This window comes from Pan troglodytes, chromosome 3 (assembly GCF_028858775.2).
Source record: "Pan troglodytes isolate AG18354 chromosome 3, NHGRI_mPanTro3-v2.0_pri, whole genome shotgun sequence".
NCBI lineage: Eukaryota > Metazoa > Chordata > Mammalia > Primates > Hominidae > Pan > Pan troglodytes.
Window position 1 is genome coordinate 63899365 of NC_072401.2, and position 72089 is coordinate 63971453.

At 35.1% G+C, this 72089-nt stretch overlaps 1 long non-coding RNA gene across 1 annotated transcript; it reads right to left on the reverse strand.

Annotated features, from left to right (window-relative positions):
* Positions 1-3432: 3432 nt before the first annotated feature.
* On the reverse strand, positions 3433-46362 carry LOC134809828 (uncharacterized). Its single transcript, XR_010156386.1, has 2 exons — positions 46262-46362; positions 3433-3783 (listed from the first exon to the last, which is right to left on the reverse strand). It is a non-coding gene; the product is annotated as an uncharacterized LOC134809828 (long non-coding RNA).
* Positions 46363-72089: the final 25727 nt, after the last annotated feature.

Consider the following 72089-nt stretch of genomic DNA (forward strand, 5'->3'; position numbering starts at 1 on the left):
AGAGTCCCAGATAAATATTTCCAGTACTCAGAAGACATGAGAGGCTTTGCTAACTCATTTTCTAGTCAATTATTTGAAAAGTCTTAGACAACTTGAAAGTAAAGAAACATCCTAGAACTCATTACAATCTGCAAACTGTATTGTAAAGTTGTCATCCATATTGAGAGGTCTTGAATGTCCCATAGCAGTCCATTATGACATAGTTATAAAATTTATTTTTCCTCAGTCATATATATGTCAAGCTACTCCTCTGAAAAAAACAATTTACCTTCTGCTTAATTCCTACACTGTTGATACTTTTAAGACTCAGTATTATTTGACTTAGTCATGTTATTTTCTTCTCAAATTCTGAAAATGTCATTCTTATAAAATTTTCCTTCAATAATTCTATCATTTTTTTTCTAGTACACTGTTAGTGGTTGAACAAATGGTATGATCATATTTAGTTTGATATGAAGAAAATATCATGTATACAAATTACTGTGTTTGGGGTTCTTTCTTCCTTTTCTTTTCTTTCTTTTTTTTTTTTTTGTTAGTTTTCTCATTACCGCGTTACAAAGGCAAAAAGTCAGATTTAGGGAGTTGCTAGTTAAAATCATTTCCAGATACGCTGAACAATACAGAATTGTTAACTATAGGCACTATGCTGTACAGCAGGTTTCTAGAATTTATTCATCTTGCATAACAAACATTATACTGTTGAACAACTTCATCTTTCCCTCTTCACCAGTCTCTGGAAACCACCATTCTACTCTCCACATCTATAATTTTGACTATTTAAGATAACTCCTATATATAGAATCATGTAGTATTTGTTCATGACTGCCTCATTTCACTTACCCTAATATCCTACAGGTTCATCCACATTGTTGCATATGGCAGAATTTCCTTTTTTGTCTGAATAATACTCTGTTGTATGTTTATAACACATTTTCTTTATCCATTCATCTATCAATGGACTTTTAGATTGTTTCCATATCTTTTGTTTGTTCATTCATTTTTATTTGTTTATTTTTATTTCAATAGCTTTAAGGTTGCCTGTGGTTTTGGGGTATATAAATGAATTGTGTAATGGTGAAGTCAGACATTTTAGTGTACCTGTCACTCAAGTAGTGTACATTGTACCCAATATGTAGTTTTTCATCCCTCAGTCCATTTCCACCATCCCTCCTTCTGAGTCTCTAATGTCCATTATACCATTCTGTAAGCCTCTGTGTACCCATAGTTCAGCTCCCATTTATAAGAGAGAACACGGTATTTGGTTTTTCCTTTCCTGAGTCACTTCATTTAGAATGATGGTCTCCAGTTCCATCCAAGTTGCTGCAAAAGACATTATTTTGTTCATTTTTATGCAGTAACATATGCATACAGGTGTCTTTTTGATATAATGACCTACTTTCTTTTGTGTAGAAACCCAGTAGTGGGATTGCTGGATCAAATGGTAGATCTACTTTTAGTTCTTTGAAAAATCTCCATACTGTTTTCCATAGAGGTCATACTAACTTACATTCTCACCAGTACGTATAAGCAATATCTTTTCAGCACATCCACACCAACACCTATCGTTTTTTTACTTTTTAATAGGAGCCATTTTATTTTAATTTTCATTTTGGTTTTAATTTTCATTTCCCTGAATATTAGTAGATTTTAATTGAATTAACTCTGAACCATATTAAGATATTAACTATTAAATAGATATAGATCATTTTTATCATTTGTGTTGGCAAATTACACTTTTTTTTTCATAGCACACTCAAGAAGTGGTAACTCCCTGCTCATTTAGCTCAATGTTCTATTTCAAATAAATTTCACTACTGGATGTGCTCCCTGATTCAGTATAATCCTCAGAAACATATCTGGGGGGACAGATATTTAGATAGTGCCATCTGTTCTGCTAGTTTTGTGTTTACTCTCCTTTCTTAAATATCACTCCTACCACTCTCTCCAGACCTTACACCGAGTTGTTTTTATAAATATCTCTTGAATTATTTGCTTGCTGAACATTAGTTTCTTAAATATAAAAGAGAATATAATTTTTAAAGCACCAGAAATTTATTCTCTGGTTATTTAATTTTGGTATATTAGACCCCTGATTTATAAAACAAGATTGATCTACAATATATGTTGCTTTTTCTTTTACTACAAAATGGTAACTTCTTTATTTAAGTTTCAAATAGTTGTTCCAACTCAATCTCTTTTGTTTTGACAGTTATACTGAGTTGATTTTTCTTATCCCAATACTGATCTGTAAAAACAAAACAGGCATAAGTAAAAATAAAAATCAAGCTTTACGTTCAATATTTTCATACATGCGTGCTCTGTATGAACATTTCCACCCTCTCAAATTGGTTTTTACCTCAATCTCTTTTCTGATATAGACCATGCAATGAAAAGGAAATGTGTGAGCATAGTTCTTCAACTCACTAAATTTGATATCCTTTTAGTTTTATGTAAACAAGAAAAAAAGAGGAAAGAATGAATGGATTGTATTATTTGGTATTGAATATGTTCCAGATTGATGGTCTTTTCATATTTTGCCCTAACCAATGACTTTATAGGCCCTCATTTTGGCTAGAGCATCATTCACCAATGAAAATTTGGTTCTCAGTGTTTTTTAGGGAAAAATCAATTTTCTCCCTTTTTCCCACTTCTAGAGGGTGCCTGCATTCTTCGGCCTGTGACCCCCTTGCTCCACCTTCAGTCAGCAATGGTGATTTGCGTTCTTACATTGCCTCGCTATTCTCTTCTTCCTCCCTCATTACTTTCATGGAAACTAGTGATTACATTGAGTTCACTAAGATAATCCAGTATTATCTCTCCACCTCAAGGTAATTAATTTAATTACATCTGCAAAGTCTATTTTGCCATCTAAGGTTACATATTCACAAGCTCTAGTTTAGGATGGAGGTATCATAGGAGGGGTCAATTATATGTATCTATGTGGTTTTTATTGTGAAAAAATATTCTTGCTATATTCTAGCAGGTTAGTATGCATACATGTAAAATAAATCCTTTATTGTCCAAGAAAAATGGAAACACAAATTTGAGAACTCAGTGAAAAAATAAAAGATCATAGGTCTCTTAATCATATATTCTTGCACAGATAAAAAATAATTTATACTTATTAAGGCCTTAATGTGCTTAGCATATATCAGAAATTGATGTCATGTCTTCATAAAACTATTATCCTCAAAACAAACTTATGAAATAGGAGCTATTAACATTATTGTTTACTGAAAGGATACTGAAGCTAAGAACATTTATGCAAATTGTCCAAAGCTGGCAAGTAACAACCCAATCTGGTTTTATAGTCTATGTGCTAATTATTATGCTAAACTTCGGTCCTCTTAACAAGAAGACTGAGAATATTTAACCTTAACCACAAATAAAGAATATTGTAACCTAAGATGTTAATGGAAGACATTTATGGAATAGTGTGTGGCAACTTATTTTACTTTTAATATCTGTGCACCCAAATATCTTGGAAGTTAGTATGTTCCATTTTTAGGTAGCCCACAATAGGAGGAGTGGGAGGACTTTGCGTTGTAGGGACAGATCCCTCATGAATGCCTTCTTGCCTTTCTGGCAGTAATGAGTGAGTTATCCCTCCATTAGTTATGGGAGGTCTGCTGGTTACAAAGAGCTGGCTACCTCCTCCTCCTTTTCCTGCCTCCTCCTCTTTTGCTATATAGCGCGACTGCTCCTCCTTTGTCTTCCTCCACAACTGAATGCTTCCTGAGGCTTCACCAGAAGCAGATGCTGGGGCCATGCTTCTTGTAGAGCCTGGAGAACGATGGGCCAAATTTAGACATCTTTTCTTGATAAGTTATCCAGTTTCAGGTATTCTTTCATGCAATACAAAACAGACTAAGACAACCCACAATTCTCTTCTATATATTATTCACTTTTAATGAACTATTTAGAAACCTGAACTTAAGATTTTTATTATCTTTGAATCTCTGCATACATATTCTACTTTCTTAAGGTAGTGCTTCTGTTCCACCTTTTTCTTCTACGCCTCCTATTTCTTATCTATAAGAGTTATATTTTGACATGTAGATTGTCATTGACTCCTGTCCAAAACTTTGGAAGTCTACTCTCATTTTCTCCTACAGTACTCTGGATTTACCTGTCATATGTGTTACCACCTATTCAACAATTCTTTTTGGCTGTGTTTCTTATTACACTATAAACTAATTGAAGACAGCGATCTTGCTTTCTTAGTTTCCACTGGATTTCTTGTGTTTGGCTAGCTAAATAAATATTTGTTAAATAAATGGATAAACAAATAAATAAATAAATAATGAGGTATTAAATTAATTTATTCTAGCTCATGTTGTCTCATAAAATCCAAGATTATCTTACTAGACCTAGGTGGAAGTATATGTTAAGCAAGTGAAGGAAATTTTTGAAATTATCATAAATTTACTTAAGATTACAGATGTTGGAATTTAAATTCAGCTATAAAAATTAAGTAATTACTCATGTTAACTGAATAAATCTTTAATACATGTTAGTATGTCTAAAGAATTGTATTACCAGTATTTCTGGAAATGCTGATAGTTATGTTGAAGAAACTTTAAATTTAATTAAAATTTGAGCACTTGTTTTTGTCTCTGAAAAAATTTTAGCCAATCTTTATTACACACAAGAAACTGAGAAATTAAAAACGTGTGCATTTAGAGACCAAATAGGAAAAGGACCTACAAAACATTTTTTAAATAAGAGGAAAAAAGTATGTCTAAAAGAAAATATTCAGAGATGCTGAAAGTTGATATCCATATACTCTTTACTTTTTGTATTTATAGGCAAATTATGGAATTTTTATACTAATTGATTTTCTTAACCTAATGATATGTGCACTAGAGAAGCACAGACAGAGATAATGGCAAATGGAGCCAAAAGTGTTTTCCTGGTGTATTAGTTAAGATTCACCTGAGAAAAAAATGAACACGATATATTGAGATATATATATATGTGTATATATATATATATCCATCCATCCATACACACACACAGATATTTATGTGTGTATATATATAGATCCTTCTCTTTCACTATATGTATTTATATATGTATATATATATGTACATACACACACACACACACACACAGTCAAGGTTAAAATCTGCAGGATAGGCCAGCTTTGTGTGTGTGTGTATATATATGTGTACACACACACACACACACACACACACACACACACAGAGTCAAGGTTAAAATCTGCAGGGTAGGCCAGCTGACTAGAGACCAAAGAAAGTGTTACAGAGTCAGTTCAAGAGTGGTCTCCCAGCGGAATTCTTTCTTCTTCCAGAGTGGTCAGTCTTATTCTATTAAGGCCTTCAACTGATTTGATAAGGCCCATTCACATGATGGAGGGTCATTTCCTTTACTCAGAATCTACAGAATTAAATGTTAATCTTAGCTCAAAAGCACCTGTACAGAAACATCTAGAATAACAACTGATCAAATATTAGTCACCATAGCCTAGTCACATTGACACATAAAATTAAATATATTATTTTCTTAATGTCCTCATCTATTATTTTGCTTTTTACAAATCACGTCAAGATCTTCCTTCACACTGCAAATCTCCTTCTACCCTCAGAATTTCTATGAATTTAGGTGATTTATAAAATAAAACTGATAGCTGCATAGCTCATCCTTTTATTTTACTTTCACTTATTCCTTCTTTAATATTCTTCCTTTCTTTATTTAGATCCAAGTTTCTAATCTATGTCATTTTGTCTATCTCTGAAGAACGTCTTTTAACATTTCTTGAACGGTAAGTCTGTGGGCAACAAATTCATTCCCTGCTTTTCTTGAGATGGAGTATTTAATTTCTGTAGCCCAGGCTGGAGTGCAGTGGCACCATCTCAGCTTACTGAAACCTTTGTCTCCAGGGCTCAAGCAATCGTCCCACCTCAGCCTCGCAAGTAGCCGGGACCATAGGTGTGTGTCATCCTGCCCAGCTAATTTTTATTTTTTGTACAGACGGCATTTCTCCCTGTTGCCCAGGCTGGTTTTGAACTCCTGGTCTCAAGTGATCTGCCCGTCTTGGCCTCCTAATGTTCTGGGATTGTAGATGTGAGCCACCACACCCGGCCCTTTTTTTCTTTCTTTTTCTTTTTTTTTTTTTTTTTAGACAGAGTCTTGCTCTGTTGCCCAGGCTGGAGTGCAGTAGTGTGGTATTGGATCACTGTAACACAACCTCTACCTTCCAGGTTCAAGTGATTCTCGTGCCTCAGCTTCCTGAGTAGCTGGGACCACAGGCACGTACCCCAGCAGCCAGCCAATTTTGTATATTTAGTAGAGATGGGGTTTCGCCACTTTGGCCAGGCTGGTCTTGAACTCCTGGCCTCAAGTGATCTGCCCATCTTGGCCTCCCAAAGAACTGGGATTAGAGGCGTGAGCCACTGCGCCCAGCCATGGCCCGTTTTTTGTTTGAGAAAAGGTTTCTTTCACATTTGAAGGATAATTTTACTGTATACAGAATTCAAGGTTGGTAGTTCCTCCCTCCCCCCACCACCATCTCAATATTTAAGTATTTTATTCCACTCTTTCTTCACTCTTTACTTGCTTGCATTGTTTCTGAGAAGTCCTATGTAATTCTAGGCATTTAATATAATTAGGTGTAGGGGTTTGTTTTTATTTATTTATTTTTTAAGCATTTGTTCTACTTAGTATTTTCTGAGCTTTCTGGATCTTTGATTTGGTGCCTGACATTTATTTGAAGAAATTCGAGCTGTCATTGCTTCAACATTATCTTTTGTTCCCTTTTCTCGTCTACTTCCAGTATCACCATTTAATGTATGTTATACGTCTTGTAGTTGTCCCAAAGTTTTTGGATATTCTGCTTCATTTTTTATCCCAGTCCCTTTTCTCTTTGCTTTTTACTTTTGGAAGTTTCTACTGACATAACCTCAAGGTGACTAAATCTTGCTTCAGCCAGGTCCAGTCTATTAATGTGCTCATCAAAGGCATTCTTCATTGTTATTACAGTGTTTTAAAATTCTAGCATCTCTTTTAATTCTTAGAACTTTGATTTCTCTACTTACATGATCTATCTGTTCTTGAGTGTTGTCTGCTTTAGACTACACCCCTTAGCATATTAATCATAGTTATTTATTTTCCTGGTCTGATAATTCTAGTATTCCTGCTATATTTGTATCTGGTTCTGATGTTTGTTCTGTGTCTTCAAATTACACTTTATGCCTTTTAGTGCCCTTTGCAATATTGTGAAAAGCTATGCAATGATGTATGAAATCAAAGGAACAGTGACAGGTAGACCTTTAGTGATGTTGTGCTAAGATGTGGGAAAGGGAAAAGTATTTGTAGATCTATAATTAGGTCTCAGTCTCTTAGGAAGTCTGTGTCCCTGGATTGTGAACTTCACAAATGCTTCTCAGTCCCTCCCCCTCCTTAGGTGATACAGGAAGGCTAGATGGGCCTGGAATTTAGTATGTCTCTTTCCCTAGGTCAGTTGGGTTTCGGTAAAATCATTTCTCTTAAGGGTAGACCTTAGTAAGAAGAACAGAATGTTCTGAGAATTCTGCTCTGGGCATATTTCAAATGGCTTTCTCATTGTGAGGAACCTACTAAGACTCTTGGAGTTAAAACTCCCAGAAGTGTCGGGTCTTTCATAAGACTGGCTTTCTCTGGAGTTTTTAAATCTTAGACTTGTCTACACTGAGCCTCCAGCAATTTGTCAATTACAGTTGCGGTTTTTCTACCCTAGCACTGGTTTTTCTGTGGCGGTTTCTATTCATGGGTCCCTTTTCCATTAAGTTGTGATTTTTCCTATTTTTATTTTTGTCTCTTGAATTTTGGGGGCAAGCAGTTTGTGACCTCATTTTTCAAACAGATACTGAAAGAATTGTCGATTTTGAGTTTGTTCAACTTTTTACTTATTCTTAGGACGGAGTGATGACTCCTAAGCGCCTTATCTGTCACAGTGGAAACTAGAAATACTATTTCATACTTTTAGCAGGTGATGGTCAGTTAGAAACAGGACAATATATTTATCTTTCTTGACACAGTGCTTAGAATTCAGTCATGTAAAATGGTGACGGAACGGAAACATTTAATTATAGCTATTATGACACTGGCAGTAAATACGTCACAGCTGGAATTAAGATACTGACTATTTATCATATGACTCTAAGCATCCTTTCATAATAACTGATTCTTGTCTAATACACTACCTATTGTCATTAGTTAGTTCACACTTCCAGGTAAGGGAGTGATTGGCCACGTGCATTGAATTGTCTCTATAGACGAAAGAGGGAAGATTAGAAACAAGAGCACAAAGCCTCCTTCTATTAAAACTGAAAAAAAAATATAAATATATATAAAGGAAAATGTACTAGCAAAATTCAAACTAAATAAAGGGCCTATACTATAAATTGTCTCTGACTGAAAAAAAGTTAAGAAATGGCACATGGGTTGAATACACCAATATCATTTATATGTATTTCAGAAATACATATACAGAGGAGAAAATAATAAAAAATAAAAAAATAAAAAATAAAACAAGTATCTTCAAGGTCATAATTAAGGAAGCAGGAGATTAACAAAAGTCCCATGTTAAGTTTTCATCACTTATGGAAAATAAATTTTACTATAAGTGATTATACCCCATCAGTGTCATTATCCTGCCTATACCTTGACAGTAACCGGAGCCCGATGATTCATAATGGATTTTGGGTAAAAATTTACTCAAAATTGAGAGGCGATTCCTATACAAATAGCACATACTGTTCACTGTGAATAATAAACTCCAGAATTATTCTAAAAATATTAGAGAGAACAATAAACCCCACCAATTTATGACTTTCCATATTCCAATATCACCCAGCAACAGTAAAGCAGATAGAAAACAAGGCTAACTTCCAATGACCGAGGCTACCCATGACCAGTATTTAAACAGAAGTTCTAAAGGTAAGATATAGGCAAGGCTAACATGAAGAGGAAAGGATATCAAAGAACAGACACACACATGTGTCTAGCCAGAAATGATGGCTAGATAGGGCTACCTATGTCAGAGATACGTCAAGTGGAATGGTGTGGCAATGATTCCAAGATACTACAGCAAATGAAAATAAAATTAGAAATCCTAAAGAAAAACACAGAAATAACCAAAGAAACTTCTCTGATAGAAAAATTATGTTTCAAAAAACGGAAGATTTCTCTAAATGAATGTTTCTCCTCACAAATGTAACAAATAGAAAAATAGCTTTGTGAACTGAGAGTTTAGGATGAAGACAGAAACGTTTTTGAATAAAAGGGAAAATGAAAAGAAGAGCAAAACCGTCCCATCATACAATTAGCAAATGAATTAGGGCCATGAGGAACAATATACACAGGTGGAAACCATAAGTGTAATTAAAATCATAACTCCTCATTTCATTTTTGAGTTTAAGGATTTTTTTATCTTAAGATATGAATCTATTTCCACTTCTAATTATTCTGTATTTTTATTGAATCTTAAATATTCTGTGATTCCTTTTGAAAATTATTTTCAAGAAAATATGCACCTTCTCAAGATTGATTGTCTTACCTTCCACTTTTCACTATTTCTGGCATTTCTCTCAATAAACAGGCTTTGGCTTTAGAGGTTGTGAGATGATAACACACATGCACACATACACACATGGATTTAATACACGGAATTTGCCTAGTTTTGTCAAGAAATCAAAAATTTGCTTTGTTTTTGGCAGAGTAATCTATATCTCTCTTGGGACCCGCTAATTTGACTTGGCAACATAAATATATGCTCATCTGTTTTATAAAGGTAGTCCACACTTTGGCCTAAACTTAACTTTTGTTATTAATAGTCAGTATGCTTAAAAATTAACTTTAAAAAATAGGCTTTTGGACTACAAGTACCATATTTTCATTCAGATCAATACATATGATGGCAAAGTTATTAAATTACATGTGGCAATCAGCGAAGTATACTTTTATATAAATCCAGAAGTGTATGCCATGTGTATCGTCATCATAGCTAAAAAGCTACTGATTTCAACAAAACTGTATGAATTTCATGACCTGTATTTACAGATTCCGCTATCAATATAACTTTGCTTTTCTCAGTATAAAAGCTAGGAAATGTATAAACATTGCTACAGATAGAAAAAGAAGGGAAATATGTAGTATAACTCCTTATTCACAAAATATAATGATTAGAAAAAGAAGGAGGAAGAGAAACAGAGCAAGAAATGTTTAAGGAACAAAAGTGACCTGTCCCTGTTGTGTTTTGTTTTTCCATTGTCTAACCATGAAAATTAAGTTCCATATTTAAATGTAAGTAAACTTTATTTTACCTGAATAAACTAACTTTCCCAAATTATAATGTTCATAAATTGCAGAGTTTTAAACCACTCTTTCTAGTGTAATACTCAAAGTCCTGATACATTTTTTGAAATCAGGACATTTACATTCAAGGAACAAGTCTTTAAATTTGAGACCAAAAAAATTCCAGAAGGTCATCTGTAGAGCTGGTGAAAAAAAATTATTATTATTCTATTCTGTTAGTCACTAATGATAGCCACTCTGCTGAAAGAGGAAGTAAATATGAGGTTTTGTGAAGACTGGGGGATGACAAATGACAAATTTATGGTTATGGACTTGCTTTTCATTTCTCCTGCAATAAGTAATGAAAAAAGTAAGAGATAGCAAGAAGAGTTTCTATAGTTGTAATTCAATTCCTATGCACTGTGGCTTACTATCAATAGTACAAGAAAAATTGTAGGGAAATATACATAAAGGGGTTAATTATATACTAAATGTGTTGCAAAAACAACCACCAAAAAGTTCACCTTGCTGATTGACCTAGCAGATTATGAATAAGAAGTCAACTTATAATTTCCATATTAAGACTGTTCTTAAACTAGCATAAGGTCATGCACCACTCTTATAAAATATAATTGAAATTTTTTTTTTTTTCTTTGAGACAGAGTCTCACTCTGTCGCCCAGGCTGGAGTGCAGTGGCCCCGATCTCGGCTCACTGCAATCTCCACCTCCCGGGTTCACGCTATTCTCCTGCCTCAGCCTCCCAAGTAGCTTGGACCACAGGCACCCGCCACCATGCCCAGCTAGTTTTTTGTATTTTTAGTACAGATGGGGTTTCACCATGTTAGCCAGGATGGTCTTGATCTCCTGACCTCGTGATCTGCCCACCTCAGCCTCCCAAAGTGCTGGGATTACAGGCGTGAGCCACTGCGCCTGGCCATTTTTTCTAATATACTATGCTTTATTACGTATGACTTCGTTATACTCCAGAGGGAAAATGTCAAAATGCCATACCTGAAACACTCTTGAATGCAATAGAGCACATTTTGGTAAAAGAAAGGAATATATTGTAATTTGAGTATACTTTTAGTGACTTTTCATTGTTTACTTTCATTCTCTTCATTAGTTATAGAATACTTTCATCTCCTTTCAATTTACTTAGTAAATTTTTTTTCATTTTTATTTTTTTTAAGAGATGGGGACTCACATGTTGTCCAGTCTGGCCTCAAACTCCTGGGCTCAACCAATTATCCTGTGATATCCTCCAAAGCACCCTGAAACTATAGACCATTATAACCAGGTATTCTTAGTAAATTTTCCATGCAACACATTCTAATACTTCACCTGCCTAGAGCTCATTCAGTGTTCCTTGTACATAACTGTTTTTTTAGAAATTATAAAACCACTTTTCATTCTGGAGATAGATTCAAACGTTTAAAATATATGTATTATTAACGGAGAATAAATAATATTAAGCCAACTCTATAATCAAGAAAAAATACATCACATTATTACATAAAACTCTCTTTTCATAAAACCACAGCTTTCAAAGTTGAAACTTTTCTCAGTAATCTTCAAAACGTGTTTAAATCTGTTTTAAAACTATCTCAAGCAGTTGAACACCCTTGCAAATTCAGAAACTGATTTTCTAGACAAGCCCCAATAGTGGACAGAATAGTAGACAGACAAGACGTCAAAAGTGGGTAGGTTCATAGTGTCACCCAAACTCATAGGAATGGAGCAAATTTCAGATAATTTTCAGTAGTGGTCTATGCAAGAGACTCTTCAGTTGTTAAGTTTAAAGGCTGGTACATAGTAGGTTGTTAAAATGAATATTGATTAAATGAATAAAAAACTGAATCAGTCCCTGAATAGATGCTTTAATAGAATGATAATTAGGAACAAGATGGGGAATTGGTAAGTAGACTTACTCAAGAGCAACTTTCAGCATTTAAGAATAACTCTCAGACTGTTCCCATATGCTGTTTCAAGAGTAACTGTAAAGTTATAACAACATTTGGTAATAGATAAAAACATAGTAATTTATCATTTCTGTGAAGAAAAGATTTTTTAAACTCTCTAAGTATTATTTTGCTCTCTCTCAAACCATTAATTTAATAACAGGAAGAACAGAAGAAATCATATTTCTGGCCAGTCACTCAGATATGATATATCCCTGATCACCATGCTTTTCACAGCTTTTACCTGGCATTATCAATGACCTTCAAATAGACTGGAGTTTCCTTTAAGCCAAAACTGATTATTTTTGTAAATATTTACAGTTTAGTGCCTGGTTCCATGCAGAATATCTTAGGTAATGTTGTATTGAATTTTTCAGTAAGGATGAAAGGCAACATTCTCAACGTCCTTAACAAATAACAGGTAAGACTCCAAAGATGATGAAACTTCATTGAAAAATATTTGAGTGTTGTGTGAGTACATGTACAGATTCTTATGTGAGTACATATACAGAGAAGACTAACTCTCACGTCTTGATGTTATCTATACACAGAACAAAAGTAGGTAAATAATATTGGATTTTCCTCTATTATAAAAAGGTCTATGTTTGATTTGTTTATTCAGTGTAAAAATAGTAAAATTATATAAGAATATGAATTGACTGCTGTATTTTGAAGAGTAAACAAAACCTGGAACAAAAGGTACTATCCTGAGTTTATCATTACCTGACAAACAGAGATTCATTTGACAGATTCTAATCAAGATGGTCATCTCCTCCTGGCACTACTGCTGAGGCTGGAGGATGACATTTTATTAAATTCGTATGCTAGTGAATTGTCAGCACTTATTTTGCTTGTATGTTCTGCTGCTTTCAGCGTTATTGATCATGAAATTTTAATATAATGCTTGGAAACGTATGCCTGCATTTCAAGAGCAGCCTCAGATTGATTTAGGACTTAGCTGCCCCCAAGAGAGTAGTCCACACTGGTTTGTGTGTAATTCTTCTTTTCATTTCTTCATTCATTTTTCTACCTCTTCTTATCCTCCTGACCTAATTCTTCCTTCCTCTATTCTCCTAGAAACAAAGTATGTTTGTGAACAAAAGAAAGTCTCCAAATATGATTTGGTTTAATTTGTAATATCCATACTACTCTGGATACTCATATCTGAGAAAGTTTGTATAACTGAACCATTTATGGTAACTCATTAGCATTTGCCTATATTTAAACATTAGCACAACATGCTACTTTTCCTGCATTATACATAAATTTGTAACACTGGTTATGATAAAATTTCTTGTAATTTAGCTCACACAAACAATAAAAATGTTCTATTAACTCATATAAGTGACTTCCTAATTAAGTCATTTTATTTAACTTTGACAAAAATGGCATTTGATTAAATTCCATTTTTATGGTTTTAGAATTCAGATTCTTAGTGGCCTTTTGAATGATATCTTTTCCTTAGGCAGTTTGAAGTCATTTTTTTCCCCTCCTCTCTCTCCACATTGATGCTCGCAGAAGAGGACCATTGCTTGTCTTTACTTGTGTTGCTCTTATAATAAGATTGCAAGTCTGTTCAGTACATCGATTTTTTTTCCCCAACAGCTTGATTACTGCAATTCCCTGTTAGCTGGCCATTTTTCAACTACTATATCAAATTGCAATATGTACAAAGCCAGGCTATAAGACTGCTGGTCTGCAACCAGATAGTGAGAGAAAGCAGAATCAGTTTAATTCCTTTCCTCTAGTCTCTTGTAGCAGGGCTTTAACACAGGCTGTAATCTCTTTGAATTTAAGAACAATTTTCATGTCTAATATAGTTTGGATGTTTGCTCCCTCCAAATCTCAAGTTGAAATGTGATTCTCAATGTTGGAGTTGGGACTTGTTGAGAGGTGATTGGATTATGGGGGTGGATCATCCCTCATGAATGGTTTAGCATCATCCTCTTGGTGATGAGTGAGTTCTCCCTCAATTAGTTCACATGAGATTGATTGTTTAAAAGAGGCTGGGACCTCCCCCTTCTCTCTCTCTTTCTCCTCTGGCCATGTGATGTGCTGGCTCCCCTTTGTCTTCTGCCATGACTGTAACCTTCCTGAGGCCTCACCAGGAGCAGAGGCTATGTTTCTCTCACAGCCTGCAGAACTGTGAGCCAAAAAAAAAAAAAAAAAAAGCCACCTTTTTTTCTTTATATATTACTCAGCCTCAGGTATTCATCTAGAACAATGCAAAGGGACTAACAGAATGTCTTTATGGTAAAAAGTTTTAAAGACCATATCATAGTAGCATTGATGTAACCTGCAACACTCACAAACACACAAAATCTATCCTTTCTGTAAGTTAGCTATGAGGGTTCTAGTGATTAGATTTAATTTTAATAAGCATAAAGATGGTGAAATGACTTACGGTTGCACTGTGAATGTGCCACATAAGAGGAGCTGCTCCAAGTGAATAGCATGTGTCAGGAGCATTGGTGTGTCCAACAAATCACCTTCCATTTAACGCAATCAATGAATAAATGAATGAAAGGAATGAATTGAAAGAGTAACATGTATGGGAGAAAATTGAGATCTATTCCAAAAGAAATTCCAGAATCTGGTTTTGAAATATTGGTCTCAGAATAATAGAAAAGGTCTACTTGTATACATTTATTACATGTATACATATAACTTTAAAAGATCATTTTTAAAGATAAATTGTGTTAAATATTAAAATAACAAAAGAGAAACATATTTTAAATTACTTCTGTTTAATAAGCAAGGTGATTAATATCATTACCACATACAGAAATATCATTAAAAATTTGGAGGAGAACATAAATTTACTATTGGATAACTTAGTAAAGAAAACATTCAAGAGGTCTTGTCATTCCTAAAGAAAAATGTGTCTCTTTCTTGGAAAAATACACAAGGTTGGAAACTTTGAGATATATCTTTCACCTAGGAAATGAACATACTTAAAACATACGAAACATGGTAATTACTAGGTTAATATTAGAATATTAACCTACTTTATTACTTTTATCCCAGCAAGCACTGAATGTTTATATAACCTGTAGCATTTGTACCATTTACTTTTCTGAACATAGTATCTGTCTAAACAGTTCTGAATTCTGAAACAATTATGAGGCTAAAGGTTTTGAATACAGAATTGAGTATTGCTAGTGGAATTATACGTTGATATTTGTTTGTTTTTTCATACATTAATTCACTTATTCAAAAAATATGTATTTTATACCAAATATTTTTGATTCAATTGTTAATTTTAGTGGGTATGTAGTGGGTGTATATGTTTGAGGGGTACATGTGATGTTTTGTTACAGGTATACAATGTGTAATGATTACACCAAGCATTACCTTAAGCATTTATCATTTCTTTGTGTTATAATAGAATCATTCCAACTCCACTCTTTTTGTTATTTTAAAATACACAATAAAGTACTGTTGGCTATAGTAACCCTATTGTTCTATCAAATACTAGATCTTATTCATTCTATCTAAACATATTTTTGTAACCATAAACCATCCTCACTCTCCGTGCCCCCTAACTACCCTTCCCCGCTTCTGGTAATCATCATTACACTCTATCTCTATGACTTCAATTGTTTCAATTTTTAAGTACCCACGTATGAATCAGAACATGGAAAATTTGTCTTTCTGTGCCTGGCTTATTTCACTTCACAATTCTACCCATGTTGCAGCAAATGACAAGGTTTCCTTCTTTTCTGTTGCTGAATAATATTCTGTTGTGTTTACGTACCACATTGCTTTATCTATTCTTGGTTGAGAAACACCTAGGTTGATTCCAAATCTTTTCTAGTGTGAATCATGCTGCAAAAATAACAGGAGTGCAAATATCTCTTTGATACACTGATTTCCTTTCTTTGGGGTATATCTAGCAGTGGAATTACTGGATCATATGGTAGTTCCATTTTTTTTTTTTTTTGAGAAACATCCATACTCTTCTGCATAGTGATTGTACTAATTTACATTTCCACCAACAGTGTATAAGGGTTCCCCTTTCTCTACATCCTCACCAGCATTCATTATTGCTGGTCTTTTGGATGCAAGCCCTTTTAACTTGGGTGAGATGATGTCTCATTGTAGTTTTGATTGGCATTTATCTGATGATTAATGATAGTAAGCACTTTCCCAAATACCTGTTGGCCATTTGCATGTCTTGTTTTTAAAAATGTCCTTTCAGATTATTTGCCTATTTAAAAAATGCATTATTAGATTTTTTTCCTATTGATTTTTTAAATGTTTTAATATATTCTGGTTATTAATCCCTTGTCAGATAGAGGGTTCGCAATGGTTTTCTCCAACTCTGCGGGTTGTTTCTTAACTTTATTGATTATTTATTTTGCTGAGCAGAAGCTTTTTAATTTGATGTGATCTCAATTGTCCATTTTTGCTTTGGTTGCTTGTGTTCTTGGAGTATTACTCAAGAAACATTTGCCCAGGCCTGGTGCAGTGTCTCACACCAGTCATCCCAGCACTTAGTGAGCCCAAGACAGGAGAATTGCTTGAGGCAAGGAGTTTGAGACCATCCTGGGCAACACAGTGAGACCTCATCTACACAATTTTTTTTTTTAATTAGCTAGGTGTGGTCGCATGCTCCTATAGTCCTAGATACTTGGGAAGCTGAGGCAGGAGAATCACTTGTGTCCAGGAGCTTGAGGATGCAATGAGCTATGATGGCACCGCTGCAATCCAGCCTGGGCAACAGAGAGACACTCTGTCTCTATTAGAAATAATAATAATAATTTAAATGAAGAAATAAATAAGTAAAATTAATCTTTTCTTGGACCCATGACATGAAGAGTTTCCCCAGTATATTCTTTTAGTAATTTCATAGTTTCAGGTTTTAGGTATAAGTCTCTAATCCATTTTGATTTGATTTTTTGTAAGATGACAGGAGACAAATGTCTAGTTTAATTCTTCTGCATATGGATATCCAGTTTTCCCAGCACTAATTATTGAAGAGACTATCCTTTCTCCCATTTATGTTCTTGGCACTGTTGTCAAAATGAGTTACCCGTAGATGTATGGACTTATTTCTGGCTTCAATTTTCTGTTCCATTTGTCTATATGTCTGTTTTCATGCCAGTACCATGCTGTTTTGTTTATCATAACTCTATCATACAATTGGAAGTCAGATAATGTGATTCCTCCAGTTTTGCTGTTTTTGCTCAGGAACACTTTGGCTATTCTGAGTCTTTTGTAGTTCTATATAAATTTTAGATTTTTTTTATTTCTCTGAAGAATATCTTTGGCATTTTCGTAGGGATTGCATTGAATCTGTAGATTACTTTGGGTACTTACGGATATTTTAACACTATTGATTCTTCCAATTCATGAACATGGAAAGCCTTTTGACTTTTTGTGTCTTCTTCAATTTCTTCCAGTGTTATGCAGTTTTCATTATAGAAATCTTTCACATCTTTGGTTAAGTTAATTCCTAGGTATTTTATCTGTGTCTCTTGTCAATGGGATAACTTTTAAGTTTCTTTTTCAAATTGTTCACTGTTGGTATACAGAAATGTTACTGAGTTTTATGTTGATTTTGTGTCCTGTAACTTTACTGAATTTACAGAAATGCATTTAACTATGGCAAGTACTAGATAGAGGAAAACAATGTGAGGGTTAGAAAGTCTTTAATCTAGCCTGTGGGACAAGGGATAATGAGGAGGTACTATGCAAGTAGGAAAAACTGCATAGAAGAATTGAAATCCAAACTGAGTCTAATGCACAAATTAGATTCGGTGAGAGAAAATATAGAGTGTGGAGAGTCCACCAGCAAGGCTTGATCTAAGATTTCTAGCAAGACATGAATCTGATTGGAAAATGGCAAGGTGTAAGCCAAAGCTAGGAATGTTTGATTTATTAATGTGATTCCAGGAAGCTAATATAGGATTTTATGTAAAAGCTGACATAATGTTGATTGTTTCAGTGATATTAGAATTTTTTCATTAAATAATTTATTAAAAGGAGATAATCCCAATAGGTGACAGGAGACTGGTTAGTAGATTATTGTAATGATGAAGATAAAAAAGATGAAGCCTTATCTAAGATACTTGATTTTGAAATTGTACTTCGTTATGAACTTTTCAAATACCTATATTTTTTACAATTGTTTAAGATGATGTTAACTTTTGATTATAAGTTTAAATCTATGCAACAGCTGTTGCTGGTCTATATCTACATCTCTATATAATATATATATCTATGACAACAAAGAAAGGGCCCAAAGTCATCACAGGCTGGTAATTTATTGCCTTTTAAATTATTTTAGCTAAAAAGGAGAATAATAATAAGGTATCAAATCTTTACATTTTTACTCTATACTTAATTGTTTTTCTCTTTATGAGTAGGTCAGCCACCATGCCATAACATGGTTTCCTTCAGTGTTGCTATATGTGGTTTGAGGTTACACACGGTAAGCTCCATAAGAGTTTCATCTGTTTTGTTCAAGTAAAACTTCTCATATTAGTTCCTATTACACAATACATGTTAAAATATATTGTTGAATGCATACATGAATACTAGAAGTAAAGAACCGAGACAGGAAGAACTGCTTTTTTTATAGGACTGTGTTTCCTACTGTTGTGTATCCAGATTGTAATCCAAATCCAAATGATAAATAACTTTATGAATTAATCAGTTATTTTTTCTTCTTCCTCTACTCTATTATTGGAGTGGAAAACTCAGTCATCAATATTACACTTAATCATATGTATGAATTACCCCCCCCAGGCTGTCATATGTATGTGATTGGCTTAGGTTGAAAATCAACAGGACGAATCTATCAAGTTACTGTTTTTTTCTTTTTTTTTTTTTTCCTTTTGTTTTAAGATGGAGTCTCCCTCTGTCGACCAGGCTGGAGTGCAGTGCCACACGATCTCTGTTCACTGCAACCTCCACCTCACGGGTTCAAGTGATTTTCCTGCCACAACCTTTCAAGTAGCTGGGATTACTGGCGCCTACCACCACGTCCTGCTAATTTTTGAATTTTTAGTAGAGACGGGGTCTCATCATGTTGGCCAGGCTGGTCTTGAACTCCTAACCTCAGGGGATCCACCTGCCTCAGCCTCCAAAAGTACTGGGATTACAGGCATGAGCCACTGCACCTGATCAAGTTATTGTTCTTTCCAAGACTCTATTTCTGGTTTCAGATCTTGTGAAACATGAAAAAAAAATTAAATCTAAAATGATAGGCCATCATTTATTTAGTGTGGCATTGAATGAGACCCTAAGAACACATTCTTCGTTTTATTCGGGACAGGGTCATTGTGCATGCAAAATAGTAATCTCTGTACACCAAGCAACAGAAAATCAAAAACATATCTACCATCCTTTTTCTACACCATTCTGCCCTTATGATAAAGTACTTATTAATAAAATAATAGTTACCATGAAATGAGTGCTGTGTGTTAGGTATGGTACATACATTATTTCACGAGTTCCCCAAAAATTGTCGTAAAGTAAATGTTACAGATGTCATTTTATAGGCCAGGAGATGAAGCTTAGTGAATGAGATAATTCATTTTAGATCTCAACCTTAGTAAATGGCAGAGATACAATTCCAGGATTGTCTGACTTTAATGTCATCCTTTCACCACTGAAGAACAATATATGCTATTTCCAGAAACATCCCCTGAGATATACTTTAAGTGCTACATGTCTTTCATGTCTCTAGAATGCCAAATATGTTTTTGATATGTTACACATTATATAAAGTATTGTATGGAAAGCATACAGTAACAATTTAAATCATTTTTGTCAGTTCACATACTGCCATTCTTATAAAGACTTGAAACAAATTCTGTGAAAGGAAGGATTAATTTTGATTTGACATATAATATCATTAAAAATTAGTAAATTTTATTTTTTACAGATGGTAAGAACTTTTACAAATACAGGTTATAGAAACAGGCACATCTCAAGTGTTTTTCAAAAATTTTGTGACTAATGAAGTAAGCAAATAAGCAAATTATATTGTGCAAGATTTTCATTAATCCCTTTGAATCTATTATTTCACTTAATTCTCAAATATTTTAGTCTGGGCTTGATTTTCTCTCTTTCTAGATAATCTTTATTCATGTATCAAATCAGAATTGCCTTACTTCCTGACAATATTCAATTCTAAGCATAGCCCTGTTTTCTTAAATCTTCCCCAAATCCCTTAACATAAACCAAATCCTATACCCTTTTACTGGCATACACCTGAGTTCACCATGATGTGCATTATTCCCCACTGCAATTAGTGTAAATCCAGGCTTTTCAACTACAGATATATCCCCAGTGGTCTTTGGCCATTGATTTACGTAAAAAGTCAATCAAATATGATTGTTTTTAACTTGATACTAAATAACCAGCTTGATAGTTCTATTTTGTTGGTTTTTGACTCCTGTCATAATTTGTTTAGCCCTGTGAATATCCACTTTTTTGTTACAATAACCCTAGTTAGTAACTATTTTTCTTCCTCCTTCTTCTCTTCTTTGAAATTTTCTTTTCAGAAATGGCAATAAAGTTTGTGTGTTAACTACGTGATTATTTCATAAAATATGTGTTTTAGTAATAAAATCCAATCCAATGTCATTTAACAAAATGTTTTATTAGCCAAAGCCCATCTAAGCTATTCTTTGATCAACTGTTTTCATCATCACTTTTGTAAATATTTTGAAAGAAAATAAGGCAGCTGAAGATAAAAGCCAGAGGCAGGGAATGTAGTGCTGATTTTGGGTTAATGGTGTCCTCAAGAGTTCCAGAAAGTGATTTTAAAATCCTGAGAATGAAAGGTTGGTGAGTCAGGTAGTGCCACACAAACCATTTTGTCCATGCTTTCTGACCCTACATGATTAGGGGTCATTCTCACATTTGTAATAAATCATATAGATTAATTTGACACAACACCAAGTATCTTTTATCTTCCTATGCACAGAGTTCCATTAATTGAAAAAAAAAGTCAGAAAAAGCCCAGTAAGCAAAATAAAAACACCTTTTTTCAAAGATGATTATTCTTATTATGATCTTTCAAATTTCAGAATAAGAATGAGAAAATCATTTATCTAAAATGCTGTTTATACCAAAATGAATTTGACTAAGGGCTATTTCTAAGAAGGGGCCTTTCTGCAACATTCTGGCACCTCTTCAAGCAATAAGAAAAGCTACCTTTATTTCTTGGCCAGTGGCAATATATGGAGGGTGAGTTAATTTTCTTTAATTTTTCTTATAATTCTGCTTTGCCTACATCTCAGACCAAAAGCCGATTATATTTTCATCAACAATGGATCTAGAAGAAAAAGTATTTTATGTCTGCAGTTTTCTTTTATATTCACATATTTAAAGTTTAATTTTGATATTTATTTAACTCAAAGTAATTGGATATTAAAGAACTATGCCAGCTATAAATTATTCTAACTGTAAATTATTTAAACAAATAATAAAAGAAAAGCTTTGTTTCATTTTCTTCATTATTACTCTATGATTGACTACTAAACCAACTTTTAAATATTTAAAATTAATTACAAGCTTTATCAACAAGTTCCTCTTATTTTCCAACCTACTGTCAGTCTTTTAAACAATAATTGTAGCTTTTTCAAAAGGTAATGTTTAAGAGAAGCAAGAAATACAAACTTGCAAATAGCTTTTCAGTAGTAATATTAAATGGTTAGGTTTATGAGAAATTTGAAATCAATGGCAAAGACAAACAGATAACATATAAAGTCTAAACTCTATCTAAACACAGAGTAAAGCGTAATAATTTTACCACCTTATTTATCAAATTCTTATACCAACACTCCATTCTCAACATTAGAAAGATCTAGATAAAAAAAATCAATAAACGACTATTGTAAACTGTACTATAGACCAGATGAAATTAACAGACATTTACAAGACATTTCATCCAGCAGCAAGAGAATACACATTCTTTTCATCACCACATGAAATCATCTCCAGACTAGACTATATGTTAGACAACAAAACATGTCTTTACAAATTTTTAAAAATCAAAATTGTATCAAGTGTCTTTTCAGACTATGAAGAAATAAAACTAGAAATTAATAACAAGAATTTTGGAAACTGTATAAATACAAAACACACGGAAATTAAACATGCTCCAGGATGACCAATGGGTCAATGGAGAAATTAAGAAAGAAATTTAAGAATTTCTTAAGACAAATGAAAATAGAAATTTAACCTATCAAAACCTATGGGATACAGTAAAATCAGTACTAAGAGGGAATTTTACTCTAATATTACTCCATGTAACAAATAGTATAGCAATAATGTACCAATGAGTGCCTACATCAAAAAGTAGAAAGATTTCAAATAAAGAACCTAACAATTCTTAAGGAACAAGAAAAGCTAGAATGAACCAAACCCAAAATTAGCAGAAGAAAACGAATAACAAAAACCAGAGCAGAAATAATTGAAATAGAGATTTAAAAATATAAAAGATCAAAAAAATTAAAAAGTTGGTCATTTAAAATGATTAAATCAACAAATGATTAGCTAGACTAAGAAATAAAGAAAGGACTCAAATAACTAAAACTGAAAAAAAGACTTTACAAGTGAAACCACAAAGATACAACAGATCATTAAAAACTAATATGAATGACTATAGGCCAACAAATAGGAAAACTAGAGAAAATGGATACATGCCTGGACACGTACAACCTACCAAGATTGAATCAGGAAGAAACAGAAAAGTTGAAAAAAAACAATAACAAGTAACAAAATTGAACTGGTAATAAAATGTTTACCTTTCAGTATTTTTTTAACTTTTATTTTAGATTCAGGGGTACATTTGCAGATTTGTTACACAGGTAAATTGCATGTCTCAGGAATTTGGTGTGCATATTAATTCATTAGCCAGGTAATATGCATAGTACCTGAAAGGTAGCTTTTCAATCCTCACAATCCTCTCATCTTCCACCATCAAATAGGACCTAGTGCCTATGATTCCCTTCTCTGTGTCCTTATGTACTCAACATTCAGCTCCTACTTAAAAGTGAGAACATGTGGTATTATTTTTTCTGTTTCTGTTTTATTTTGCTTAAGATAATGGCCTCCAGTTCCTTCCATGTTGTTTCAAAAGACATAATGTCATTCTTATTTATGGCTGCAGAGCATTCCCTGGTGTATATGTACCACATTTTCTTTATCCAGTCTACCATTGAAGGGCATTTATGCTGATTCTATGTATTTGCCATTGTGAATACTGCCACAATGAACACATGCATGCCTATGTCTTTAAGGCACATTTTTTTTTTTTTAAACTTTAAGTTCTGGTATACAAGTGCAGAACGTGTAGGTTTGTTACAAAGATATATGTGTGCCATGGTGGTTTGCTGCACCTATCAACCTGTCGTCTAGGTTTTAAGCCCCACATCAATTAGCTATTGGTCCTAATGCTCTCCCTCTTCTCTACCCGCACCCCCGAACTGGCCCCGGTGTGTGTGTTTTTCCCTTCCCTGTGTTCAGGTGTTCTCATTGTTTAACTCTCAGTTATGAGTAAGAACACACAGTATTTGCTTTTCTGTTCCTGTGTTAGTTTGCTGAGGATGATGGCTTCCAGCTTCATCCATGTCCCTGAAAAGGAAATGATCTCATCCTCTTTATGGCTGCATAGTATTTCATGGTGTATATGTACCACATTTTCTTTACCCAGTCTATCATAGATGGGCATTTGGATTGGTTCCATGTCTTTCCTATTGTAAATAGTGCTGCAATAAACATACATATATGTGTGTCTCTAGAATAGAATGATTTATATTCCCTTGGGTATATACCCAGTAATGGGATTTCTGGGTCAAATAGTATTTCTGGTTCTAGATCCTTGGGGAATCGCCACACTGCCTTCCACAATGATTGAACTAATTTACATTCCTGCCAACAGGGTAAAAGCTTTACTATTTCTCCACAGCCTCACAAGCATCTAGTGTTTCTTAACTTCTTAATAATCACCGTTCTGACTGGCATGAGATGGTATCTCATTGTGGTTTTGATTTGCATTTTTCTCATGATCAGTGATATGTTGAGCCTTTTTTCATATGTTTGTTGTTCGTCACATAAATGTCTTCTTTTTAGAAGTGTCTGTTCATATCCTTTGCCCACCTTTTAATTGTTTGTTTCTTGTAAGTTTGTTTAAGTTCCTTGTAGATTCTGGATATTAGATCTTTGTCAGATGGGTAGATTGCAAAATTTTTCTCCCATTTTGTAGGTTGCCTGTTCATTCTGCTGATAGTTTCTTTTGCTGTGCAGAAGCTCTTTAATTAGATCCCATTTGTCAGTTTTGGTTTTTGTTGCAATTGCTTTTGACGTTTTCGTCATGAAATATTTGCCCATGCATATGTCCTGAATGGTATTTCCTGGGTTTTCTTCTAGAGTTTTTATGGTTTTGGGTTTTACATTTAAGTCTTTACTCCATCTTGAGTTAACTTTTGCATAAGGTGTAAGGAAAGAGTCCAGTTTCAGTTTTTAGCATATTGCTAGCCAGTTTTCCCAGCACCATTTATTAAGTAGGTAATTCTCTCCCCATTGCTTGTTTTTGTCCAGTTTGTTTAAGATCAGATGCCTGTAGATATGTGGTGTTATTTCTGAGGTTTCTATTCTTTTCCATTGGTCCATATGTCTGTTTTGGTGCCAGTACCATGCTGTTTTGGTTACTGTAGCCTTGTAGTATAATTTGAAGTCAGGTAGCATGATGCCTTCAGCTGTGTTTTTCTTGCTTAGGATTGTCTTGGCTATATGAGCTCTTTTTTTTGGTTCTATATGAAATGGAAAGTAGTTCTTTTCTAATTCTGTGAATAATGTCAATAATGTTTGATGGGAAGAGCATTGAATCTAAAAATTACTTTGGGCAGTATGGCCATTTTCACAATATTCAATCTTCCTATCCATGAGGATGGAATTTTTTTTCATTTGTTTATGTCCTCTCTTATTTCCTTGAGCAGTGGTTTGTAGTTCTCCTTGAAGAGATCCTTTGCATCCCTTGTTAGCTGTATTTCTAGGTATTTTATTATTTGTAGCAATTGTGAATGGGAGTTCATTCATGATTTGGATCATTGCTTGTCTATTGTTTATGTACAGGAATGTTTATTTTCCTTTGGTTATATATCTGACAATGGATCGCTGAGTCAAATGGCAATTCTGTTTTAAGTTATTTGAGAAAATGCCAAACTACTTTCCACAAGGGCTGAACTAATTTACATTCCCACCAGCAATGCATAAGTAGACCTTTTATAACCTCTCCAGTATCTGTTTTTTTTTCTTTAATGGCCATTCTGAATGGTGTGAGACAGTATCTCATTGTGGTTTTGATGTGCATGTTTCTAATGACTAGTGATGTTGACTATTTTTTCCTATGCTTCTTGGCCACATCTTTATTTTAAAAAAGTGTCTATTCACGTCCTTTGCCCATTTTTTAAGGGAAGTGTTTGTTTTTCGTAGATGCTGGATATTAAACTGATATGCTTTGGCTCTGTCCCCCCACCCAAATCTCTCCTGGAATTGTAAGAGTCCCCACATATCAAGGTCAGAACCTTGTGGAGATAACTGAATTGTGGGGGCGGTTTCCCCCATGCCATTCTCATGATAGTGAGATCTCACAAGATCAGATGGTTTTATAAGGGACTTCTTTTTTCACTTGGCACACATTCTCCTTCCTACCACCCTGCAAAGAGGTGCCTTCCACCATTATTGTAAGTTTCCTAAGGCCTCCCCGCAATGCGAAACAGTGAGTCAATTAAACCTCTTTATAAATTACCCAGTCTCAGATATGTCTTATTAGTAGTGTGAGAACAGACTCATACAATAAATTGGTGCTAGGAGAGTGGAGCACTGCTACAAGGAAACCCAAAAATGTGGAAGCAACTTTGGAACTGAGTAACAGACAGAGTTTGGAACAATTTAGAGGGCTCAGAAGAAGACAGGAAAATGTGGGAGAGTTTGGAACTTCCTAGATACTTGTTAAGTGGCTTTGACCAAAATGCTGATAACAATATGGACAATGATGTCCAGGCTGAGGTGGTCTCAGATGGAGATGAGGAACTTGTTGGAAACTGGAGCAAAGGTGACTCTTCCTATGCTTTAAACAAAGAGACTGGTGGCATTTTGCCCCAGCCCTAGAGAGCTGTGAAACAGTGAACTTGAGAGAGATGATTTAGGTTTTCTGGAAGAACAAATTTCTAAGTGCCAAAGCATTATAGAGAAAGCACAGTATAAAAGTTTGGAAAATTTGCGCCTGACAATATGATACAAAAGAAAAACCCATTTTCTGGGAGAAATTCTGGCTCCTGAACAAATTTGCGTTAAGTAACGAGGAGCCAAATGTTAATCATCAAGATGATAAGAAAAATGTCTCCAGGGCATGTCAGAGACCTTCATGGCAACCCCTCCCATCACAGGCCTGGAGTCTTAGGATGGAAAAGTGGTTTTGTGGGCTGGGCCCATGGCCCACCTGCTCTATGCAGCCTTGGAACATAGTGCCCTGCATCCCAGATGCTTCAGCTCTAGCTGTGGCTAAATGGGGCCAATGTACATCTCTGGCTGTTGCTTCAGAGATTGCAAGTCCCAAGCCTTGGTGGCTTACATGTGTGTTAGGTCTGCAGGTGCACAACAGTCAAGAATGAGGTTGAGGAACCTCCACCTAGATTCCTGAGGATGTATGGAAACACCTGGTTGTACAGGCAGAAGTTTGCTGCAGTGATGAAGCCCTCATGGGGAACCTATGCTATGCCAGTGAGGAAGGGAATTGTGGGGTCAAAGCCCCCACACTGAGTTCCTGCTGGGGCACTGCCTAGTGGAACTGTGAAAAGAAGGCCACTGTCCTCCAGATCCCAGATGGTAGATATGACAGCTTGCAGCACAGAGCCTGAAAAAGCCACAGACACTCAATGCCAGCCATGAAAGCAGTCAGGAGAGGGGCTGTAGACTGCAAAGCCGCAAGGGTGGAGCAACCCAAGGCCATGGGAGCCTACCCCTTGCATCAAGATTATCTACATGTGAGACATGGAGTCAAAGGAGATAATTTTGGTACTTTAAGGTTTAATGACTGCTTTACTGGACTTTGGACTTGCATGGGGCCTGTGACCCCTTTGTTTTGGCTAATTTCTCCTATTTGGAATAAATGTATTTACCCAATGCCTCCACCCTCATTGTATCTAGAAAGTAACCAGCTTTTGATTTCACAGGCTCAGAGGTGGAAGGGATTTGCCTAGTCTCAGATGAGACTCTGGACTTGAACTTTTGGGTTAATGAGTTAAGACTTTGAGGGATTATTGGAAGGGCAAGATGTGTTTTGAAATGTGAGGACATGAGATTTGGGAGGTGGCAGGGGCAGAATAATATGGTATTTCTTTGTGTCCCCACCCAAATCTCACCTTCAATTGTAATAATCCCCACATGTCAAGGGCAGGACCAGTGGAGATAATTAAATAATGGGGGCCATTTCCCTCATGCTGTTCTCATGATAGTGAGTGAGTTCTCACAAGATCTGATGGCTTTATAAGGGGCTTCTCCCTTTGCTTGGCACTTATTCTCCCTTCTACCATCCTGTGAGGAGGTACCTTCCCCAAACATTGTAAGCTTCCTGAGGCTTCCCCAGCAAGGTGGAACCATGAGTCAATTAAACCTCTTTTCTTTATAAATTATCCAGTCTTGCGTATATCTTTATTAGCAGCATTAGAGTGGATTAGTACATAGACCTTTGTCTGATGCATAGTTTGCAAATATATTCTCCCATTCTGTGGGTTGTCGTGTACTCAGCTGATAGTTTCACTTGCTGTGGAGAGGTTCTTTTGTTTAATTAGGTCTCATAGGTCAATTTTTGTTTTTGTTTCAGTTTCTTTTGGCTTATTTGTCATGAAGTCTTTGCCAGGTCCTATGACCAGAATGGTATTTTCTAGGTTATCTTCCAACGTTTTTATAGTTTTTGGTTTAGATTGAAGTTTTTAATCAATATTGAGTTAATTTTTGTGTATGGTGTAAGGAAACGATCCAGTTTTTATCTTCCGCATATGACTAGTCAGTTATGCCAACATTATTTATTGAATTGGGATTCCTTTCCTCATTGCTTGTTTTAGTTAATTTTCTTGAAGATCAGATGGCTGTAGGAGTATGGCATTATTTCTGGGCTTTCTATTCTGTTCCATTGGTCTATGTGTCTGTTTTCATATCAGTACCATGATGTTTTTGTTACTGTAGCCATGTAGTATAATTTGAGGCTGGGTAGTGTGATGACTTCAGCATTGTTCTTTTTGCTTAGAATTGTTTTGGGTATTCAGATTGTTTTTGATTCCATATGAATTTTAAAATAGATTTTCTAAATCTATGAAAAATGCCACTGGTAGTATGATGGGATTAGCACTGAATATGTAAATTGCTTAGGCCTTGTGGCCATTTTCAACAATATTAATTTTTACTATCCATAAGCATAAAAAGTTTTTCAATTTGTTTTTGTCATCTTTGATTTCTTTAAGCAGTGTTTTGTAATTCTCTTTACAGGGGTCTTTCACCCACTTGGTTAGCTCTATTCCTACGTATTTTATTTTTTGTGATCTTTGATTTCTTTAAGCAGTGTTTTGTAATTCTCTTTACAGGGGTCTTTCACCCACTTGGTTAGCTCTATTCCTACGTATTTTATTCTTTTTGTGGCTATTATAAATGAGATTGTGTTTCTTATTTGCTTTCAGCTTGGATGTTGTTGATGTATAGGAATGCTACTGACTTCAGTACATTGATTTTGCGTCCTGAAGGTTTGTTGGAGTTGTGATACATCAAGGAGCTTTTGAGCAGGGACTATGGAGTTTTCTAGGTATAATCATATTGTCTGCAAATAACAATAGTTTGACTTTTTCTTTTGCTATTTGGATGCCTTTTATTTCTTTTTCTTGCCTGAATGACACACTTAAGTAGGTAGACCAGTGGCATTATAAAGCAACCACACAAACAAATCTGTATAATAACCAGCTAACAACATGATGAGAGGATCATATGCATACATATCCATATGAACATTGAATGTAAATGGGCTAAATGCCCCAATCAAAAGGCAGAGAGTGTAAAGTTGAATAAAGAAGCAAAACTCAATGGTATATTGTCTTCAAGAGACCCATCTGCCATGCATTGGCACCCATAGGCTCAAAGTAAAGGAATAGAGAAAAATCTACCAAACAACATGAAACAGAAAAAGCAGGGGTTGCTATTCTAATTTCAGACAAAACAGACTTTGAAACAACAAAGATCAAAAAAGACAAAGAAGGGCATTACATTATGGTAAAGAGTTCAATTCAACAAGAAGATCTAACTGTCCTGAATATATATGCACCCAAAACAGGAGCACCTGGATTAATAAAGCAAGTTCTTAGAGACCTATGAAGAGATTTAGATAACCACACAATAATAGTGGGAGATTTTAACAACCTGTTGGCAGTAGTAGACAGATCATCAAGGCAGAAAACTAACAAAGATATTCAAAACCTAAACAATGGGGGAAATGGACCTAATAAACACTTACACAAGTCTCCACCCCAAAACAACAGAATATATACTCTTCTCAGGTGCATATGACACATACTCTACAATCAATCACACAATAGGACATAAAATAATCTTTAGAAAATTCAAGAAAAACTGAAATAATACCAACCACAGTCTCAGACCACAATGCAATAAAAACAGAAATCAAAGTTAAGAAAAAAAATACCATGAAATAGAAAAGAGCAACCTGCTTCTTAATGATTTCTGGATAAAATAATGAAATTAAGGCAGAAATTAATAAATTCTTTGAAATGATTGTGAAAAAAGATACAATATACGAGAATCTCTGGGACACAGCCAAATTATTATTATGAGAAAAATTTAGAGCATGGCATGCTCAAATAAAAAAGTTAGAAAGATCTCAAATTAACAACCTAACTTTACAACTAAAGGAACTAGATGAACAGGAGCAAATTAATCCCAAAGCTAACAGAATACAAGAAATAATCCAAATCCTAGGTGAACTGAAAGAATTTGAGACACAAAAAATTATACAAAAGATCATTGAGCTTAGTAGATAGTCCTTTGAAAGAGTTAATATGATAGGTATACTACCAGCTAGATGCATAAATAAAAAATTTGAGAAAATCCAAATAAACACATTCAGAAATGACAAAGGGGACATTTGTCCCCACTGACCCCACAGTAATACAAAAAGAAAAACCCAGAGACCATTATGAACAGCTCTTTACATAAAAGATATAAGAGCTATAAAAAAAAAAAAACAGATAAATTCCTGGAAACATAAGTCCTCCCAGGATTCAACCAGGAAGAGATTGAATACCTGAACAGATCAATAAGGATTTCTGAAACTGAATCAGTAATAAAACGCCTGCCAATCAGAAAAAGCCCAGGATCAGATGGATTCACAACAAAATTCTACCAGATGTGTAAGGGAGAGCTGGTACCATTTCTATGGAAACTATTGCAAAAAATTGAGGAGGAGGAAGTCTTTCCTAACTCATTCTGTGAGGCCAGTGTCATTATGGTGTGAAACCTGGCAGAGACATAACAAAAAGAAGAAAAAAAAAAAGAAAAAAACTTCAGGACAATATCCTTCATGAACATTGATGCAAAAATCCTCAACAAAATACTAACAAACTAAATCCAGCAGCACATCAAAAAGCTTATCCACCACAATCATGTGGGCATCATTCATGGAATGCAAGGATGATTCAACATGTGCGAATCAATTAATGTTATTCACCACACAAACAGAACTGGAAACAAAAACCACATGACGATCTTAATAGATGCAAAAAGGGCTTTCGATAAAATTCAACATCTCTTCATGTTAAACCCCCCCCCAAAAACAAAACACTGAAGGAACATACTTCAAAATAAAAAGAGTCATCTACTAAAAACCCACAGCCATCATCATACTGAATGAGCAAACCTGGAAGCATTCCCTTTCAGTAAATTTTTCAGTTCTCAACACTGTATTGTCAAATATAGGCACTATGTTGTACAACAGATAACTAAAATGTATTTATTCCATATAACTGTAAAATCATTAAATAATAACTTTCCATTCACCTTCCCTAAATTTCTGACAACCACCATTCTACCTCTTCTTATATTAGTTTGACTACATTAGATACCTCATAAAAGTGAAATCTTGCAGTATTTGTCACTCTGTGACAGAATTATTTCACTTAACATAACATCTTCCCAGACTCTCCATGATGGCAATCATTTTTGTTCTTTTTAAAGATGAAATATATTCCCTTGTATGTATCAACCACATTTTCTTTAATAGTCTGTTGATTGATATTTTATTTGTTTCCATATTTTGGCTATGGTGAATAATGCTACAATGAACATGAGAGTGTGGCTATTTCTTCACATACTGATTTCATTTGTTTTGGATATATAGTGAGGAGTGCAATTGCTGGATTATATGGTAGTTCTACCTTTGATTTTTTGAGAAACCTTCATACTGTTTTTCATAGTAAATCTTCCTATAATAAACACAGAATATGTTTACGTAAGGTATCTGGTGTAACATGGAACCTAGAGGAGGCACTATGGTTGCAAATCATTTAAGTTAAACTCATGGAGAAATTGGCTTTATATCATGTCCTGATATTCGATTCCACTAAAGCAATGAAGTTATCTGTAAATTGAAATACTCTGTTCTCCCCGGGCAATTGATGTCTTAAAGGACAGTGGAAACAAAGATGGCTTAAGAAAAAATGATGGCATTTTATATTAGGATAAATCTATGTTTAAACAAAAATAAAACTAAAATGAGTAGGTTTGTATTATTAGAAGCTATATGATCACAAAATAAAGTTCAAAAATAAATAAAATATCCAATAAATTTAGAGAACTCATTGTTATTCCTGGTCTTAGGCCAACTTAAAAAAACTGCTATTTAAACAAATTAGTGCTCTATCGTTTCAAGGGTTTGTAGATCTCAGGCTGCCAGCAAAACTGCAGTGATAACTAACTATGGGCAGTAGTACCATAGTCACTACTGAAAAAAGTTTGTTGACATCACAAACTCTGTAACTATTGAGATGATTTCAAATAGTTTCTGGAGTAAAAAAAGTGATGAAATCCAAATGTAATTGAAAGTAGTCCTAATGGTTACTGAGTTGCATAGTTATATAAAAGATAAAAGAGCCAACTAAGAAAGATGTTTGTTTTCATGTTGTACATCCTCTTTTTAGATCTAATGCCAATGTGCTGAATGAGTTTGCAAACAATGAGCTTCAGTGCAACATGAATTTTTGAACTGGAAAAAATCAAGACAATGCTATTACTTCTCAATGTCAGCAGGTTAATAGAAGAAATGCAGAATAAAAATGGTTATACATGCAAATATTCATGTAACATATTAACCTAAATTTTGGTCATAAGAAAATCCATTTTAAAAGTAAAGGTAGCTTATACTTAACCTATCTGAAGCTATAGTGAACTTTGAATTTAATGTTAGGTTCTAATTTTCTTAAGTAGAAAAAGTTCTGTATAAAGTCAATTTTAGCTTTATAATAAAATGCTTTTATTATGTAGTCCTAGGCCAACCAGGAGACAGGGGCTAATTTGCTGATATATTTTACTGAATGCACTAAGAATAATAAGTGCCCACCAGGAGTTTTAAAATCCACTTAGAGCCTCTTCATCAAAGACAGAAGAGTAGAAGTTAAGTCTTCTCAGACATAACCACTTCCTAAATAAACCTTGCACTAATTAGGTACCCATGATTAAAAAAAAAAAAATTTCACTGGGCAGTAAGAGAGGCAGAGGCAGGAAGTGCTTGTAAAATTGTCCTGAATTTTAACCAATGTTTTGTAAAAAAAAAAAAAATTAATTTTCACCTGGGTATATTTTTCTGTTAATGTTGAATCCTTCAATTCACACATTTAGAATGTGACTCTTTTAATACATTTACATACTACCATCTGATAAAAATAATTTATTTTATGATGTGCTTAGTAAAAGATTTGTGCTAAATAAAAACATTTTGTAAAATAAGTGCAGCATTCTTTGACCGATAATAATTTTGACAAAAAGAAAAATGTAACAGTTAAAAAAAAATTTTTTTAAAGCCTTTTTTGTTGTTGCACAATCTTTTCAATTTCCCCTAAACTCACACTATGTTGATATAGATACTATGTTCTTACCTTTAATTCAAGTTTAGCTTTAGAGAAAAAGACATTTATTTCCCACAAGTGGATAAAAAATCTCAAGGCAATTAACAAGTAATGGAAACAAAATGTCAGAGTCAGAGAGTCTGTTTAATAATCTACAGAGAAACCCACATTTCATGAAGTAGATCAGAAGAAAATATTGAACATCAACTCCAGGATTTAATATTTAGAGTGCTGAACTTAGAAGATGATTAAATGGTGAACCTAAGCAACTCTTATGCCAAGGTCAGGTCTCTAACTTGGAAAACCTGAGCTCCTTGAATAGGAATTACTTTCTGAATGGACCCAAAGATTTTGGTTTCATGAGCTTTCACTCTACCCCATAAAAGCTAGTACCCTTCTCTGTGGAAAATAATACAGATATTGTTTCACAGTGAGGCAACAAGATTCCCCTCTCATGAGCAAATCCCACCACCTCTTCTAAACAGCAAGCTGATAACTCAATTCACATTTGAAAAAATCAGGGTGGGGGCAGGGCAAGAGGCCTGACTAGAAGCCTTGGTGTTCAAAGGCTCTCATTGAAAAAATATATAATAAGAGTGTGAATTCTTCACCAGCAGCCAAGGTATCCAGGTTCTCTCATCAAAATTTACCAGAAAGCTGGCTTGACCCATGGAGAGAAGGAACAGCAGTGTGGTGCAATGGTCCACCTGAGAGCCATGCAGGGAAGGGAAACTCCCTCCCTGGGCCAAGGGAGGCAGTGAGTGAGAGCACTACCCAGCCAGGGAAACTGTGCTTTTTCCATGGAACTGTGCAACTCATGGATCAGAAGATCTCACTCATGAACCTATGCCACTGGGGCTTCTGTCCCAACCCCTGAACACAGAGGTTCTTACAGCCTTTCAGCTGGAATCTGCTTAAGCCTACTGAATTCCTAGGGGGAGGGCTGACCAGCACCTGCTGATGCTGCCTGCAGTCTAAGCCATTTGAACTCCTTGGGGGAAAGACAGCAGCCAGCACTGGGACTCACAACTGCCTAATACACCAAACTCCCTGGGCTGGGGAAGGGCAGCAACCATTTCTATAGCTCCAGGCTGTGCTTTTCCCCTGCTGGAGCCAGGGAGACTGGATGGCTTGGTCCCAAGACTTGTCCCAACAGCCCAACACACAGGCTGTGGCAGTCTGGAGCCAGAGTGCCTCTTCAGGTCTAATCCTGACCCATCCTTCCTCAATGGGTGGGGCTTCCCTGCAGGATCTCCAGTAACTCCAACCAGAGGCTCAGGAACAGAATTTGGATAGGCCTGGGCCTGAGCCCCTAGGGAGAGGGGTGGTGGCAGTCTCTGCAGACCAGCTGACTTTGCTTCTCCTTCTGGTAGTTCTGAGGAATCCAGGCAGCCCAGATGGGTCCCCAGTGAAACACACCCTCTCCACTAAGTGACAAAGTGCTTTGGTAAACAGGTCCTGTTCACCATGCCATCCAACTGGGTGAGACCCTCCAACAGGGGTTGTCAAATATCCTATAAAGGAATGATCCTACTGACATCAGTTTGGTGCCCTTTGAGGTCAGAGGTCCTAGAAGAAGAAGCAGGGACCCATCTTTGCTGCTCTCCAACCTCCTTGAATGGCATCTCCAGGCACGGGAGTGAATTAAATGAATAGGGCCTGAAGTGAACCCTCAGCAAACTGGCTCCACCCTACAGAAGGGGGACCAGATTATTGAAAGAGAAACAAACAAGCAAAAAGCAAAAACAATGGCATCAACAACAAAAAGACCCCCACCAAAACCCCAGCCAAGGGTCAGAAGTCTCAAAGACTGAAACTAGACAAACTCACAAAGATGAGAAAGAATCAACAACAAAAAAAATGCTGAAAACCCAAAAGGCCAGAGTGCCTCTTCTTCTCCAAATGATCATAAAGTCTCCCTATTAGGGGCCCAGAACTGGACAGAGGATAAGATGAACTAACTGACAGAAGTGGGGTTCAGAAGATTATTGGGGGAACCTGCCCCCAGTATTTCAACGTAGGTTCTTTCAATTTTCCATAAGTGTTGGCTGGCTGAGAAATAAAGAGACAGTACAGAGGAATTTTATAGCTGGGCCACCAGGGGTGACATCACATATCAGTAGGACCGTGATGCCTGCCTGAGTCTCAGACCAGCAAGTTTTTATTAAGGGTTTCAAAAGGGGAGGGGGTGTAAGAACAGGGAGTAGGTACAAAGATCACATATTTCAAAGGGCAAAAAGCAGAACTACTAATAAGGGTCTCACAAAGATCACATGTTTCTAAGGGAACAGGACAAAGGACAAAAGCAGAACTACTGATATGGGTCCAAAAAGATCACAAAGCAAAGGGCAAAAGCAGAACCACTGAAAAAGGTCTATGTTTCACTGCTATGTTCAGTGGTGAAAAAGGTCTTGATAAACATCTTAAACAACAGAAAACAGGGTTCAAGAGTAGAGAACCAGTTAGACCACAAATTTACCAGGGCAGAGTTTTTCCCCACCCTAGTAAGCCTAAGGGTACTGCAGGAGACCAGGGTGTATCTTAGTCCTTATCTCAACTACCTAAGACTGACATTCCCAGAGCGGCCATTTATAGACCTCCCCCTAGGGAATGCGTTCCTTCCCCTGGGTATTAATATTAACATTCCTTGCTAGGAAAAGAATTTAGTGATATCTTCCCTACTTGCACGTCTGTTTATAGGCTCTCTGCAAGAAGAAAAATATGGCTCTTTTTGCTCGACCCCGCAGGCAGTCAGACCTTATGGTTGTCTTCCCTTGTTTCCTAAAAATCGGTGTTATTCTGTTCTTTTTCAAGGTGCGCTGATTTCATATTGTTCAAACACACATGTTTTACAATCAATTTGTACAGTTAACACAATTATCACTGTGTCCTGAGGTGACATACATCCTCTGCTTACGAAGATAACAGGATTAAGAGATTAAAGTAAAGACAGCCATAAGAAATTATAAAAGTATTATGTGGGAACTGATAAATGTCCTTGAAATCTTCACAATTTATGTTCCTCTGCTGTGGCTCCAGCCAGTCCCTCCGTTTGGGGTCTCTGACTTCCCTCAACAGAAGATGGGTTAAAAAAAATATGTTGAGCTAAAGGAGCATGTTCTAACCCAATGCAAAGAAGCTAAGAACCTTGATAAAAGGTTAGAGGAATTGCTAACTAGAATAACCAGTTTAGAGGGGAACATAAACAACCTGATGAAGCTGAAAAACACAGACGAGAACTTTGTGAAGCATACAGAAGTAACAACAGCTGAGTTGACCAAGCAGAAGAAAGTATATTGGAGTTTGAAGACCACCTTACTGAAATAAGACATGCAGACAAGAATAGAGAAAAAAGAAGGAAAAGGAAAGAACAAAGCCTCCAAGAAATATGGGACTTCATAAAAAGACTGAACCTACAATTGATTGAAGTAACAAAAGGAAATGGGGAGAATGGAAACAAGTTGAAAAACACACTACAGGATATCCCCCAGAAGAACTTCCCCAACCTAGCAAGACAGGCCAACTTGCAAATTCAGCAAATATAGGGAACACCATTAAGATCCTCCACAAAAAGATCAATCCCAAGATACATAATCATCAGATTCTCTAAGGTTAAATTAAAGGAAAAACTATTAAGGTCAGCCAGAAAGAAAGGCAAGGTCACCTACAAAAGGAAGCCCTTCAGACTAACAGTGGACCTCTCAGCAGAAACTCTAAAAGCCAGAAGAGATTTGTGGCCAATATTCAAAATTATTAAATAATAGAATTTTCAACTCAGAATTTCATATCCAGCCAAATTAAGCTTCATAAGCGAAAGAGAAGTAAATTTTTTTCCAGACAAGCAAATGATGAGGGATTTTGTTACCACCAAGCCTGCCCTACATGAGCTCCTGAAAGAAGCACTAAATATGGAAAGGAAAAACCAGCACCAGCCACTGCAAAAAGACACCAAAATATAAAGACCAATGACACTATGAAGAAACTGCATCGACTAGTGTGCAAAATAACCAAATAGCATCATGATGACAGGATCAAATTCACACATAACAATACTAATATAAAATGTAAATGGGCTAAATGCCCCAATTAAAAGACATAGACTGGCAAATTGGATAAGGAGTCAAGTCCCATTGGTGTACTGTATTCAGGAGACGCATCTTGGGTGCAAAGACACACACAGGCTCAAAATTAAGGGATGGAGGAAAATTTACCAAGCAAATGGAAAGAAAAAAAAAAAAAAAGCAGGGGTTGCAATCCTAGTCTCTGACAAAACAGACTTTAAACCAACAAAGATCAAACAGATAAAGAAAGGCATTACATAATGGTAAAGGGGACAATTGAACAAGAAGAGCTAACTATTCTAAATGTATATGCACCCAATACAGGAGCACCCAGCTTCATAAAACAGGTACTTAGAGACCTACAAAGAGACTTAGACTCCCACCCAATGTCAGTATTAGACAGATCACTGAGACAGAAAATTAACAAGGATATTTAGGACTTGAACTCAGCTCTGGATCAAGTGGACCTAGCAGACTTCTACAGAACTCTGTACCCCAAATCAACAGTATATACATTCTTCTCAGTGCCACATGACACTTATTCTAAAATCAACCACAAAATTGGAAGTAAAAAAATGTTCAGCAAATGCAAAAAAACTGAAACCATAACAGTTTCTCAGACAACAGTGCAATCAAATTAGAACTCAGGATTAAGAAACTCACTCAAAACCACACAATTTTATGAAAATTGAAAAACCTGCTGCTGGATGACTCCTGGGTAAGTAATGAAATAAAGGCAGAAATCAATAAGTTCTTTGAAACCAATGAGAACAAAGAGACAATGTACCAGAATCTCTGGGACACAGCTAAAGCAGTTTTAAGAGGAAAATTTATAGCACTAGATGCCCAAATCAGAAAGCTAGAAAAATCTCAAATCAACACCCTAATATAAGAATTAAAAGAACTAGAGAAGCAAGAGCAAACAAATCCAAAAGCTAGCAGAAGACAAGAAATAGCTAAGATCAGAGAATAATTGAAAGAGATAGGGACACAAAAAATCAACAAATCCAGGAGGTGGTTTTTTGAAAAAAATTAACAAAATAGATAGACTGCTAGCTAGACTAATAACGGAGAGAGAAGAATCAATTAAACAAAATAAAAAATGTTAAAGGGGATATCACCACTGACCTCACAGAAATACAAACTATCGTCAGAGAATACTATAAATATCTGTATTCAAATAAACTAGAAAATCTGGAAGAAATGGATAAATTCCTGGATGCATACACCCTACCAAGACTAAACCAGGAAGAAGTTGAATCCCTGAATAGACCAATAACAAGTGCTGAAATTGAGGCAGAATTAATAGCCTAGCAACCAAAAAAAGCCCAGGACCTACCTGATTCACAGCTAAATTCTACCAGAAATACAAAGAGGAGCTGGTACCATTCCTTCTGAAACTATTTCAAATAACTGAAAAGGAGGGATTCCTCCCTAACTCAATTTATGAAGCCAGCATCATAATGATAGCAAAACTGGGAAGAGACACAACAAAAAAGAAAAAAATCAGTCCACTATTCCTGATTAACATTGATGCAAAAATCCTCAATAAAATACTGGCAAACTGAATCCAGCAGCACATCAAAAAACTTATCGACCGTGATCAAGTCAGCTTCATCACTCAGATGCAAGGCTGGTTCAACATGCACAAATCAATAAACATAATCTATTACATAAACAGAACCAAAGACAAAAGCCACAATGATTATCTCAATAGATGCAGAAAAAGCCTTTGATAAAATTCAACTTTCCTTCATGTTAAAAACTCTCAATGTACTAGGTATTGATTGAATATATCTAAAAATAATAAGAACTATTTATGACAAACTCATAGCCAATATCATATTGAATTGGCAAAAGCTGGAAGCATTCCCTTTGAAGACCTGTGCAAGGCAAGGATACCCTCTCTCATCACTCCTATTCAACATAGTATTGGAAGTTCTGGCCAGGACAATCAGGAAAGAGAAAGAAAAAAGGGGTATTAAAATGGGAAGAGAGGAAGTCAAGTTGTCTCTCTTTGCAGATGACACGATTTTATATTTTAAAAAACCCCATCATATCAGCCCTTAAATTTCTTGACCTGATAAGCAACTTCAGCAAAGTCTCAGGATACAAAATCAATGTGCAAAAATCACAAGCATTCCTTTATGCCAACAATAGGCAAGAAGAAAGCCATATCATGAATGAACTCCCATTTACAATTGCTACAAAGAGAATAAACTACCTAGGAATACAGTTAACAAGGCATGTGAAGAGCCTCTTCAAATAGAACTACAAACCACTGCTCAAGGAAATAAGAGAGGACACAAACAAATGGAAAAACATTCCATCCTCATGGATAGGAAGAATAGGAAGAACCAATTTCGTGAAAATGGCCATACTGCCCAAAGAAATTTACAGATTCAATGTTATTCCCATCAAACTACCATTGACATTCTTCACAGAATTGGGAAAAAACTACTTTAAATGTCATATGGAACCAAAAAGGATCCTGTATAGCCAAGACAATCCTAAGCAAGAAGAATAAAGCTTGGGCAAAGACTTCATGACAAAAATTCCAAAAGCAATTGCAACAAAAGCCAAAATTGATAGATGGGATCTAATTAAACTAAGGAACTTCTGCAGAGCAAATTAAACTATCATAAGAATGAACAGGCAATCTACAGACTGGGAGAAAATTTTTGCAATCTACCCAACTGACAAAAGTCTATTATCCAGAATTTATAAGGAACTTAAACATATTGCAAGAAAAAAATAAACAAGCACATCAGAAAGCAGACAAAGGATATGAACTGACACTTCTCAAAAGAAGATATTTACACAGCCAAAAAACATATGAAAAAAAAAAAAGCTCAACATCAGTGATCATCTGAGAAATGCAAATCAAAAAACACAATGAGATACCATCTCATGCCAGTCAAAATGGCAATTATTAAAAAGTCAGGAAACAACAGATGCTGGTGAGGGTGTGGAGAAATAGGAACACTTTTACACTGTTGGTGGGAGTGTAAATTACTTCAACCATTGTGGAAGAGAGCATGGCAATTCCTCAAGGATCTAGAACCAGAAATACCATTTGACCCAACCATCCCATTATTAGTATATAACCAAAGGAAAATAGTAAATTATTATACTGTAAAAACACATGCACTCGCATGTTTATTGCAGAACTATTTATAATAGCAAAGACATGGAACCAACCCAAATGCTCATCAATGATAGACTAGATAAAGAAAATGTGGTGCATATACCCCGTGGAATACTATGCAGCCATAAAAAGGAATGAGATCATGTCCTTTGTAGGGACATGAATGAAGCTGGAAGCCACCATCCTCCCCAAACTAACATAGGGACAGAAAACCAAACAGCGCATGTTCTCACTTATAAATGGGAGTTGAACATTGAGAATACATGGACACAGAGAGGAGAACAACACACCAGGGCTTGTTGTGGGGTTGGGGGTGAGGGGAGGGAACTTAGAAGTCAGGTCAATAGGTGCAGCAAACCACCATAGCACATTTATACCTATGTAACAAACCTGCACGTTCAGCACATGTATCCCGTTTTGTTTTCTTTTTAGGAGAAATAATAAAAAAATACACACACACACACAAATTCAAGCATCCCATAATATCCCCCTTCAAAAAAGATAATGAAGTTAAAATTAGTTATTCAGTTGAACCCTAATCTAATATGGCTGGTGCCCATATAAGAAGAGGAGATTAAGACACAGACACTCATGGAGAGTGACCATGTGAATACGAAGGCAGTCAAACAAATAGACCTCAGAAGAAACCATTTTGAACTTGGACCCGCCGTCTTCAGCACTGTGAGAAAATTAATTTCTGTTGTTTACAAAGTCACACAGTCATTAGTAATTTGATGATCAAACGAAGAAATTACTTTAGCGTTAAAAAAATCTGGATCATGTGGACATTGCATAAAACATCACATTGCTCCACTGTATTAATGTCCTCTACTCATTTTATTGAAAGATCAAGTAGCAGCTACACTATTGGAAAACTTGTGAGACATTCAATTCAGAGGGTGAAGACTAAGCCCTATGAAGATTCAGAGACCAGTTCAGTAAAAATATTTACAGACCTATTAGAAGCATACTAGATATTGTTTCTAAATTAACAAATAAATTTAAGTATCTTATATGTTTTACTACAAAATAGGTAAAATGCCTCATAGACCTATGCTCACTACTAAAGTACAATTTCACACATAGGATGCTTCTGTGACCCATAAAAAGGTAACCTGAGAGGCTTTGTGGGGTGTACATGTTGTGAGGTAAGCATTATTCCCCTATGGGCCATATGCTCCAACAGAACATAGTATTATGCTGAAAGGGTTATTAGTAGAAAAAAACATGTTGCGAGGTGTTTGTGGTGAGTCCTAGAGGAAAATTCAAAACATAGCCCACTCAGTCCTAGAACAAGACTATGCTATCTGTAGCAAATAATTATGTATTTATTTTAAAAAAAATTACTCATCTGTCACCAAACCCTGGTAGAGATGGAATTCTTAACCGTTGGACACCATGAGAGCATGGATGTGGAACTGCCTAACATGAGCTCAGACCTTTGACACCCATCAAGTCATAAATAAATCTGGGTTATCCTGCAATAATCCTTTGTAAGATGCAAATTGCATGTTTAAGACTAAGTATAAGCAGAAAGAGGGGTTATAAGTAAGACACATGAGCAGGTATTGCCCCATGCTCCATGTACTCTGTCTGATCCCTCCTTGTTCAATGGAGATTTACTTGTTTTCCTTCTTCAGCTCACAAGAAGGATATTTTTCCAAATGATCACATGCATAGGATAAAAAAATCCTGAGCTTGGTTTATGGATGAGTTTCTCAGGAAGTAAATGTAAGCTAAAAACACAGAATGACTGTATTACAGCTTTGCACATAAATGGCCTTGAAGGACAAAGTTTTTAACAATAGGTGATGCTTTAGAAAGTGCACCTGTTCTTCTACTTTGTGTAGTAGGCAAAGTACTTTGAGAATAGAATATATATGAACACATTGGCAGTAGTCAGTAGTTTAAAACCTTCAGGAATAAAGATTTATTTCACACCACCAAGTAAAGCAAAGATGGTATCCGAGGGTAAACAAAATATAAAATAAATAATAGACAGATGATGAATAGCATTTAAGACCCTAAAATCAACTTCAGTGATGAGTACTGAAGTTTACCCCACTAACAATACCCCCTTCTAATTCTTCCTTCAGGGAAAATAACCCATTTTGAAGGGGCTGCTTAAAAATTGGATCTATGTTGTATAATTAAGAGCTTGCTGCTCAGCTACAATGAATGTGCTTAGCTAACAGCCACTAGGTTTTAGTTCCTTTTCAGGATCTGCTTCAGTACTCAAGATGAGGCTAAGCTTCTTCAGGAAAAGCTTCTAGCCAATGACAGAGCAAGTCAGTGGTAGGTAAAGTCAAGCTCTTCTTAAGTTGGCACCCATATAGTAGCTGAGCAGGTAGGTGGTAGTGACATAGCCATTCTATCCAATATATAACTCTTTTAACAGGATATTTCTTTAGAGTTCATGACTGAGTTGCTATTCTGTTAGGTCTATATCTTGGTCTGACAATACCCTCTGATCATACTGCATCCCTTTCTTCTTTTAGAAGCTTCAGCCTTAATAATCCTTTTGCCCTATTAATTTTATCTTACCATCAGCTTCTCAATAAAACCTAATTTCAATGGTCTGCTATAATAAATTGGTATGTTTTCATTATTTTTATAGGGTTGTCAAGGTGTTATCTTTAATTAATTTATTCCTTTTGTTCTATAAATATCTAAATACATTTTTTTCAGAATCTAAGGATCTGGATTCTGTCCAAAGCTGTATGTTGGATACCTTGGTTATTCCCACAAAAATCTGGCCTTATAGAAATTAACATCAACAAGATAGCAAAATAGAAGATCTCAGGCAAATTTGGACAGCTAAAACATAAATGGAAAGAGGAGAAAGAAGTGTGTACTTATTGTATGCAATCAAGATTATCAGCTTTAAATCAACATTATCAGCTTCAAATAGACTATTCTAAATGCAAGATGTTCTTTGTAAGCCTCATGGTAACCAGAAAGCAAGAATCTACATGATATGCAGAAAACAAAAATAAAAACATTCAAAACATATCGCTACAGGAAACCATCAAGTCCCAAAGGAAGACAGTAAGAGAGGAAGAAAGAAAAAAAAGGTTATTTACAAAAATTCCAGAAAACAACAAAATGGCAGAATTAAATCCTTACCTATCAATAATTACCTTAGATGTAAATGGATTATATGATAAAATAAAAATATATATAATGAATAAACGAATTAAGAAAAATAAGACCCAACTATACGCTTCTTACAAGAGATGAAGTTTGCTTTTGTGGGCACAAATAGTCTGAAATTGAAGGATGGAAAAAAGATATTTCACACAAATGGAAATCATAAAGAAGCAGGTGCAAAAATTTAGACAAAATAGATTTTAAATAGAGAAGAATAAAGGAGAAAGAGAAGGACATTTAAAAATTGATAAAAGAGTTAATTCATCAAGATAATATAACAATTATAAATTTGTATGAACTCAACAGTGGAGCATCTAAATATATAAGGCATATTAAAGGATATGAAAAGAGAGATATGTTGTAATACAATAATAGTAGAAGACTTCAATACACCACTTTTAATATTGAATAGTTAATTGAGACCAAAAATTAATAAGAAAATACTGAATTTGAACAATGCTTTACAGAAGAACACATATTCTTCTCAAACATACATGGCATAATTTTCAGGATAGATCATATTTTGGTCACAAAACAAGTAATAGCAAATTGAAAAATGTTGAAATTATATCAAGTACCTTTTTCAACCCTAAAGGTATAAAATCAGAAATCAATAACTATAGGAATTTCAGAAAATTGACAAATGCATGAAAATGAATCAACATACCCACAATCAATAAATCAATGAAGAAATTAAAAGAAAATGTACAAATAGCTTGAGACAAATAAAATGGAAACAAAATATACTAAAATGTATGGAAAGAAGCAAAGAAGTTTTCTGAGGAAACTTTATAGCAAGAAATGCCTACATCTGAAAAGAAGAAAGATTGCAAACAACTTGATGTTACAACCCAAGATAATAGAAAAGGAAAAAACTACAATCAATATTAGCAAAAGGGGGAAAAAGAGATCAAAACAGAAAAGAATTAAACAGCAACTAGATAAATAATGCAAAAGAACAAAAAAACTAAGAGTTGGTTTTCTGAAAAGATTAACAAAATTGACAAACATTTAGGAAGATTAACCAAGAGTAAAAGAGAAAAGACTCAAAGGAATAAAATCAGAAATGAAAGAAGGAACATTAGAACTGACACCTCGGAAATACAAACAGTCATAAGAGACTATCATGCATAATTACATGCCAAAGTGTGGATAACCTAAAAGAAATGGATAAATTATTTGACATAACCTACCAAGCCTGAATTACAAAGAAATAGAAAATCTAGACGGACCAATACTGAGTGAAAAGATTGAATCAGTAATAAAATGTATTCCATCATAAAAGGCCCAGGACCTGATGACTTCACTGCTGAATTCTACCAAACATTTAAAAAACTGATAGCAATTTCTCAAAAATGACTTCAAAGAATTGAAGGGGTGGGAACAGTCAAACCCTTTTCACTAGGCTAACATTAACCTGATACCAAAGCCAGACAAGGACATCACTAGAAAAGAAAACTACAAGCCAATATTTTTGGGAAACAGAGATACAAAAATCATGAACAAAACACAGGCAAACTAAATGCAATAACATATTAAAAGGATCATTTATTATGATGAAGTGAGATTTATCTCTGGGATTCAAGGATGGTTCAACATTTGCGAATCAATAAATGTGATTCACAGCATAAACAAAATGAAGGACAAAAATCATATGACCATCTCATAAGATGCTTATAAAACATTTGACAAAGTTCAATATCCTTTCTTATAAAAACTCTCTCAACAAATTAGATATACAAGAAATGTACATCAACACAATAAAAAATATGTATTACAAACACACAGATAACACACAAAGGAGAAAAGTTGAAAGCTTTTCTTCTAAGATCAGGAACAGGACAAGGATGCCCACTCTCAACACTCCTGTTCAATGTAGTACAGGAGGTCCTAGCCAGAACAATTAGGTAGGAGAGTGACAGGAAAGACATTCAACTTGGAAAGAGACAAGTTAAGTTGTCTGTTTCCAGACTATATAATTTTATGTATAGAAAACACTAAAGATTTCAACAAAAATAATAGAACTGGTAAATGATTTCAGCAAAGTTGCAGGACACTAAATCAACATGTAAAAATCAGCAGTGTTTCTCTACCCCAACAATAAAATTTCTGAAAGATAAAACCAAGGGAATAATCACATTTACAATAGCTACAAAAAAATTAAAATGAGTTTTACACTAAAAACTGTGAAACATTAATGAATGAAACTTAAGACATCCAAATGGCTAACAGATATATGAAAAATGCTCAACACCCCTAATCATTAAGGAGATGCAAATTAAAACCACATGAGATATTACCTCACACCAATTACAATGGCTATTATTAAAAAGGCAAAAAATAACCAATTCTGGTAAGGATATGGAGAAAACAGATTTCTTGTACATTGCTTGTAGGAATAGAAATTAGTATAATCATATAGAAAATAGTCTCTAAAGTTTCCTCAAAAAAAATAAAAAGTAGAATTACTCTATGATCTAGCAATCCTACTTCTGGGCATTTACCTGAAAGATTTGAAATCAGTGTGTCAAAGAGATGTTTACACTCCCATGTTCATTGCAGTACTGTGTATAATGGCTAACCTATGAATTCAACCTAAGTTTTCTTCAAGGGACGGATGATAAAAAAAATTCTGTCATTTGTGACATCATAGAACATTAGCAAAATGTTCTCCAATTCCATTCATGAAATGAAACATGTCAAACACAGACAAATACCAAATGTTCTCACTTATATGTAGAATCTAAACCAATTGAATTAATGGAAGCAGAGAGTAGAAGGGTGGTATCCAGAAACTGGGATGTGAGGGAAACAGGAATAGTCAAAGGGCATAAAGGTACAAAGCCTCAGACAGTAGGAATATGCACATTTTTTTAGAACAATTACACAGCATGGTGAATATAGCTATAACTGAATATTGTACAGTTAAATTTTATTAAGAAAGTAAATTTCAAATGCCCTTATCAAAAAATTATTATATATTTGGGATAACGAATATGTTAAGCTTTATTTAACCATTACACATCGTTTTCAGAAATTATAATATCACCCTGTACGCAAAACATACATACATCACCATACATATAATTTGTCAACAAAAAGGAATTCACAGAATAATACAAATGATGAGATACATTCCTAGATAAAAATATGGTATTTATTGCTATTAAACAAACTTTCAAGAAATAAGCACTGTGAGCATTTATTTATTTTTTTTTATACTTTAAGTTTTAGGATACATGTGCACAACGTGCAGGTTTGTTACATACGTATACACGTGCCATGTTGGTGTGCTACACCCATTAACTCGTCATTTACATTAGGTATATCTCCTAATGCTATCCATCCCCCCTCCCCCCACCCCACAACAGGCCCCTGTGTGTGATGTTCCCCTTCCTGTGTCCATGTGTTCTCATTGTTCAATTCCCACCTATGAGTGAGAATATGCGGTGTTTGGTTTTTTGTCCTTGCGATAGTTTGCTGAGAATGATGGTTTCTAGCTTCATCCATGTCCCTACAAAGGACATGAACTCATCATTTTTTATGGCTGCATAGTATTCCATGGTCTATATGTGCCACATTTTCTTAATCCAGTCTATCATTGTTGGACATTTGGGTTGGTTCCAAGTCTTTGCTATTGTGAATAGTGCGACAATAAACATATGTGTGCATGTGTCTTTATAAGCAGCATGATTTATAATCCTTTGGGTATATACCCAGTAATGGGATGGCTGGGTCAAATGGTATTTCTAGTTCTAGTGAGCATTAAGATAAGCAAGCCATTGTTTTCTTTGAGGAATGCAGGCATCATAAAGGATGTAGTATCTATTACTGTGAAAATTTTCATCGTATGAGTCTTGAAAGGAGGCAGAGCCCATCTACCATGGTAGACGTCAAAGATACAGATATAGATTTCTGTAGCCTTCCTTAGAGAAAGGGTACTACTACATGACCTAGATTTACTGGTCAGATTCCACCCATCCTACTTCTGAACTTTGAATCAGTTCATTTCAAAAGAAAAGGGACAGTAGAGAAAACATCTCGGTGTTGATGGTGAAGTGGTAGTGTAGCAGCCAGGTTCCAGGCTCAGCAGTAGAAACATCAATTGTCCTGCAGCAGCAACTAAAATAGCGCCAGCTTAGCAGGGCAGCTCTGTCCTCATGGGCCTGGCTCTGGAACTTGATATTTACCAGTTGGCTGCTGCCTGGCCTCCCTTGTGTCTGACCATTCTCGAACTTGGTTCACAATTTTTCCTTTCACACCACTAGCTACTAAATACTTATTCAATACATTTGTATTCTGTGTAAATGAGACAGTGTTGTTTTCTGTTGCTTGCTTCAAAAAACACCAGCTGATACAGAGAGATGATGCATGAACACACACAGATGGATGAGGTAAAACAGAATAGAAAAGTCAAAAATTTAGAATTCTCGATTTTTCTGTTGCCTACAACCACTACATCGAAACTTCTAGCTAAATCTACTGTTTTATTCTCCAAAACATATCTTCCTGTATTTATTGTCCATCTCCATTACTATGACCCTGTTCAAGCCACATCTCTTTCCTATGTTAAGCAAAATTTTATGTAAATATCCTCTCTAGGTCCCAAATTAATTTAAAGCTTCTCATAAGCCAGTGGCTAAAAGGTTTAGAAAACCAAAGGAGAGTTATCAATTAGAAAGCTTTTGCAAAAACTATTTTCTACTTAAGATAGCACTGGATTTTAACCAGATATTCACTGCAATGGATTTTCAGACCTCTTGCTTTTTTCTTTTTTTTTTTTTTTTCAGGCCTTGAAGTTGTAGTAGAATTGTAAAAGGCTCTTCATCTCCCACTCTTTTCTATATATAGAAAGCAGAGAGAAACAAATTCATCTATTGTCACATTTCTGGAAACAGTCTGGTTACCCCTGTTTCTCCCTTGAGGTGACCAGCCTGCTTCAACTGAATGCTCAACAGAGATATCATATTACAATTTTACTTTCTCATTTTGAACATGGAAAGACTAGCTTCCTCTATTTTTCAGAGGCTATATTGCAATGTAGTAAGAATTTATGGAAAATTCTCACAACAAAATTGAATATAGAAAGACTACAGAATAGTTCCTCCCTTGGTGATTACTCATGTAACTGTTTTCCAACTCATAAAGTAAGCAAGTTAAACTCTTCTCCTATCACTCCAAGAAAATGTGAACTGTTCATTTGTCTGGAAAAACCTATAATTGAATCCATCTGTGCCTGTGGGTTTCAGTTTATTTTCCCTCTTTTCTTTCAGTGAAGGGTTTTAAGTGACAAATTTGATTCCTTAATAGATATCAGACAATTCTAATATTTAATTTCTTCTTTTGTCATCTTTACTAAGTTATATTGTCCTAGGAATTTGTCTATTTTATTCACATTGTCAAATTTTTGTCATACAGTTTTTCAGAATGTCACATCTAAATATCTTTTGATCTGTGAAGATTTGTAGTGATATGATATTAATAGCACCCATATTAATTTTCTTTGTTCTCTTATTGTATCAATCAGTCTTTTTAGTGTTTATCAATTGTGTTAATGTTATTAAAGTGTCAAATTTTGGCTCTTGTCTTATGGTTTATATTTATTTTATTAATATCTGCATTTATATTTACTATTCATTTAGGTTTTTCATCTTTATACAAATTAAATACAAAATTTCATATAGTTACAAAGTAAAATGCAAGAATAAAAATGTTTTTTAGCTGCAAATTAAAGAACTATGTGATGAGGAGTAAAATAGAAATGGAAGTACTCATTGCTTTACCATTCTATGTGAGATTATCTAGACACATTTTCAGTTGCTAAATTATTCAAAAGAAGATTAAGTATATTCTTAAAAATCATAATTACTGAAAAAACTAAGATTTCAGAAATTTCTGACAAAATCTGAAGAGTTGAAAAGTGGAAATGGTATTTTTATTATTTAAATGTATCAGCTAAATTTCTCATATGGGAGTGCCAAATTTGATAATCAAGAAAGAGTAGTATTAATATATTATTTCCAGTTCTTTTGGTAACCATAATGTATCAGCTAACATTTGAGTCAACTTTGAAGAATGGGGGAAAGTTATGGTGACAATGGAAACAGAGGCTTTTTTCCCTCTCACATGATAATGTTTATGGACAGAGATTTTTTTGTGTTACAGCACGGCTCCTTTTATTTTCTGCTTCTGCAGGCCCCTGCTCTATGCTGTTCTGTGAGCCTAGGTCTGACACTTTCAAATTAAGATATAAGATAGCTGCTAATATTCAAAAGCTAACTACAAGAAAATGAAACATGCAGAAGATAGGTGTCTCTTTTCTCATTAAAAACTTCTCTCTAAATTAGAACATACGTTTCTGTTTATGTCTCATAAACCAAATTGTAGCTAAATGATGTCTTCTAGGCAAGATAGGTTACAAAGTATTGTTTTTGTTCTTTTGGCAGTAGACGTAACTAAGGGTAAGCCACAAGATGGTGAGAACACATATTGGGGTAAGCAGCAAGCAGTCTCCACCAGACACTAAAATAACATTATGGAGAAAGAGTTAAAAGATATTACCGCTGAGGAGAGGAGCCAAGATGGCCGAATAGGAACAGCTCCAGTCTACAGCTCCCAGCGTGAGCGACGCAGAAGACGGTGATTTCTGCATTTCCATCTGAGGTACCGGGTTCATCTCACTAGGGAGTGCCAGACAGTGGGTGCAGGTCAGTGGGTGCGCGCACCGTGCGCGAGCCGAAGCAGGGCGAGGCATTACCTCACTTGGGAAGCGCAAGGGGTCAGGGAGTTCCCTTTCCGAGTCAAAGAAAGGGGTGACTGACGGCACCTGGAAAATCGGGTCACTCCCACCCGAATACTGCGCTTTTCCGAAGGGCTTAAAAAACGGCGCACCACGAGATTATATTCCACACCTGGCTTGGAGGTTCCTACGCCCATGGAGTCTCACTGATTGCTAGCACAGCAGTCTGAGATCAAACTGCAAGGCAGCAGCGAGGCTGGGGGAGGGGCACCCGCCATTGCCCAGGCTTGATTAGGTAAACAAAGCGGCGGGGAAGCTCCAACTGGGCGGAGCCCACCACAGCTCAAGGAGGCCTGCCTGCCTCTGTAGGCTCCACCTCTGGGGGCAGGGCACAGACAAACAAAAAGACAACAGTAACCTCTGCAGACTTAAATGTCCCTGTCTGACAGCTTTGAAGAGAGCAGTGGTTCTCCCAGCACGCAGCTGGAGATCTGAGAACTGGCAGACTGCCTCCTCAAGTGGGTCCCTGACCCCTGAGCCCCGAGCAGCCTAACTGGGAGGCACCCCCCAGCAGGGGCACACTGACACCTCACACAGCAGGGTATTCCAACAGACCTGCAGCTGAGGGTCCTGTCTGTTAGAAGGAAAACTAACAAACAGAAAGGACATCTACACCAAAAACCCATCTGTACATCACCATCATCAAAGAGCAAAAGTAGATAAAACCACAAAGATGGGGAAAAAACAGAACAGAAAAACTGGAAACTCTAAAAAGCAGAGCACCTCTCCTCCTCCAAAGGAACGCAGTTCCTGACCAGCAACGGAACAAAGCTGGATGGAGAATGACTTTGCCGAGCTGAGAGAAGAAGGCTTCAGACCATCAAATTACTCTGAGCTATGGGAGGACATTCAAACCAAAGACAAAGAAGTTGAAAACTTTGAAAAAAATTTAGAAGAACGTATAACTAGAATAACCAATAGAGAAGTGCTTAAAGGAGCTGATGGAGCAGAAAACCAAGGCTCGAGAACTACGTGAAGAATGCAGAAGCCTCAGGAGCTGATGTGATCAACTGGAAGAAAGCGTATCAGCGATGGAAGATGAAATGAATGAAATGAAGCAAGAAGGGAAGTTTAGAGAAAAAAGAATAAAAAGAAATGAGCAAAGCCTCCAAGAAATATGGGACTATGTGAAAAGACCAAATCTACATCTGATTGGTGTACCTGAAAGTGACGGGGAGAATGGAACCAAGTTGGAAAACACTCTGCAGGATATTATCCAGGAGAACTTCCCCAATCTAGCAAGGCAGGCCAACGTTCAGATTCAGGAAATACAGAGAATGCCACAAAGATACTCCTCAAGAAGAGCAACTCCAAGACACATAATTGTCAGATTCACCAAAGTTGAAATGAAGGAAAAAATGTTAAGGGCAGCCAGAGAGAAAGGTCAGGTTACCCTCAAAGGGAAGCCCATCAGACTAACAGCGGATCTCTCGGCAGAAACCCTACAAGCCAGAAGAGAGTGGGGGCCAATATTCAACATTCTTAAAGACAAGAATTTTCAACCCAGAATTTCATATCCAGCCAAACTAAGCTTCGTAAGCGAAGGAGAAATAAAATCCTTTACAGACAAGCAAATGCTGAGAGATTTTGTCACCACCAGGCCTGCCCTAAAAGAGCTCCTGAAGGAAGCACTAAACATGGAAAGGAACAACCGGTACCAGCCGTTGCAAAATCATGCCAAAATGTAAAGACCATCAAGACTAGGAAGAAACTGCATCAACTAACGAGCAAAATAACCAGCTAACATCATAATGACAGGATCAAATTCACACATAACAATATTAACTTAAAATGTAAATGGACTAAATGCTCCAATTAAAAGACACAGACTGGCAAATTGGATAAAGAGTCAAGACCCATCAGTGTGCTGTATTCAGGAAACCCATCTCACGTGCAGAGACACACATAGGCTCAAAATAAAAGGATGGAGGAAGATCTACCAAGCAAATGGAAAACAAAAAAAGGCAGGGGTTGCAATCCTAGTTTCTGATAAAACAGTCTTTAAACCAACAAAGATGAAAAGAGACAAAGAAGGCCATTACATACTGGTAAAGGGATCAATTCAACAAGAAGAGCTAACTATCCTAAATATATATGCACCCAATACAGGAGTACCAAGATTCATAAAGCAAGTCCTGAGTGACCTACAAAGAGACTTAGACTCCCACACATTAATAATGGGAGACTTTAACACCCCACTGTCAACATTAGACAGATCAACGAGACAGAAAGTCAACAAGGATACCCAGGAATTGAACTCAGCTCTGCATCAAGTGGACCTAATAGACATCTACAGAACTCTCCACCCCAAATCAACAGAATATACATTTTTTTCAGCACCACACCACACCTATTCCAAAATTGACCACATACTTGGAAGTAAAGCTCTCCTCAGCAAATGTAAAAGAATAGAAATTATAACAAACTATCTCTCAGACCACAGTGCAATCAAACTAGAACTCAGGATTAAGAAACTCACTCAAAACCGCTCAACTACATGGAAACTGAACAACCTGCTCCTTAATGACTACTGGGTACATAACGAAATGAAGGCAGCAATAAAGATGTTCTTTGAAACGAACGAGAACGAAGACACAACATACCAGAATCCCTGGGACACATTCAAAGTAGTGTGTAGAGGGAAATTTATAGCACTAAATGCCCACAAGAGAAAACAGGAAAGATCCAAAATTGACACCCTAACATCACAATTAAAAGAACTAGAAAAGCAAGAGCAAACACATTCAAAAGCTAGCAGAAGGCAAGAAATAACTAAAATCAGAGCAGAACTGAAGGAAATAGAGACACAAAAAACCCTTCAAAAAATTAATGAATCCAGGAGCTGGTTTTTTGAAAGGATCAACAAAATTGATAGACTGCTAGCAAGACTAATAAAGAAAAAAAGAAGAATCTAATAGACGCAATAAAAAATGATAAAGGGGTTATCACCACCGATCCCACAGAAATACAAACTACCATCAGAGAATACTACAAACACCTCTACACAAATAAACTAGAAAATCTAGAAGAAATGGATAAATTCCTGGACACATACACTCTCCCAAGACTAAACCAGGAAGAAGTTGAATCTCTGAATAGACCAATAACAGGATCTGAAATTGTGGCAATAATCAATAGCTTACCAACCAAAAAGAATCCAGGACCAGATGGATTCACAGCTGAATTCTACCAGAGGTACAAGGAGGAACTGGTACCATTCCTTCTGAAACTATTCCAATCAATAGAAAGAGAGGGAATCCTCCCTAACTCATTTTATGAGGCCAGCATCATTCTGATACCAAAGCCTGGCAGAGACACAACAAAAAAAGAGAATTTTAGACCAATATCCTTGATGAACATTGATGCAAAAATCCTCAATAAAATACTGGCAAAACGAATCCAGCAGCACATCAAAAAGCTTATCCACCATGATCAAGTGGGCTTCATCCCTGGGATGCAAGGCTGGTTCAATATACACAAATCAATAAATGTAATCCAGCATATAAACAGAGCCAAAGACAAAAACCACATGATTATCTCAATAGATGCAGAAAAAGCCTTTGACAAAATTCAACAACCCTTCATGCTAAAAACTCAATAAATTAGGTATTGATGGGACGTATTTCAAAATAATAAGAGCTATCTATAACAAACCCACAGCCAATATCATACTGAATGTGCAAAAACTGGAAGCATTCCCTTTGAAAACTGGCACAAGACAGGGATGCCCTCTCTCACCACTCCTATTCAACATAGTGTTGGAAGTTCTGGCCAGGGCAATTAGGCAGGAGAAGGAAATAAAGGGTATTCAATTAGGAAAAGAGGAAGTCAAATTGTCCCTGTTTGCAGACGACATGATTGTATATCTAGAAAACCCAGTTGTCTCAGCCCAAAATCTCCTTAAGCTGATAAGCAACTTCAGCAAAGTCTCAGGATACAAAATCAATGTGCAAAAATCACAAGCATTCCTATACACCAGCAACAGACAAACAGAGAGCCAAATCATGAGTGAACTCCCATTCACAATTGCTTCAAAGAGAATAAAATACCTAGGAATCCAACTGACAAGGGATTTGAAGGACCTCTTCAAGGAGAACTACAAACCACTGCTCAAGGAAATAAAAGAGGATACAAACAAATGGAAGAACATTCCATGCTCATGGGTAGGAAGAATCAATATCATGAAAATGGCCATACTGCCCAAGGTAATTTACAGATTCAATGTCATCCCCATCAAGCTACCGATGCCTTTCTTCACAGAATTGGAAAAAACTACTTTAAAGCTCATATGGAACGAAAAAAGAGCCCGCATCGCCAAGTCAATCCTAAGCCAAAAGAACAAAGCTGGAGGCATCACACTACCTGACTTCAAACTATACTACAAGGCTACAGTAACCAAAACAGCATGGTACTGGTACCAAAACAGAGATATATAGATCAATGGAACAGAACAGAGCCCTCAGAAATAACGCCGCATATCTACAACTATCTGATCTTTGACAAACCTGAGGAAAACAAGCAATGGGGAAAGGATTCCCTATTTAATAAATGGTGCTGGGAAAACTGGCTAGCCATATGTAGAAAGCTGAAACTGGATTCCTTCCCTACACCTTATACAAAAATCAATTCAAGATGGATTAAAGACTTAAACATTAGACCTAAAACCATAAAAACCCTAGAAGAAAACCTAGGCATTACCATTCAGGACATAGGCGTGGGCAAGGACTTCATGTCTAAAACACCAAAAGCAATGGCAACAAAAGACAAAATTGACAAATGGGATCTAATTAAACTAAAGAGCTTCTGCACAGCAAAAGAAGCTACCATCAGAGTGAACAGGCAACCTACAAAATGGGAGAAAATTTTTGCAACCTACTCATCTGACAAAGGGCTAATATCCAGAATCTACAATGAACTCAAACAAATTTACAAGAAAAAAACAACCCCATCAAAAAGTGGGCGAAGGACATGAACAGACACTTCTCAAAAGAAGACATTTATGCAGCCAAAGAACACATGAAAAAATGCTCATCATCACTGGCCATCAGAGAAATGCAAATCAAAACCACAATGAGATACCATCTCACACCAGTTAGAATGGCAATCATTAAAAAGTCAGGAAACAACAGGTGCTGGAGAGGATGTGGAGAAATAGGAACACTTTTACACTGTTGGTGGGACTGTAAACTAGTTCAACCATTGTGGAAGTCAGTGTGGTGATTCCTCAGGGTTCTAGAACTGGAAATACCGTTTGACCCAGCCATCCCATTACTGGGTATATACTCAAAGGACTATAAATCATGCTGCTATAAAGACACATGCACACGTATGTTTATTGCGGCATTATTCACAATAGCAAAGACTTGGAACCAACCCAAATGTCCAACAATGATAGACTGGATTAAGAAAATGTGGCACATATACACCATGGAATACTATGCAGCCATAAAAAATGATGAGTTCATGTCCTTTGTAGGGACATGGATGAAATTGGAAAACATCATTGTCAGTAAACTATCACAAGAACAAAAAACCAAACACCGCATATTCTCACTCATAGGTGGGAATTGAACAATGAGTTCACATGGACACAGGAAGGGGAATATCATACTCTGGGGACTGTTGTGGGATGGGGGGAGTTGGGAGGGATAGCATTGGGAGATACACCTAATGCTAGATGACGAGTTAGTGGGTGTAGTGCACCAGCATGTCACATGTATACTTATGTAACTAACATGCACAATGTGCACATGTACCCTAAAACTTAAAGTACAATAATAATAAAAAAAAATTACCGCTGAGTTCCACAAAGTATGGGTTGGACATAGCAGTATTTATTTTTAATTGCAAATATAGAAAATGCTATTTACTAGGAAAATATGCAATAGCCATCAAAATTATGTAGAATAGGCTACATAGTAATATAGAACAATATTGATAATATATTGATTAGTAGAATAAAATGATAATGAAATGATCAGTATAGCATTATTATTTTTAAAGTACTATGTATGTTTGCATCCATGTAAGTAAATGAAATTGTTATAAGACTTTTAAAAGGAAAGATATCAAGAGTCATCATTGTTTACTTGGGAACTTTGCTAATTTGTCCTAAAATATTTCATGGTCATATATTGTATAAGTTTATAGGCACGAAGCCGATCATTTTGGGGGAAAAAAGCTAATCTGCATGATTCAAATTCAGATAAAAAGATTTTAGGCTTTCAGGTAACCTACGGTATCTTCTAGGCTGGTCATGTTACCAGGCTGTTACAACTTCATGAAATATTTTTGTAGCAAAAATGGTATTAAGTGACTTTAAATTTATGTTTTGAAAAATTTTATAAGTAAAAGCAATCAGTTTTGTTATTATTGCATCATTAGCTCCACTGTCTCCAAGTGGTAATAAATTCAAATATAAAAAATGATTAATTACTTGTGTTAGCTCTACATGAAATACTGGTTGACTAGATAGACTAGTGAGAAGTACAAAATGACCTGGTGAGATGCCATCTGTATTTCTGTCCAACCTTATAAAAACATTTCTCCTGCTTTCATTATCACAGTGCTCAATAACAATTTAACAGAAGTTTTATCACCAGGACGTCATGGGTCTATTTCATACTCCCTTGATATGCTTTGATTGCCTCCTGAAACATTTTAGGGTTAATTATCTTTATTAGGCATATTTCCATATCTCCTTGGAATCCACAACATAGACTTTTACAAATCTCTAAAAATAATTACCATGTCAGTTTAAAACCAAGTCATATGCTAAAAGGCAAGAAATAGAAAATTTGAAAATGAATATTACTCCTAATTTCAAGCCAACAGCTCAACTGATTAGGTTTGTATAGTTGATTATTCAAATGGTAAATGCTATAAGTAAAATTGAGTCTTTTTTTACATATTGTTGATCTCTCTTTCAAAAGATTATTTACATATTAAAGTATAACATCAAGAACCCTCTCAGGTAGCTATCTCTAGCTTTGAAAATAATGTGGCCTACTCTATCTTCTCTCCATTTTTTTCTTTTTTTCTGTTTGTTGATTAAAAAAATTCTCTCTATATTATTTTTTCAATAAATAATTATATAATATATGGGTTATGTTTTTATAAACATGTGATGTTATATTCATATCTAATGAAATAATAGTAATTTATTAATGTCTAATACTGAATCCAGGTATAAATTTTCTAAATTCTTTCAAAAGTTTTTAATTTGTCCAAAGTAGAATCTCAGTATGGTTCACATATTTCATTTGGTTGGTATAATCAAGGCTTATGCAATCTATACTATCCCCTCACAGTTTTACACTATTTATTTGTGGAGGAAAACAGTGCCTTTACCTCTAAAATTTCTGTTCCATATTTGACTCCTTCTCATGTTATCAGTCAACTTATTCTTTGCTCATGTTTTTTTCTAAGCTACTTGTTACATCTAGAGACTGGGTTAACTTTTAGATAAGTTTATATTTTAGGCAAAAAATGCTCCATAGGCCATTCTGTATATGTCTTAGTAGCTTCAACAGAAGGCAATAATGTTTATGTGTTCCAAATATAGAGATATTAACTTCTATTAGTAAGTTTAGGTTTTATCTGCTTGACTCATTAGTTATGAAGTTCTCCCTGAAGCTGTTTCCTATTGGTTTTGAATCAACAGAAGATTTTGTAGTTGAATCAATTTTTAATGATACACTGCATAAAGATTAATTTGCTAATTATGTTATTTCCTCCATATTTATTACTTGAAATTGTTTTTACAAAGTACTCTTCTTCAGCTATTTATTTAAAAAATAAATTTCATCATAAACTTACAGTAAATATGCTTGATATAGTCTTTGTATCAGTTTGTTGTTAGTGCCCTCTAAAAGTCACCAAATGGATTTTTAGTATCATCATAAACACATGATTTTAGTGTTGCTAATATACTTCAATACATCTTAGTTATTACCTTTATGTTTAATTTCCCTCATCTTTAGCCAGTAATAATTTTTATCCTGTGGCTTTTAAAAAAATTCCAGTAGTTTATCATAACTTACCTTCTGGTTAAGCAGAATATCTTAGTCCTATCTTTATAAATTGCATGTTCCAGGTGGAGAATTTTATTTATAATTGGTATGTTATTGATAAGGGTGTTCTTAAATATTCTTGTGTTTCAGTTTTTATGCTTATTTATTCCTAACTTTTTAAAGAAAATATTCTATGTAATACTGGTTATATCAAATTTGTTCAAACTTGCTCAGTTTGGCTTGGCAAATGTCAACTTTTTAAATTTTTCAAGTCCATTTGTGAAAATGAATTTTTTAATTGTAAGATATAGAATTCTCTGTATGATTGTTAACAAAGCTAATTTATTATGGTGCTTAAATCATTACATAATCATTTCATGATGTTATCAATTACTAAGAGATGTGTGTTAAAATATCCCCATGAAAGTGTAGAGTAGTGATTCTGCCAAATTTTACTTTATATACTTTGGGGCTACTTTGTAAATAGTAGACAAGTTTAGAATTCTTAATCTTCTTGTTGTATTCTCTCTTGTTATTATACAGAGGATATTTTTATAAAATTACAGATAATACAAATATGGATAGAATGGTAAGTAGATGATAAATATACTCTAGATAGATAGAATGTTATGGTATAAATCCATATAAATAAGCATTCTTTGGGTAGAATTTTTCTATTTTACTGGATTAATTTTGCCCATCTTTTACCTTCAAAGTTTCTTATATTTGTTTCTTATAACTTATATTTTAGTTGTGTCATAAAGAGCTTATATTCATTATTTTTAATTTATCTCATCTGCAAATCAAGATATTTAAATTAGTAATATTAGTTCACTTTTATTTTAATTATGATTGCCAGTATAAAATATATTTACTGTTATGATATAAATTATATTTATATCTCTCTGGATTGTATTTGTCATCTATTTACCTATCTCTCCATATTTGTATTATGTAAGTATATAAAATAAAATTATATAAAGTATGTGAAGTAAAATTTGGCAGAATTACTAACTCTACAGTTTCACAGTGGATATTTTAATACATATTATACTTTCTCTTTTTCTATTTAATTTGTGTTCTTCAATTATATTTTCTTTTCTCCTTAAATTTTTTGTGAGGTTGGAGTAATTAGAGGTTTAGATTTTTATTCTTTTGTATCTATTTGTCTGATAGTTACATATTTCATTGCTATTTTTAAATTATGTGCATATTGAACAAAATTTCAAGATAAGCCAGAAATAACCAAACATTGTAATGATACGTTTAAAACATTTAGATGAAATTAAATGAATGAAAGAATGAATCAATCACTGAAGAAATGAATGAAAAATAATGGATGTGAAACAGAATCAGCTTATGGGTGGTCAGTTTGGAAATGCTTTTTATTGGGAAAGAAGGGCAATAAGTCTTGTGTTATTTTGCTCTTTGTGACAATTGAAATACTTTTTCTTTCATATCTTGGATATTCATTTATTCAGGAATATTGAAAAACAAGAAACAAGACTTGTGATAGATTCATTAGTAAACGTGTCATTTAATTGACCTACAACATATGAAAAAAATTAAAAAGTATATCTTTTAAATATACTGTTGCCAAATCAGATCTTCTCTTATCAGATAAAAATAGATGATTATGTAAAAAGGAAAATAAGGGAAGATTCTGCATAAACTTAAGTTACGGCTCAGTTTTAAATTTTAGAACATAGCATCAAGCTATTTTAAGTATACATCTTTAAACACTGGGCTCATTTCCATTTATACTTTGCTTGCCTATGTTCTATTTGTAATACATTATAAAGCTTAAAAGAAAAAATACTTTATTTAAAAACTTTGTTAAGAATAAAGTAATTTCTAATTAAACTATAATGAGCTGACCACATCTATGGTCTTCTAACTGGCAGTCACCACAGCTGAATTTGATAAGGCCCAAGCGACAAGTCCTGTGACTTTTTTCACACAATCAATCAGTTCACACACGCTTACAGACATTGAAGAATTTATCATTTCAGGTAAGGTAGAAAGAAGGAACTTATCTTTCATAATGCAAGAAGTTTTCATAGTTGAAGGACAATCATATTATGTCATCATTTATTTAAAATAGAAACAAAATTATAGATAACATTACTTTCACTTAATTTTAATTTAAAATGTTTGACCCATAGTTTTATGACTGTTTCTGTGGGGCAAAATGATATAGCTGGAAGATAAAATTGTACATTAAAATTAAAATTTTGCTATGAGGAAATATAGGAAAAAATAATGTTTATAACTCCAACTTACTGACTGCTTAGCATGTGCCAAGTACTCTGATAAGCACTTTACATGCAGGGCACAAAGCTTCTATGAATAGTAAATAGGATAAATTGAATTTAAAACCAAACTTTTATTGATGCTAAAAGCAATGTATGACACAATATCAGTAGTATAAGCACACTTAAATATGTTCTCTCTCATTTAAATATTATCATTATTGTTTTATTTTATTTTTTTGAGATGGAGTCTTGCTCTGTCACCCAGGCTGGAGTGCAGTGGCATGATCTCAGCTCACTGCAAGCTCCGCCTCCCAGGTTCATGCCATTCTCCTGCCTCAGCCTCCTGAGTAGCTGGGACTATAGGCGCCCACCACCACACCTGGCTAATTTTTGTATTTTTAGTAGAGACAGGGTTTCACCGTGTTAGCCAGGATGGTCTTGACCTCCTGACCTCATGATCCATCTGCCTAGGTCTTCCAAAGTGCTTGGATTACAGGAGTGAGCCACCACACACCTGCCTAAATATTATATTTTTTAACTTATGTAAGTTTACATTATTGTTTCTATTCATCTCTTCATTTTGTCTAGTTCATTGACTAGCTGGTCCTAATTTTCAGGTACACTTCCATGTCTATATTCAGCCATATCAACCTGACTCACTCGTGCTTTCTTTTTCTTTAATCTAACCTGGTCATGTTCTTGTTTCATGATATCCTCACTTCTCTGTAACTACTTGACTAAAATTTTAGATTTATTTTTGACAAGTGTTATTCAATCAAGCTGTGTCTACCACAACTAGAATTTCTAGCTATTGTTTAAGGTCATTACCTTTAGAGGTTGGGTTTCTCTTGCTCTGAGTATTTGTCAGGTCCAAATTCTTGGTCTGTAAATATTATTAATGAAATGTGTACTTGCATTCAAAGCCTTGTATAGATTATTTCTCATATACATTTTCATATTTATCCCTTAGTTACCATATGACCACTTTGATCCATGGTTTATACAATATGTAGACCTTTGCTCTTTTTGCTTAAACATTTTCTTTTATCTAGTTAGGATTAATGGATTTATGTTGGGAGTGGTTATGATATTTTAAAGGGAGAGGTTTTCTATAAGCAAGGGTAGAATTTTAAGAGTGTAGGAGACAAAGTTTATTATTAAAGCAATGGAATGTCTATTGAAGCTTTTAAACATACGAAAGCAATACAAAGTCATTTTCCTTTTATTTTTGATTTCTTCAAAAAAAAATGGGATACATGTGCAGAATGTGCAGGTTTGTTACATAGGTATATGTGTTCCATGGTGGTTTCCTGCACCTATTGACCTGTCCTCTAAGTTCCCTCTCCTCCCCCCACCCACCCCACAACATTCCCTGGTGTGTGTTGTGTCCATGTCTGTGTCCATGTGTTCTCAATGTTCAACTCCCATTTATAAGTAAGAACATGCAGTGTTTGGTTTTCTGTTCCTGTGCTAGTTTGCTGAGGATTATGGTTTCCAGGTTCATCCACGTCCCTGCAAAGGACATGATCTCATTCCTTTTTATGGCTGCATAGTATCCCCTGGTGTTTATGTACCACATTTTCTTTATCCAGTCTATCATTGATGGGCATCTGGGTTTGTTCCGTGTATTTGCTGTTGCAAATAGTTCTGCAATAAACATATAAGTACATGTGTCTTTATAGTAGAAAAATTTATATTCCTTTGGGTATATACTCAGTAATGGGATTGCTGGGTTATATGGTATTTCTGGTTCTAGATCCTTGAGGAATCACCACACTGTCTTCCACAATGGTTGAACTAATTTACACTCCCACCAACAGTGTAAAAGCAATCCTATTTCTCCACAGCCTCGCCAGCATCTATTGTTTCCTGACTTTTTAATAATCGCCATTTTCACTGGTGTGAGATGGTATCTCATTGTGGTTTCGATTTGCATTTCTCTGATGATCAGTGATGTTGATCTTTTTTTCACGCTTCTTGGCCACGTAAATGTCTTCTTTTGGGAAGTATCTGTTCATATCCTTTGCCTGCTTTTTGATGTTTTTTTTTTCTTGTAATATGAATAAGTTCACTGTAAATTCTGGATATTACACCATGCTCAACATACGCAAATCAATAAATGTAATCAATCACATAAACAAACCAAAGACAAAAACCACGCAATTATCTCAATAGATGCAGAAAAAGCCTTTGATATAAAATTCAACATATCTTCATGTTAAAAACTCTCAATATACTAGTTATTGATGGAACATATCTCAAAATAATAAGAACTATGTAAGACAAACACAAAGCCAATATCATATTGAATGAAAACCGGTACAAGAAAAGGATGCCCTCTCTCACCACCTGTATTCAACATAGTATTGGAAGTTCTGGTGAGGGCAGTCAGGGAAGAAAATGAAATAAAGCGTATTCAAATAAGAAGAGAGGAAGTCAAGTTGTCTCTGCAGATGACATGATTTTATATTTAGAAAACCCCATGATATCAGCCCCAAAACTTCTTGAACTGATAAGCAACTTCAGCAGAGTCTCAGGAAACAAAATCAATGTGCAAAAATCACAAGCATTCCTTATGCCAACAATAGACAAGTAGAGAGCCAAATCATGACTGAACTCCCATTCACAATTGCTACAAAGAGAATAAAATACCTAAGAATAGAGCTAAAAGGGATGTGAAAGACCTTTTCAAGGAGAGCTACAAACCACTGCTCAAGGAAATAAGAGAGGACACAAGCATATGGAAACACATTCTATCCTCATGGATAGGGAGAATCAATATCATGAAAATGGCCATACTGCCCAAAGTAATTTATAGATTCAGTGCTATTTCCATCAAATTACCATTAACATTCTCCACAAAATTAGAAAAAACTATTTTTAATTTCATATAGGATCAAAGAAGACCCCGTATAGCCAAGACAATCCTAAGCAAAAAGAACAAATCTGGAGGCATCACGCTACCTGACTTCAAACTATACTACAAGGCTATAGTAACCTAAACAGCATGGTACTGGTACTAAAACAGACATATAGACCAAAGGAGCAGAACGAAGAGCTCAGAAATAACACCACACATCTATAACCATCTGATCATTGACAAGCCTGACAAAAATGAACAATGGGGAGAATATCTCCTATTCAGTAAATGGTGCTGGGAAAACTGGCTAGCCTTATGTGGAAAACTCAGACTGGACCCCTTGCTTACACCTTATACAAAAAACTATCTCAAAATAGATTAAAGACTTATATGTAAAACCCAAAACCATAAAAACTCTATAAGAAAACTTAGGCAATACCATTCAGGACATAGGCATAGGCAAAGACTTTATGACAGAAACACCAAAAGCAATTTCAACAAAAGCCAAAATTGACAAATGGGATCTAATTAAACTAAAGAATTTTGCACAGCAAAAGAAACTATCATCAGAATGAACAGGCGACCTACATAATCCGAGAGAAGTTTTGCAACCTGCCCATCTCACAAAGTCATTTTCTAAAAACTATCTTCACAATGGGCTGATCAAAAAGTAGTATCAGAACAAGGAGATAACCTTGAGAGCTACTGCAATAAGCTGAATGCATAAAGTGTGAGAGTCCTGAGCCAAATTTGTAGCACCAAGAATTGAAAGTCAGAAATAATTATGAATGACAAAAAAGAGAATACTCAAGTTTATTATATTTTATTTGCTATGGAAGATGAAGAAAAGGTAATGATTTGGACTATTTAAAGTTTTCAAGTCTGAATGACTGACTCGTATGTAGTACATTTGAAATATCAGAATAGGTATGAGTTTGGAAGTACATGATGAATTTTATTGTGGATGTGCTGCACTTGAAGCTACTAGAAAAATGTTCAGCTGGAAATCTCTTATACGTGATTGAAAATGAAGTAAAAGTTTGATGAAAAGTCAAGTTTAAAGATAGAACTTTAGGGACTCATTTTTGTGGATGTAATAGTCAATATTGTAAGATTATACGGAAGTCCTAGAAAGCAAAGAGTGGAGTCAAAAACATAAACCTCGGGAAGGCACACATCCAAAGAGTGAAAGCAACAAAGGAAAGAGTGAAAGCAAGAAAGGAAAGAGTGAAGGCAATATTTTCCACCAAGATCTGTTCTTCACTCTGTCTCTTACTCTGTGTAGAGACTTAAGGAACATTATTTCGAATTTCATACAATACACTGAATGTGTGAATCTGTGGAGCTTTGTCATACATGTTTAAGAAACTTCAGTTGAAATAAAATGAAGAGGCAAACAGAAAGTTAAAAACAGAAATAAATGCATATCCGTAGGAAAAATAATTCCAAGAGTGAAACCCTACATTGCAAATTCTGGCAGAGAGGATGCTAAGAAAATCAACATGAAAATATCATTGAATTTGGTGATAAGAATGTGATTAGTGACCTTTGAGACAACCGTGTGAGTATATTCAAATGCAGCAAAGTAGCAGGAAAATAGTATTTCTAGAATTTATATCTGTACCAGCAAAATTTATCTCTTCTATATATGCTCATTCATGTTTTATATGGCATATCAGTATCATTAACCTTTTGTCCTCATTTAAATAGAGAAACTGAGGCGTGGAGTCAAGATACAGTTTACAAATATTAGATTAAAGGACAGAATTTAAAATTTGGCATACTATTCCTTGGATATCAAACTAAATGTCCTTCATTTATTGCCACTGTGACAAGCACTTCTTCTTGATGATGTGAACAGCTCATGCATGTAGTTAAATGGTACATAAACAACAATCAATTCAAATTAAATCATTCCATTTTTAGATGTAAAACCACCAAGCCATCTCATATCACATAATTGCATAAATCGCTGTAATTACATAATGCTTATATGGTGCTAAAGAAATAGATGGGCTGACATTAAAGCAAAATGACTTAAACCTATCTTAATATGAAATGCAATGATCACACTACTAATAATAAGATTAGTCCTAAATTGTGGAATTGTATCCCTTAGGAAATATATGAATTTTCCTTTACACAACTTTAATAACATTCAGAGGAAACCCCAGGAGAAAATGCATTAAGAAAATGTCTATTTATTTGTCACATATTTTTAGTACTCCCTGATTAAAACTTCTTTATATCCTGTCTGCTGAGATCACAAATATATTTGGCCATAAATAGTAGCAATCTTTTTCATAATTAGCCTCATCTTTGGTGATTTATTCAGTAATAAAATAAGTGAGATCCTGGGACTTTGATCACTTCTTAGGGAGTGAAATCTGGCATCACCAAAAGCTTGAGACTAAATTTAAAAAGACAATATTCCTGTGATTCTGATGCTGCAGATATTACAGCTAGAGTCAGAAGGGATTTTCTAATTTAGTTATAAAACTAAGACATCACAGCAATGATTATAGCAATTTTTGCTGGTCCACAATGTATTTAAAATAGACTCTTTATGATAAAGTTCTGTAACTATTGCTTTTTCAATACTGAACATAAGGGACTTATGTAAATAAAAACTGCCCACAAGACACATGTCTGGAAACAATAAGACAGCCAACTTCTTTTGGAAAGTAAAAGATTGGCCAAGTGTTGGTTTGTTCACTGAGGAAAGTATGTTTGGGGTCAGACAGAGTGCAATCTTCTAATCCGTTGGGGAGCAACACGCCTACTGAGAGAGAAACAAGCAGAAATGCTAGATTATGTTCTACAGAACCTTTCAGAAGTTTCCCACAACCCTTAACTACCACTTCTACCAAAAGATTTTCATATATTTTTGTTATAGAAGATACTTTTTTTTTTTTTTTTTTTTTTTGAGACGGAGTCTCGCTCTTCCGCACAGTCCGGCTGGAGTGCAGTGGCGCGATCTCCGCTCACTGCAACCTCTGCCTTTTGGTGTCAAGCAATTCTCCTGCCTCAGCCTCCCGAGTAGCTGGGATTACAGGCACCCAGCACTACGCCCGCCTAATTTTTGCATTTTTGGTAGAGACGAGGTTTCACCATGTTGGCCAGGCTGATCTCAAACTTCTGACCTTGTGATCCGCCTGCCTCGGCCTCCCAAAGTGCTTGAATTACATGCATGAGCCACCACGCCTGGCCCTACAAATATTTTTATTATAATATTGCGTTTTATATATATATATATATATATATATATATATATATATATATACTGAAAAAGTTACTTTACCTAAATTTTTTACAGTATGCCTCAAAAATTAGTCATTTCTCCACTCACTATATTTTTATCAAAAATAAATTACCTGTGACCCTCAAAAATTTTGATTCCTGGAAAATTGGCTGAATTCAGTGTCTACCCCCAAAACTCAGTTTTTTTTTTCCATTTTTTTTCTAATTTTTGTTATGGAAAATGTTGCAGACATAACAAAGTAGAGAAACTAGTATAGTGAACTCTGATGTATCAGTTTCACTTTTGTATGGTCTGTTAAGTGTACCCCCCGAATACTTGGATTTTTGCCTAAGTAAGTTTCAGACAGCACATTATTGCATCCATAAATATTTGTATATATACCTCTACATAATAACTACTTAAAAGCATAAAGACAACATTAAAAACAGTATTTTAAAATTTAAAAATGCCGCTTCCTGTGTCCATGTGTTCTCATTGTTCAATTCCCACCTATAAGTGAGAACAGGCAGTGTTTGGTTTTTTGTCCTTGCGATAGTTCGCTGAGAATGATGGTTTCCAGCTTCATCCATGTCCCTAGAAAGGACATGAACTCATCATTTTTTATGGCTGCATAGTATTCCATGGTGTATATGTGTACCCTAAAACTTAAAGTATAATAATAATAATAATAAAGATTCTGATATTGGAGAAAAATAAAAATAAATAAATAAATAAATAAAATTTAAAAACGCCTAGTTGGTTTTCATGGGACTTTGATCGTGTTTTTCTTTAAGCATTTATTTGTACAAATCAGAAACAAAGTAAGACCCATGCATTACAATTTTTTTCCATTTACTAGGTTTTTTAACCTATAGTTTTTATTTCCATCTTTTTTTTTTCTTCTTACTATTATTTTCCTTTATTTGATTTCCCTGTAGCATTTTCTATAGTCCAGATTTTACTAATTTTACTCACTGACTTTTTTATTTACATTTTCTTTGGTCTTCTCAATTTCTCTAAGTTGGTAGTTAACTCTAGAAATTGAATCTGATAAGAGGTTAATTAATGGGAAGAAGGTATGATAAGAGTTATTGGATATTTTCAATATGTGCATTAAGTGTAGTTTTACTTTATTTGAACATGCATTCATCTAGTTAGGTATGAGATTAATTTAAAACAAGAGCTTTTTCCACTAGAGAGGAAAAATATGTAACATTGGCTTTCAAATGATTTTGTCCATAAATTTGCCCATGTTTTTGCCTGTAATTTCCAAGAAAAAAAAAACTAATTTCCAAATGTATGGAAAAAATATCAACCCAGCTTTCATCCAGGAATTTTTTTTAACTGCTTTTCATTTTTCCTCTATCTGGCAGTCACTTCTAAAAACCTGAAAGTTATAAGTCTAATAGCTGTTGAAGGAAATCAGAATCACGTGAAAGTATGAAAAGTAATGGGTTAGGCCTGAGAACTGGAACAAGGCAAGAATGCCCACTCTCACCACTCCTGTTCAACGTAATACAGTAAATCCCAGCCCGAGCAATCAGGCAAGGGAAAGAAGCAAAAGGCATCCAAATAGGAAAAGAAGAAGTCTATCTCTCTTCACTGACGATATGATTCTATACTTAGAAAACCCTAAAGACTTTGACAAAAGGCTACTAGAACTGAAAAACAACTTTAGCAAGGTTTAAAAATACAAAATCAATGTATAAAAATCCATAGCATTTCTATACACCAATAACATCAAAGCTGAGAGTAAAATCAAGAACACAATTCCGTTTACAATAGGCACACAAACAAAAAGGAAATATCTAGCAATACAGCTAACCAAAGAGGTGAAAGATCTCTACAAGAAAAACTACAAAACACTGCTGAAAGAAATTAGAGATGACACAAATAAACAAAAAAAATCCATGTTCATGTATTGAAATTATTAATATCACTAAAATGGCCATACTACCAAATGCAATATACAGATTCAACACTATTCTATCAAACTACCAATATCATTCTTCAGATACTTAGAAAAAAGCTATTCTAAAATTCATATGGAACCGAAAAAGAGCTTGAATAGCCAAAGCAATCTTAAGCAAAAAGAACAAAGCCAGAGGCATCACACTACCCAAATTCAAAACTGTATTATAAGGGTATAGTAGCCAAAACAACATGGTACTAGTACAAAAACAGACACATAGATCAATGGAACAGAATAGAAAATGCAGAAATACAACTGCACACCTATAACCATCTGATTTTCCACAAGGCCAACCAAAACAAGCCAGGGGAAAAAACAGTAAATGGTGTTGGAATAACTGACTAGCCATATGCAGAAAAATGAAACTAGATCCCTACCTTTCACCATATACAAAAACTAAATCAAGATACTTTCACCATATACAAAAACTAAATCAAGATAGGTTAAGAATTTAAATGTAAGACCTCAAACTATAAAAGTTCTACAAGAAAACCTAGGAAATACCATTCTCAACATCAACCTTGGCAAATAATTTATGGCCAAGTTACAAAAAGCAATTTCAACAAAAACAAAAATTAAAAAATATAACCTAATTAAACTAAACAAAAGCAAAAGAAACCAGCAAAAGAGTAAACTGCCTACAGAATGGGAAAAAGTATTTACAAACTATGCTTCTGACAAAGATCTCATATCCAGAATCTACAAGGAACTTAAACAAATCAACAAACAAAAAACAACCCCATTAAAAAGTGGGCAAAATAAATGAACAGACACTTCTCAAAAACAGGTGTATGTGTGGCCATCAAACATATGAAAAATTGCTTGTCATCGCTGATCATCAGATAAATGCATATCAAAACTACAACGATACATCATCTCACACCAGTAGAATGGCTATTATTAAAAAGACAAAAAACAGCGGCTGAGGCTGCAGAGAAAAGGGACCACTTACACAATGCTGGTAGGAATGTTTTAATAAATTAGTTCAGCCATTATGGAAAGCAGTTTAGAGATTTCTCAAAGACCTTAAAACACAGCTACCATTCTACCAAGCAATCTCATTACTAGTTATATACTCTAAGAAATATAGATCATTATATCAAAAGAACACTTGCTTGAATGTTCACTGCCATGCTATTCACAATATGAAAGACATGGAATCAACCTAGTTGCCCATCAATGGTAGACTGGATAGAGAAAATGTGGTGCATGTGATGCATATATACCGTGGAATATTATGCAGCCATAAGATATGAAATCATGTCCTTTGCAGCAACTGAGATGGAACTGCAGGACGTTAGGCTAAGTGAATTAACTCAAGAATAGAAAACCAAATACCACATGTACTCACTTATAAGTGTGACCTAAACATTGGGCACACATGGACATGGAAATAGAAACAATAGACACTGTGGACTTACTTACTAGATGGGGGAAGAAGGAAGGGGGATCATGAGTTGAAAAACTACCTGTTGGGTACTATGCTCACTACCTGGGCCCAATATACTCATGTAGTGACTCTACACATATACCACCTGTATCTAAAATAAAAGCTGAAATTAAAAAGAAAAAAAAACTCAGTAAACTAACAACCAAAAAGGTCATGGGTTATGATATTTTAAGGAATGTGGCTTTGTAACCTTTAGCTGACTGACATTTTGTACTAAATTTTATGATATAATATTTCTTCTCTACTGAAACCTCCCTATGTATGTAATGATAGATATTCCAAACCCACAAGATAATTCACTCACCGATTAAGAGGCAGGTCAATCGGCTCAATGACTTAACAGCAATTCTAGAGTTATGTTTAGAGCAATTTATGACACTGTTGGCACTCTTCCCAATATAGCTCAATAACTACAGACACCAAAACAAACTTCTGTTTTTATTGCAATTATTGACCAACAAATAATTCTGGAATTGGCAATTCTATTTTATAACTGTGTATTATCCGCTTCAAAACTTGCATTAGTATCATTCATAATTGCTAAGTTGTTTCTAGTCCCTAAATATTTGCTAATGTATAACTAAAATAAATCCCTTTGTCATGGGAACTCTGTTAATACATGCTTTTCCAAAAATAAAAAGTTCAATGTAACCTCAGGCTGTGCATCTTAACTGGAGGAAGACAATGATTTGCCAGTGAGTGTCCAAAGCCAAAGAATAAAAATGATGTGTCTTCTTGGAACACTGATTGTACCCCGAAATTCAGTTAAAATATCTGAGCTTTTATCCTCTTAAAAAACATCCCCGCTGGGTGCGATGTCTCAAGCCTGTAATCCCAGCACTTTGGGAGGCCGAGGCAGGTGGATCACCTGAGGTCGGGAGTTCAAGACAAGCCTGACCAAAATGGTGAAACCCTGTCTCTACTAAACACAAACAAATAGCCGTGTGTGGTGGCACATGCCTGTAATCCCAGCTACTCAGGAGGCTGTGGCAGAACTGCTTGAACCTGGGAGTCAGAGGTTGCAGTGAGCCACGATTGCACCATTGCACTCTAGCCTAGGCAATAAGAGCAAAACTCTGTCAAACACACACACACACATATATATATCTCGCATATATATCTCGTATATATATATAGCGTATATATATCTCGCATATATATATTGCATATATATATATCTAGCATACATATTGCATATATATATCTCGCATATATATTGCATATATATATATCGCATATGTGTATATATGTATATATATAACAAGAATAGGCAGGGTGAAAACCACATACTGTGTCAGATAGTATTATGTTTTATGTGGATATAAAATAATTTTTTAAAAATTTACACAGCTGAAGTGATGGAACATTTCAATACTTTTTTTTCTATTTGGAAATCTGTGTTAGGCAGAGTTCTCTAAAGGGGTAGAACTAATAGGATAGATGTATACATAAAGGGGAGTTTATTTATTTATTTTTTTTATTTTTTGAGATGGAGTTTCGCTCTGTAGCCCAAGCTGGAGTGAAGTGGCGTAATCTTGGCTCACTGCAACCTCTGCCTCCCATGTTCAAGCAATTCTCTTGCCTGAGCATCCCAAATAGCTGGGACTACAGGTGTGTGCCACCATGCCCAGCTAATTTTTGTATTTTTAGTGGAGATAGGATTGCGTCATATTGGTAAGGCTGGTCTTGAACTCCTGACCTCAGGTAATCCATTTGCCTTGGCCTCCCAAAGTGCTGGGATTA